The sequence below is a fragment of the Entelurus aequoreus genome, linkage group LG07 (assembly GCF_033978785.1).
Source record: "Entelurus aequoreus isolate RoL-2023_Sb linkage group LG07, RoL_Eaeq_v1.1, whole genome shotgun sequence".
Lineage (NCBI taxonomy): Eukaryota > Metazoa > Chordata > Actinopteri > Syngnathiformes > Syngnathidae > Entelurus > Entelurus aequoreus.
The window spans coordinates 81,964,050-82,024,997 of record NC_084737.1 but is presented as its reverse complement, the minus strand read 5'-3'; the positions used below and the strand labels follow the sequence as shown (position 1 = coordinate 82,024,997).

General features: G+C 41.8%; 5 protein-coding genes across 6 annotated transcripts in view; all 5 read right to left on the bottom strand.

Annotated features, from left to right (window-relative positions):
- Positions 1-9,190: 9,190 nt before the first annotated feature.
- On the bottom strand, positions 9,191-10,647 carry LOC133654323 (galactose-specific lectin nattectin-like). Its single transcript, XM_062054633.1, has 6 exons — positions 10,585-10,647; positions 10,446-10,473; positions 10,286-10,371; positions 10,057-10,185; positions 9,541-9,643; positions 9,191-9,463 (listed from the first exon to the last, which is right to left on the bottom strand). The coding sequence occupies exons 1-6, from the start codon at positions 10,645-10,647 to the stop codon at positions 9,381-9,383; spliced, it is 492 nt and encodes a 163-aa protein (XP_061910617.1). The 3' UTR covers positions 9,191-9,380.
- A 4,215-nt stretch (positions 10,648-14,862) lies between these two features.
- On the bottom strand, positions 14,863-23,506 carry LOC133654326 (struthiocalcin-2-like). 2 transcript variants are annotated; one of them, XM_062054635.1, is made up of 8 exons: positions 23,440-23,506; positions 17,152-17,384; positions 17,002-17,064; positions 16,872-16,899; positions 16,721-16,803; positions 16,516-16,644; positions 15,168-15,270; positions 14,863-15,094 (listed from the first exon to the last, which is right to left on the bottom strand). In XM_062054635.1, exons 3-8 carry the CDS (start codon positions 17,062-17,064, stop codon positions 15,015-15,017), a joined length of 486 nt encoding a protein of 161 aa, XP_061910619.1. In that variant the 5' UTR covers positions 17,152-17,384; positions 23,440-23,506; the 3' UTR covers positions 14,863-15,014. The 2 variants fall into 2 exon arrangements, with proteins under 2 accessions (XP_061910619.1, XP_061910620.1); XM_062054636.1 differs by lacking the exon at positions 23,440-23,506 and adding an exon at positions 22,559-22,695.
- A 392-nt stretch (positions 23,507-23,898) lies between these two features.
- Positions 23,899-25,227, bottom strand: LOC133654325 (galactose-specific lectin nattectin-like). Its single transcript, XM_062054634.1, has 6 exons — positions 25,165-25,227; positions 25,016-25,043; positions 24,842-24,927; positions 24,611-24,739; positions 24,126-24,228; positions 23,899-24,046 (listed from the first exon to the last, which is right to left on the bottom strand). The coding sequence occupies exons 1-6, from the start codon at positions 25,225-25,227 to the stop codon at positions 23,964-23,966; spliced, it is 492 nt and encodes a 163-aa protein (XP_061910618.1). The 3' UTR covers positions 23,899-23,963.
- Positions 25,228-36,805: 11,578 nt separating this feature from the next.
- Positions 36,806-40,810, bottom strand: LOC133654322 (lithostathine-1-like). The gene is made up of 6 exons (XM_062054632.1): positions 40,675-40,810; positions 40,518-40,545; positions 40,345-40,436; positions 37,982-38,110; positions 37,140-37,242; positions 36,806-37,066 (listed from the first exon to the last, which is right to left on the bottom strand). The coding sequence occupies exons 1-6, from the start codon at positions 40,735-40,737 to the stop codon at positions 36,987-36,989; spliced, it is 495 nt and encodes a 164-aa protein (XP_061910616.1). The 5' UTR covers positions 40,738-40,810; the 3' UTR covers positions 36,806-36,986.
- An 8,674-nt stretch (positions 40,811-49,484) lies between these two features.
- LOC133654420 (galactose-specific lectin nattectin-like) overlaps positions 49,485-60,948 on the bottom strand; it is an 11,579-nt gene continuing 115 nt past the window's right edge. Inside the window, exons 2-6 of the mRNA XM_062054735.1 lie at positions 59,367-59,394; positions 59,208-59,293; positions 57,732-57,860; positions 54,200-54,278; positions 49,485-52,567 (exon numbers count right to left, since the gene is read on the bottom strand). Coding sequence (XP_061910719.1) covers positions 52,497-52,567; positions 54,200-54,278; positions 57,732-57,860; positions 59,208-59,293; positions 59,367-59,394 — 393 coding nt within the window. The 3' untranslated portion in view covers positions 49,485-52,496. The remainder of the gene's footprint in view (positions 52,568-54,199; positions 54,279-57,731; positions 57,861-59,207; positions 59,294-59,366; positions 59,395-60,948) is intronic.

Below are 60,948 nucleotides of genomic sequence, written 5' to 3'. Positions count from 1 at the left end.
AACCACACCAGCCCAGGACCGCCACATCCAGCAGGTGTCTCATGATCGTCTGAGATCAGCCACCCGGACAACTGCTGCAGCAATTGGTTTGCATAACCAAAGAATTTCTGCACAAACTGTGAGAAACCATCTCAGGGAAGCTCATCTGGTTGTCAGGTCCTCATCGGGCTCTCGACCTGACTGCAGTTTGTCGTCGTAACGAACTTGAATGGGCAAATACTCACATTCGATGGTGTCTGGCACATTGGAGAGGTGTTCTCTTCACGAATGAATCCCGGTTCTCACTGTTCAGAGCAGATGGCAGACAGCCTGTGAGAGAGTGGTTTGTTGATGCCAACCTTGTGAATGGAGTAGCCTATGGTGGGGGTGGGGTTATGGTATGGGCAGTCGTATGTTATGAACAACAAACGCAAGTGCCTATCCCAGCTGCACTCGACCCAGGACAAGTCGCCACCTCATTGGAGGGCCAACACAGAGACAAACTACCATTCCGGGTCATGGCAAGACTTGTACACGAGCAGAGCTGTTTTCAAGTCTATTCTCTGAGCAACAGGAAGCCAGTGCAGTGACCTAGAAGCACTGGACTAATATGGTCGAATGTCCTGGTTCTAGTCAGGACTCGAGCAGTAACATTTTGGATGTACTGCAGCTGCTTTACAGTTGGTTAGAGAACCCAGTAAGAAGGCCTACGCAGTCGTCTATCCTGCTGGAGACAAAGGATGAGTCTCATTTAGACAATATTCATTTGATTTAGAGTTGGTAAAATGCTGCGGATGTTGGTGACTTAAAGGCCTACTGAAAGCCACTACTAGCGACCACGCAGTCTGATAGTTTATATATCAATGATGAAATCTTAACATTGCAACACATGCCAATACGGCCGGGTTAACTTATAAAGTGACATTTTAAATTTCCTGCTAAACTTCCGGTTGAAAACGTCTTTGGATGATGACGTATGCGCGTGATGTAGCCAGTGAAACAGAAGTATCGGTACCCCATTGAAAACAATACAAAATAGCTCTGTTTTCATCTCATAATTCCACAGTATTCTGGACATCTGTGTTGGTGAATCTTTTGCAATTTGTTTAATGAACAATGGAGGCTGCAAAGAAGAAAGTTGTAGGTGGGATCGGTGTATTAGCGGCTGGCTGTAGCAACACGACCAGGTGGACTTACTTGGATAGCAGACGCGCTAGCCGATGCTAGCCGCCAACCGCACGGATGATCGGGTGAAGTCCTTCGTCGCGCCGTCGATCGCTGGAACGCAGGTAAGCACGGGTGTTGATGAGCAGCCTCATCTGCTCATCAACACCCGTGGCTGGCGTAGGTGGAGCGCTAATGTTTTTATCATAGCTCTGTGAGGTCCGGTTGCTAAGTTAGCTTTAATGGTGTCGTTAGCAACAGCACTGTTAAGCTTTGCCAGGCTGAGAATTATTAACTGTGTAGTTACATGTCCATGGTTTAATAGTATTGTTGATCTTCTGTCTATCCTTCCAGTCAGGGGTTTATTTATTTTGTTTCTATCTGCATTTGAGCCAGATGCTACCACATTAGCTCAGTAGCTAAAGAGCTTCGCCGATGTATTGTCGTGGAGATAAAAGTCACTGTGAATGTCCATTTCGCGTTCTCGACTCTCATTTTTAAGAGGATATAGTATCCCAGGTGGTTTAAAATACAAATCCGTGATCCACAATAGAAAAAGGAGAGAGTGTGGAATCCAATGAGCCAGCTTGTACCTAAGTTACGGTCAGAGCGAAAAAAGATATGTCTTGCACTGCATTCTAGTCCGTCACTCTAACAATCCTCATTCACGAATCTTTCATCCTCGCTCAAATTAATGGGGTAATCGTCGCTTACTCGGTCCGAATCGCTCTAGCTGCATTGAAAACAATAGGAAAATATGAGGAGGCAATCAACTGACTACGTCACGCTACTTCCGGTACAGGCAAGGCTTTTTTTATCAGAGACCAAAAGTTGCGAACTTTATCGTCGTTGTTCTCTACTAAATCCTTTCAGCAAAAATATGGCAATATCGCGAAATGATCAAGTATGACACATAGAATGGATCTGCTATCCCCGTTTAAATAAAAAAATGTCATTTCAGTAGGCCTTTAATGTGGCTGTTAAAATTCAATTGGAAAAATTCAATAGTGTCTTTTCGTCCCATTGCAAAAGGACTCTCTTTGGGAGTCCTTTTGCAATGGTCCTGTGCGGACCCTAACAAATCTTAATAAACTTGATCAGTTTTAGAAATTATTAAAATGATATATTGTGATAAATTAAATAATGCATAATTTACTTGTGAAGTAAATTTTTCAACATGCCCCAATTTATTTTAATGTTATTTGTGTTCACCTTTTTCTTTCTTCGCCATTCTAATGATGTTGGTTGACTTGTTGTTTCAGTCTTTATATTTACTATTAAACTATTCAGTTCTCAGTCAAATTCATTCACAATGAAGATGTGGTTTTCTTTTTGCAACCCTTTTGTCATCCAATGGATGGTCTCTATATTTTCATGTGTGTTCATTTGTTTTAAAGGCCTACTGAAAGCCACTACTAGTGACCACACAGTCTGATAGTTTATATATCAATGATGAAATCTTAACATTGCAACACATGCCAATACGGCCGGGTTAACTTATAAAGTGACATTTTACATTTCCCGGGAAATATCCGGCTGAAACGTCGCGGTATGATGACGTATGCGCGTGACGAAGTCAGAGTAACGGAAGTTATGGTACCCCGTAGAATCCTATACAAAAAGCTCTGTTTTCATTTCATAATTCCACAGTATTCTGGACATCTTTTGCAATTTTTGTAATGAACAATGAAGGCTGCAAAGAAGACAGTTGTAGGTGGGATCGGTGTATTAGCAGCGGACTACAGCAACACAACCAGGAGGACTTTGTTGGAGCGCTAGCCGCCGACCTCACCTTGACTTCCTACGTCTCCGGGCCGCCAAACGCATCGGGTGAAGTCCTTCGTCCTTCTGCCGATCGCTGGAAAGCAGGTGAGCACGGGTGTTGATGAGCAAATGAGGGCTGGCTGGCGTAGGTGGAGAGCTAATGTATTTAGCATAGCTCTGTGCGGTCCGGTTGCTAAGTTAGCTTCAATGGCGTCGTTAGCACAGCATTGTTAAGCTTCGCCAGGCTGGAAAGCATTAACCGTGTATTTACATGTCCACGGTTTAATAGTATTGTTGATTTTCTATCTATCCTTCCAGTCAGGGGTTTATTTCTTTTGTTTCTATATGCAGTTACAGCAAGATGCTATCACGTTAGCGCGTAGCTAAAGCATTTCGCCGATGTATTGTCGTGGAGATAAAAGGCACTGAATGTCCATTTCGCGTTCTCGACTCTCATTTTCAAGAGGATATAGTATCCCAGGTGGTTTAAAATACAAATCCGTGATCCAAAATAGAAAAAGGAGAGTGTGGAATCCAATGAGCCAGCTTGTACCTAAGTTACGGTCAGAGCGAAAAAAGATACGTCCATCACTGCCTCTCAAGTCCTTCAATGTAACGTTCCTCATCTACGAATCTTTCATCCTCGCTCAAATTAATGGCTCAAAAAAAATAATTTCAGTAGGCCTTTAAAGGACAGTTTTTGTTCAATAATTCTAAGAATCCATCACTCACACTGTTGATGTTATTGTCATTACTTTAAATGTCCGGTTTTTCTGCCATCAAGTCGTTTTTGACTCCTCTATTCTTGTCCTTCTGTATTGTGTTCTTTTTGTGGTAGATTGAACATTTTTGTAGTTTGAATGTTTGTCATATAAAGTCAGTGAAGATGGTATAAAGTTCACATGTTGCCACTGCTGGTCACAGTCCACTTATAAAATGTGGTCTGTAAACATTTTGCCTATCAAAGTAGCACAATCAGACGATATTCTGGTGATTTTTGGTCATAGGTTTGGGCTGCATATTTTATTAATGGAATCATTGTCCTTTTTATGTTTCTTTTGACTGAGAAGTCGATATTGAAGTCTCCACAAATGAAATGTGTTTTGTGATTAAGTTTAGTAAACATTCCCTCCATAAAGTCACCAAACAATTTAGTACTAGATCCAGGTGTTTGGTATGGACTGCTAATGTTTTTCTTGATATATTTCCATTGATATACATTGCCGGACATTGTCACATATCAACTTAAAAGTTTGGTTCACAAAGATACTTTTCTTCCATCTTTTATTTTGTCGAGCTACGTGCATGAACTTACTTCCTGCTTGGCCAGACTTCCCCCAAAGTTTCTGAGATGATCCATGACTCAGTCATTGCACTGATGTTGAATTGTTTTGTAAATTGTCGCAAGGATCCCCCCCCAAAAAATTATAGAAACATACAAACTCCTACTGTTAATATATACAATTTAATATAGTTTGCCCTCTTTCTTGTGTTGAATATGCAGTTTATAAGTATAATAGCTTTTTTGATTAAGTCTATGACGTTGCTGTCAAGATTTAAATCTCTGGAGCTAGAACACTGCTTGTAAATTTTGTTGTTGAAAAAATAAAGTGGTATTGACACTGAAACAAGTTTTGGCATTGTGACATGTTGAAATAACAAAATAAATACAAACATTGAAACATTTTGAGTGGATATTATTTTGCCAATCTTCATATGTTTGACAGTTTTTTTGGTGTCTCACATTTTCCTTTTTTTAACTTTCTGTGTTTAAGATTAACTTCTCTTTTTTTACAGTTACAACCCACTGGCAGCGGTTACCTGTGGATGGGAGGAGCCTGTGGGCATCCAGGTGTTGCTTATTGTGTGATTAACGAGGTCCTTAGCTAACTGCTGCCATCTAGTGGAGGATTATTTAACTGTGGATGGGAGGAGCCTGTGGGCATCCAGGTGTTGCTTATTGTGTGATTAACGAGGTCCTTAGCTAACTGCTGCCATCTGGTGGAGGATTATTTAACTGTGGATGGGAGGAGCCTGTGGGCATCCAGGTGTTGCTTATTGTGTGACCAACGAGGTCCTTAGCTAACTGCTGCCATCTAGTGGAGGATCATTTAACTGTGGATGGGAGGAGCCTGGGGGCATGCAGGTGTTGCCTATTGTGTGACTAACGAGGTCCTTAGCTAACTGCTGCCATCTAGTGGAGGATTATTTAACTGCACTCAAAGGCAAAGGACTTATCATCTGCAGTAATATTTTTTTTAACAGTTAGATTCGTGGTTACTCAGACTTTTTTCACCTCAGAAAACACTCTGCTCTCCATGTACCACCATAATGACCAACATTAAAATACAGTAGCGTAGTAGGCCTAAATATTCGTTAAAACAAGGCAGAGGTTTTTACTTAAGTATATTTGATATATTTGGCTTCTGTATCATGACACACAGTTTGAACAGTAACACTGTGTTTGAAGACTTAATTAAGTGATTCCATGGCGTACCGCAGTTTGAGAATCACCGAGTTATACTGTATCTCAGGGCGTTCAATCATTCACAACTGGACTGCTTGGTTTGTCTTGGGAGACGTTTCGCCGCTTATCCGAGTAGACTTCATCAGTTCATGGTCATAGACTTACATTGGTCACATCGAGTCTTAGACTTAGATTGGTTACATCTAGTCTTAGACTTAGATTGTTTATATCGAGTCTTAGACTTAGATTGGTCACTAGTCTTAGACTTAGATTGGTCACATCTGGTCTTAGACTTAGATTGGTCACATCTAGTCTGAGACTTAGATTGGTCACATCTAGTCTTAGACTTAGATTGGTCACATCTAGTCTGAGACTTAGATTGGTCACATCTAGTCTTAGACTTAGATTGGTCACATCTAGTCTGAGACTTAGATTGGTCACATCTAGTCTGAGACTTAGATTGGTCACATCTAGTCTGAGACTTAGATTGGTCACATCTAGTCTTAGACTTAGATTGGTCACATCTAGTCTTAGACTTAGATTGGTCACATCTAGTCTGAGACTTAGATTGGTCACATCTAGTCTGAGACTTAGATTGGTCGCATCTAGTCTGAGACTTAGATTGGTCACATTGAGTCTTAGACTTAGATTGGTCACATCGAGTCTTAGACTTAGATTGGTCACATCTAGTCTTAGACTTAGATTGGTCACATCTAGTCTTAGACTTAGATTGGTCACATCGAGTCTTAGACTTAGATTGGTCGCATCTAGTCTGAGACTTAGATTGGTCACATCTAGTCCAAACAGTTGGTGCCAAAACCCCAAATATTTATACTCCAAAAAACCAGGAGGGTGTGCCTTGGCAAGAATGGTTTTACCCTATCGTAGTGAGACGTCGCGGTCACATTTTTATGCGCAGATCGTTCTCCCAAGATGTAGATGGAAACTCCGGAGGCAAGGTTAAGGTAAGACGGTGTTTTTTTTTTGTCATAAATCATTCAGGATACCAACAAACAAAACAAGCGTGCAGATAGCACGGGAAGCTAAGGAAAAGGCTAGTGTGAAAGCAGAGTATATAAACAGGCATAGGAATCAAAAAGGTAAGATGCGTAACTTGTTGCGTAGTGCAAACAAGACAGCCAGCCAGGTTGATTGTGGGGAAAACAGGAATAAGCAGCTCTCTGATTAGTGCCCGGAAGCAGGTGAGCGTCCTGAACACTAATCAGATGCAGGTGAAACTCATCAGCACCCATGGTAACCAAAACACAAACCCAGGGGTGCTGAAAACCGAACTGAGGAGTCAAACTAACTGAACAAAACATGATCCGGGCAACGGATCATAACAGTTTTATGCAAACGAGCAATTGTTTGCTGGTATTTTCCTCACTTTGATAGGGCGAAACCATCCTTGCTCAGGAACACCCTCCTGCAAACAATACGTCCGTCGTCATGTCTTTCATAATGATTGTGAACATTAGGCCAAATTCCCCCTAAAAAGTGCAGTTTAACAAACTTTATCTTTACATGAACGGAAATCAATAAAACTGAACCAATTTAACGTAAACATATTTACTAACTGGCTTTTTCCGGTCCGCTACAGACAACCATCCATCGATAAGATACATCAAACTTTAGAAGAGTGGCTGACTCTGATTATACACCTATATACATATAGATCTATATGTATATTCATGTATACCTATTCTGTATATACATATATACCTATACTGTATATACGTATATACCTATACTGTATATACATACAGTATATACCTATAATGTCTCACCTGCACTGGCTTCCTGTGCACTTAAGATGTGACTTTAAGGTTTTACTACTTAGGTATAAAATACTACACGGTCAAGCTCCTGCCTATCTTGCTGATGTATTGTACCTTATGTCCCGGCAAGAAATCTGCCTTCAAAGAACTCCGGCTTATTAGTGATTCCCAGAGCCCAAAAAAAGTCTGCGGGCTATAAAGCGTGTTCTATTGGAGCTCCAGTACTATGGAATGTTCTAGCAGTTACAGTTAGAGATGCTACCTCAGTAGAAGCATTTAAGTCCCATCTTAAAACTCATTTGTATACTCTAGCCTTTAAATAGACCCCCCTTTTACAGCAGTGGATCTGCCGTCTCTCCTGCGAGGAGAGGTTATTAGGTGACCACAGATGTTCCGCTAGCTGTTCAAAGTCAGGACCCGGGGTGGACCACTCATCTGTGCATCAGTTGGGGACGTGTCTGCGCCACGACGTGTCTACATGTAAGAGTTTCCCCTGCTGGCCCCACTATGGACTATTAACTAGATCCACTCCACATCTGCGGTCCCCTCCAAGGTTTCTCATTGTCATCCCATTGGGTTGAGTTTTTCCTTGCCCTGATGTGGGATCTGAGGATGTTGTTGTGGCTTGTGCAGCCCTTTGAGACACTTGTGGTTCAGGGCTATAAAAGTCAACTTTGATTGATTGATTCATTCATTGATTGAGTACCCTATAAGCATCTACCTAACAGTAACATACATCAGTTTTAATTTATAAATGTTATTCGTCATTATATAGTGATTCCCAGAGCCCAAAAAAAGTCTGCGGGCTATAGAGCGTTTTCTATTCGGGCTCCAATACTATGGAATGCCCTCCCGGTAAAAGTTAGAGATGCTACCTCAGTAGAAGCATTTAAGTCTCATCTTAAAACTCATTTGTATACTCTAGCCTTTAAATAGACTCCCTTTGTAGACCAGTTGATCTGCCGTTTCTTTTCTTTTCTACTCTGCTCCCAACCCGGGGTGGACCGCTAGCCTGTCCATCGGATGGGGACATCTCTACGCTGCTGACCCGTCTCCACTCAGGATGGTTCCTGCGGGCCCCACCATGGACTGGACTTTCGCTGATGTGTTGGACTTTCACAATATTATGTCAGACCCACTCCACATCCATTGCTTTCGGTCTCCCCTAGAGGGGGGTGTGGGGGTTACCCACATATGCGGTCCTCTCCAAGGTTTCTCATAGTCATTCACATTGACGTCCCACTGGGGTGAGTTTTCCTTGCCCGTATGTGGGCTCTGTACCGAGGATGTCGTTGTGGCTTGTACAGCCCTTTGAGACACTTGTGATTTAGGGCTATATAAATAAACATTGATTGATTGATTGATATGTATTTAGCATTTTTGGATGTAAAACAAAATATACTAAACTATTTTCAACAAATGTCTTGACATTTTTGGGTGTCTCGAATGGAATAATAAGATCCATGTTGACTTTACTTTCAGGGTTTAATGGACACTTTAGAAAAGACTTATAACAAAAACAGTGTTGCGTTTGGAAAGAAAGACAAGCAGGAGATGCGTGCGGGTAGGATTGTGTTTTAATTATTCAACGCAGGACAAAAATACAAAAAAAACTCAGGCGCTCATCAAGCATGTAGCCAAAAGTCAAATTGTCACCAAGGGTGAACAGCGGGGGATTCTAGAGTACGGGGAAAAAAACGCTTAAACGTGGTGAAAACAGGATGTAACGCAAGCGTCGCCAAGAGCAAGCATTGACCTAGCAACTTGTGCTGGGTGACTGGAAACTATAAAGGGGAGCGATTAACCTAAACAGCTGGTGGGAACACTAATTACTAAACAAGGGCAGGTGTGGACAATTAGTGCCATTACGGATCATGACGAACAGAAGGTGGAGTATTGTTACCACTGAAATTCCTCGTATAGACAAGATCAAGTGTTCATCGTAGTAAAGTAGAACAAGTTGGCATTTCATTCACTACTGCAATACACATTTAAAAGCAATTACCAGACAAAGACACCTTTTTGTTGCAGACGTGTACCTTTATTAATTAGAGAGAGTATTTCAATCGTGAGTGTGACTGGAAGTTGGCATTGACAACTGATGAAGAAAAGAAGACTTGAGTAAACCCAGAGGTACAACGACACCACTAAAGTTTGATATTATCTGAGTATCGTCCTCATGATTAGGAGTATACTTTGCAACAGAAGAGATACTGGTACAGGGTTGATTAGTGGCTGCCACGGAAGAACGTATCGCTGATGCAGACAAAGGACTGCTGGACGGTGCAGTCTTTATCGAAAAAAGTTCCATCTGTGGAAAAAAAAAAGAATGAATTTTGATACGGCATTCAATTAATTAGCGAGTTTGATTAAGGGTGAAACTCATACTAGTCACAAAGAGCTCAACACAGGCGCCATCGAAGTTAGGCTCGTCTTCGGCAAAATTATCAAAATCAAAGTCTGTGCCGTCAGTCCAAATAAAGTCTCCTTTCTGGAAAACAAGATTCAATTAGTCACTTCCTTATACAACAAAACAACATGTTACAATATCATGAAATAACTGATAATGTTTGAGGTCAAACTTGATTCTGAGCTAAGAGTTTGGAGACCAAAATCAGCTGGTTGTAGAAAAATATTATAAATAATCCTGACAGAAAAGTGTTTTTCTTGGCAAACTTTAACCAAAGTCCTTCCAGTGGCGATGTAAGAAATGCCAACTTCTAAGTAGAGCTTGAGTGTACTGTATATTCTAGTCCACCTAGTTCTCCTGCTATGCACTCAACACTCAACTCGACACCGCCTTCCTTTAAATTGATGAGAAGATTTAGTCGGGAGGACAGATTAATGTATCTATGTGCCAATATATACTTTCACAAGTCAACTTTTCTACTAGTAAAGTTTCACCGCAATGGCATCATGTAGTCCAATCCAGGTGAACTCCGCACCCCCCTCTTTAGCCAGTCCCACAACGACCAGATTCTCCACATAATTGTGGATGGAGACCAGATTCCCACCAAGAACTTTGCAAACGCTCTAAATGGAAGAAACAAACAATAATAATAATTTACTGGTTCCAATAGCAGCAAACTGGTTTAGAGCCACATCACAACGACAGACTGAAAATATTCCATACCTCTGCATCTGCAAAAGTTCTGAGGTCATCTTGGAAGATGTAACAGTGATCCTCCAACTGAGTCCAGCCCTCAGGGCAGCAACTATCTGCAACACGTGTTTTACTTTTAGTAGCAAAACATTGTCCACTTACAAAGTGTCAATACGAGACAATTACCAACCTTTGATCTTACTGGTTGGTGAGGACCACTGTGAAGAAGAACATCACTTTTTAAAATCAGGACACAACCACCAGAGACATACCGACGACCATGACTGAGAGTTTACAAGTTTTTGTATACAAATGATATCTCAACTTACAGCTCCAGTCATCAGTCCACTGATCCCACAAAGGAGGAAGAACACGCTTGGAGTGAATGCCATCTGTGCAATGATAGACGGATGCTGACATTTCAAAAAATGTTACATGAAACGTAATTAGAAAGGTAAAGTGTAAAAGTCGTGTCGCCTTACCTTTGCAGTAGTGATGCTCTGTGCTGAGGACAACAAAAAGACATCCTTTTATATGCTAGCTTGACGGCCCTGGAATGTTGAATACGTCACCCGTATTGATGTCACATGACGCATCGACAGCAATGACGCAGTGGACATTTTCTTTGAAAGCCTCTCAACTGATTTTGGTGACAAGAAATGAATGCAGGACACGCGGGCGCTGGCTGGGCATCAGCTGATCCAAGCTGGTCAAAGGTGTGAGGGAACAACAACAACAAAGACTTGAAGACTAAGTAGGTCACCACTATTCATGGCTACAGACCGTTTGCCTGGGTGTGTCATTAATCGGGTCAATTAGGTAGTTTGCTTTAATTAGTTGCAGAAATGACAATTTTGAACAATCACACTCAGGGAAGTTGGACCAACCCAACTGCTTCCATGGCGCACCAGAGCAAGGGTGCTTGGTTTATGTCAAAAGATACAAATATCAACCCTTCCAATTCCAATCCCATTTACTCAAACTCCTCCAAACTCTGGACTCTCTTCGGAACAATAAAACCATCTCCTCAAATGTATCGACAGTCTCATCCACAACTGATGAACGCACTTCATTTCTGTCAGTTGCATCCACAACAGTGGTGTGCACCGACCTTTACCCCAGGTGAGGCATAAATACCTTTGGAGGTTTTTCTTCTTTTCTTTTCTTCAACCAATTCCTTTACTTTTTGAGTATAACGTGGTTATCAAATACTCTTTAGTCCCATTTGCTTTGATGAAATAATTATGGGTATACTGAAAATGTGAGGGTCAAAAGTATACATACAGCAATGTTAAGATTTGCTTACATGTCCCTTGGCAAGTTGACCTGCAATAAGGCGCTTTTGGTAGCCATCCACAAGCTTCTGCTTGACCACTAAATGCTGCAGTTCAGCTAAATGTGTTGCTTTTCTGACATGGACTTGTTTCTTCAGCATTGTCCACACCTTTAAGTCAGGCCATTCTAAAACCTTCATTCTAGCCGGATTTAGCCATTCCTTTACCACTTTTGAGGTGTGTTTGGGGTCATTGTCCTGTTGGAACAACCTCCGGGCTGATGATTTTAGCTTGTCCTGAACAATTTGGAGCTAATCCTCCTTTTTCATTGCCCCATTTAAAGCAGCAGTTCCATTGGCAGCAAAACAGGCCCAGAGCATAATACTACCACCACCATGCTTGACGGTAGGCATGGTGTTCCTGGGATTAAAGGCCTCACCTTTTCTCCTCCAAACATATTGCTGGGTATTGTGGCCAAACAGCTCCATTTTTGTTTCATCTGACATCACATGGACAAAGATAAGACCTTCTGGAGGAAAGTTCTGTGGTCAGATGAAACAAAAATTGGCCACAATACCCAGTTATAAATGCCATATTGTTTTTGAAATAAAAAACGCTGGCTTCCTCACTGGTTAAACATTGTAGAGACATGCGTCTGCTAGCTTAAGCGCGCCCACTTCTCCCAGTTTGGCAGAACACAGTACGTCTTAGACATTGGAAGACCTAAGCCTGCAAATTCTCTTTTTTTTTCCATATTAGATGATCAAGAATAAGGATGTCACAATTACATTAAAAACATCAAACAGGCTCACCTGCCTACCCTGACCGCATGCCCCTGATCTACAACTCCCACCCCAGTCCTCAACTGTCCGCCTTTACCACACTTTGCACCGATGCCCTAGTCTGATCAAGTAAACCTCATGAATAAATTCAAGCACTGCAAATGCACCCTTGACCTCATCCCCAAACCGCCTCTTGTCCATCACCCCCTGATCACTAATATAATTACAACTCTTACCTACCACCGGCTGAGTTGCCCCCTCATTCAAAATTGTCTCAGTCACACCCATCTCCAAGAAACCTGGACTTGACACTGATGCCATCTGCAACGTACATCCAATTTTAAAACTTCCCTTTCCTTGTAAAACTAATGGATCGTGCATTGGCTAGCCACATAACAACACACCTCAATATCACCTCTATAAGCCATTCCAGTTTGGTTTCACTTCCCACCTCAGCACTGAAACAGTCCTCATCAAAGTCTAAAAGACCTTCTCTTCTAGTCCATGGACTGGCCACATTCTTAGCCGACAAGGACGTAGACGTGAGCAGGACCAAATCCCAAATTCTGGGCATGGATGCTGATGGCACGGGGGGCGTCCATGTAACGGTCATCCTTGCGGCTGATGAGGAACAAGGCCGCCATCACTTGACGGGCACTTCCACGCCAGGCGAGAAAGCTGCAAGGCTGGAGGTGGAACAGGCTGCTGGGCTGAAGCTGGGTACAAGACTGGAGGGAGAGCTGATGGCGTCGTCGGAAGAACTAATGGAAGAGCTGGTGGTGTTGTCAGAAGTCCCATCGGAAGCTCCGTTGCTGTCGTCGGAAGACCTACTGGAAGAGCCGTTGGCGTTGTTGGAAGACCCACTTGAGGCGTAAGTGGCGTCGTCGGAAGACCCACTGGAGGTGAGGATGGCATTGTCGGAACATAGCTGGACTGTCCATTGGGACCAGCTTGACCTTAATGGGGAGGCTTTCTTAGTTGCATTGTTGGGTCTGTTCCTGTCTCCAACCGTGCTGCCCCAAACCTCAGCAGACAATGGTGTGTAGTACTGCACAGGCTACCGCGGTGTACAGTATGTGGATGTTGAAATGGTGTTTTTGTTTTATTATATGTCGATGCATAGTACAATTGTATGTGGGGAGTATTTATTATTTTTTGCAAATGTTTTTGTTTTTTCTTTGTGTTTTGCTTTTTAGCTGTAAGTAGAAATGGGATCAATACAGTCTAAAGCAGGGGTCACCAACGTGGTGCCCGCGGGCACCAGGTAGCCCGTAAGGACCAGATGAGTAGCCCGCTGGCCTGTTCTAAAAATAGCTCAAATAGCAGCACTTACCAGTGAGCTGCCTCTATTTTTTAAATTGTATTTATTTACTAGCAAGCTGGTCTCGCTTTGCCCGACATTTTAATTCTAAGAGAGACAAAACTCAAATAGAATTTGAAAATCCAAGAAAATATTTTAAAGACTTGGTCTTCACTTGTTTAAATAATTTCATTAATTTTTTGACTTGGCTTCTTATAACTTTCAGAAAGACAATTTTAGAGAAAAAATACAACCTTAAAAATGATTTTAGGATTTTTAAACACATATACCTTTTTACCTTTTAAATTCCTTCCTCTTCTTTCCTGACAATTTCAATCAATGTTCAAGTAAATGTATTTTTTTTATTGTAAAGAATAATAAATACATTTTAATTTAATTCTTCATTTTAGCTTCTGTTTTTTCGACGAAGAATATTTGTGAAATATTTCTTCAAACTTATTATGATTAAAATTCAAAAAAAATATTCTGGCAAATATAGAAAATCTGTAGAATCAAATTGAAATCTTATTTCAAAGTCTTTTGAATTTCTTTTAAAATTTTTGTTCTGGAAAATCTAGAAGAAATAATGATTTGTTTTTGTTAGAAGTATAGCTTGGTCCAATTTGTTATATATTCTAACAAAGTGCAGATTGGATTTTAACCTATTTAAAACATGTCATCAAAATTCTAAAATTAATCTTAATCAGGAAAAATTACTAATGATGTTCCATGAATTTAATTTTTTCAAAAACATTTGAATTAGCTAGTTTTTCTCTTCTTTTTTTCGTTTGAATTTTGAATTTTAAAGAGTTGAAATTGAAGATAAACTATGTTTCAAAATTTAATTGTCATTTTTTTCGTGTTTTCTCCTCTTTTAAACCGTTCAATTAAGTGTAAATATCATTAATTATTAAGAATAACATAGAGTTAAAGGTAAATTGAGCAAATTGGCTATTTCTGGCAATTTATTGAAGTGTGTATCAAACTGGTAGCCCTTCGCATTAATCACTACCCAAGAAGTAGCTCTTTGTTTCAAAAAGGTTGGTGACCCCTGGTCTAAACTATGTAAAATGATGTCATAAAGTTGAGTATGCTAGCATAAACAATATTTTACAAGAGTAGACAGCACATGTATGTAATTATGTCCCTCTATACTTTTGTTGGTTCTTAAACTGATCAATGCACTTCCCAAGTCGGAAACGAATCTTGAAGGAGAAATGACCCGACAAAGATATGTTTTTGATGCAGGGATGTTCTTTTATTTAGAGATGATCTTTGAGGTTTGTGAAAGAGGAGGAAACAAAGACTTGATAAGTAAACCCAGAGATGTAGAGACCCCACTAAAATTTCACATTGTCATTGTCAGTAAGGAAAGACATGGTTATAGAAGATATGAGGGCTGATTAGTGGATGCCACAGCACTGTGCATCTCTGATGCAAACGTATGGCTCCTTGGTGTTGCAGTCATGAACAAACCATGAACCTAGAAGAAAAAAACAGTTTTAAGAATGACATTGCAGCCACAAGTAAACAGGATTCACTGATTATACTTATACCAGCTGCATAAATGCCCGCACAGGCACCATTATGATCCGGCTGTCGCTTGGCAAACTTGAGAAAATCAACGTTTGTGCCGTCAGTCCATTTATAGTCTCCATCCTGGAAGACAGTCACATTTGAATGAGTCACTCCGAAAGACAAAACATAAAAGATCTTGATGATGTTAAATATTACCAAGCCAACTTTTTGTTCTAAACAACCAGAGTTGATCAAAACAAAGGGCTGTACACCACAAAAGCAAAGCATCAAAGCAAAAGCATAAAACATTTAACATTATAAATTTAGGAATAAAAAGACCTACAAATCATTAACATTATCATCATAAAGTTAGAGCTGATGTTTGAGGCCCTACTAGATTATTAGATATGAGTGTGGAGGAAAAAGTATGGCGGTCAATGAAATAATTAGGATTAGGAAAAAGTGGATTTCTGTACAAACTATAACTGAAGTGGATGTGTAGCAAATATCAACTAGAGCAGGGGTCAGCAACCTTTTTGAAAGCAAGAGCTACTTCTTGGGTAGTGATTAATGCGAAGGGCTACCAGTTTGATACACACTTCAATAAATTGCCAGAAATAGCCAATTTGCTCAATTTACCTGTAACTCTATGTTATTATTAATAATTAATGATATTTATCTTTGTGGAAACACTGATCATCTTAATGATTTCTCACAATAAATATATATAGAAACAGATAAATGTCAATATGCAACACTTTATTTTTAGATTTTCTCTAAGTGCACATTTTTCAAATTGAACATTTTCAAATGATGACTTCTAAGACAGTCTTGTGAAATCACAATATCCCATTTTAACTAGCTAGCCACTAACATTTTGTAACAAATCATGAATTACTTTGCACCATGTTTGTGCAAATAATAACTCATGTAAAATACAAAAGTCAACTCTCAATTTTTTAAATAAATCATGTCACACTTTGAACTGGACACCAAATCTGTTATCTTTTTCTTTGTCAGTTAGTAAAGACCAAGTCTTTCAAATATTTTCTTGGATTTTCAAATTCTATTTGAGTTTTGTCTCTCTTAGAATTAAAAATGTCGAGCAAAGCGAGACCAGCTTGCTAGTAAATAAATACAATTTAAAAAATCGAGGCAGCTCACTGGTAAGTGCTGCTATTTGAGCTATTTTTAGAACAGGCCAGCGGGCTACTCATCTGGTCCTTACGGGCTACCTGGTGCCCGCGGGCACCGCGTTGGTGACCCCTGAACTAGAGGATATTTTTCTTCTTTTAAATCGATGAATATTGGGACACATTCATTTTTTATGTGCAAATAAATATTCTACTGAGTACAAGACATCTTTGCTACTGCTACAGGTTTTACCCCAGCAGGATCGTGGAGTCCAATCCAGGCAAACTTTGCATCCGCTTCTGCAAGCAGTCCACGAACCACCTGATTTTCCAGGTAACTGTGAATAGAGACCAGATGGCCACCAAGAGTGCTGCATACAAGCTAATGGGATAAAGAGAGTGGACATATGAAATCATATGAATCATAACCCCAACTACTGTGCAAAATCCTTGCATACCTCTGCAAATTCGAACGTCTTGGGCTGTTTGAGGCTGTAACAGTGGTCGTTATACTGAGTCCAGCCCTTAGGACAGCAGCCAGCTGCAAAACATGCGTTGAATTAAGAGTGTTTTCATTTGAAAAAGTGTCATTAAATCGCAGCTACCTACCATAATCATAAAGGTTAGACGGAGGCCACTGTGAGGAAGAAAAACACTTTGTTCAAAACACACTGCTAGACACTGACAAATATGAAGAACTCAGTACATGGAACACCGTTTTAAATATATCTGGACTTACACTTGCGGTCAACACTCCACTGATCCCACAAAGGAGGAAGAATACACTGAGAGAAAATGCCATCTGTGCAATGGTAACAAAAAAAAAACACTGTTATATTAAAAACATCACAAAGTGAGGAAAGTCGACTGTAAAGTTGTGTCGTGTTACCTTTGCAGTGGTGATGCTTGATGCTCAGAACAACCTGGAGCCATCCTTTTATATGCTATCTTGACAGCCCTCGACTATTGACTGTGTCACTCATATTAATGCAACATGACACATCACAACAACACTGAGTGGTTGAATACTTTCTGTGAAAGTCTGTGGGACTGATTTCTTTAGAAGAAGTCACATAGGCACTGGGGCGCTGGCTGGGAATCGGCCTACGCTGAACCAAGTTCCTAAAAGGTGTGAGGAAACAAAGTAACAAAAACAATGAGTTAGCGACTAAGCAGGCCACATACTGTAGATTGAATGTTTGCTTGGGTGTGTTACTAATTAGGACAATTACATTTTTCTTGTTTGATTTAATTACTTAAAAAAATGCCAACTTTGGACAATCAGAATCAGTCAAGTTTGGGTTAAGGGTACAACTTAACATCTTCGGACCTATGTGAACTAGTTGTATCTGTTGGTAACTCACCTTTCTTAAAATCATTCGTAGCCCACAAGGTAATATCTTGCTTGGAACTCAACAGCGAGGGTAAATGATTGCTATTTTGTATTTCTTCTGCTTGAGGTTATCGAGCCAACAGTGGTCTTTTTCTTACCAAACCTCGTGTTGACACTCTTGTAATCCAGTCAAGTCTTGTTTGCAGTCTGGAGAAGACTGTTTCTGTGACAGGTGTCTTTTTTCAATATGAGTTGAGTTTCAAAGTACAGAAAACAACATAAATACTGTTCAAAAGTTTGGGGTGACATGTAAATGTCCTTATTTTTGAAGGAAAAGCACTGTACTTTTCAATGAAGATAACTTTAAACTAGTCTTAACTTGAAAGAAATACACTCTATACATTGCTAATGTGCTAAATGACTATTCTAGCTGCAAATGTCTGCTTTTTGGTGCAATATCTACATAGGTGTATAGAGGCCCATTTCCAGCAACTATCACTCCAGTGTTCTAATGGTACAATGTGTTTGCTCATTGGCTCAGAAGGCTAATTGATGATTAGAAAACCCTTGTGCAATCATGTTCACACATCTGAAAACACTTTAGCTCGTTACAGAAGCTACAAAACTGACCTTCCTTTGAGCAGATTGAGTTTCTGGAGCATCACATTTGTGGGCTCAATTAAACGCTCAAAATGGCCAGAAAAAGAGAACTTTCATCTGAAACTCGACAGTCTATTCTTGTTCTTAGAAATGAAGGCTATTCCACTAAATTGTTTGAACGGTAGTGTATATAGATATGGAGACAGACAACATCAAACTATTTAACAAGTCTATTCTGTTTGCGAAAAATTCCACTTTTGCTGTAGTTCTAAAATCAGCAGCAGAGGTCACGTAGTCATCGGGCGGTGGCTGGGATTCGTCATAAGATGATACAGGCCAGTGAAATGTGAGGGAACTCAAGGTAAAAATACAAAGAGTTGAAAATTAAGTTTGCAGAGGTTGATTGAGCATTTGCTTGGGTGTGTGATTAATTACGACAATTACGTTTTTGTTGTTTGTTTTAATTAGTTGCTGAAATGCCAACTTTCAACATTAGGGATGTTGCCCAACTGTTTTGGACTCGTATAAACTAGTCGCACATAAAACAAATAGAATAAAGTCCCAATATACAACAAACAGTGGTTCTCAACATTTTCATTGAAGTACCCCCTTCTGCAACATTGTTTTCAGCCAAGTACCCTCGAACGAGTGTTGCACAGATCGATAATGAAATATTGATACAGACAATACCAGATCTGTATGCGCTAAAATTGATCAAAATATGGATACTTTTGATACTTTAGTAGTGAGGTAATGTATATCATTAACCAGAACACAGTGTTAAGTAACTTCATCTTTAAGATGTCTAAATGAAATGTGATTGGTGGAAACTACCTTGTCTTCCACCCAGGCGAGTACGTAATGTGCACATTGTGCTGTGCTCATTCCGTCTGGCATTTGATTATTTAAGAGCCATCCATCCATCCATCTTCTTCCGCTTATCCGAGGTCGGGTCGCGGGGGCAGCAGCCTAAGCAGGGAAGCCCAGACTTCCCTCTCCCCAGCCACTTTGTCCAGCTCTTCCCGAGGGATTCCGAGGCGTTCCCAGGCCAGCCGGGAGACATAGTCTTCCCAACGTGTCCTGGGTCTTCCCCGTGGCCTCCTACCGGTCGGACGTGCCCTAAACACCTCCCTAGGGAGGCGTTCGGGTGGCATCCTGACCAGATGCCCGAACCACCTCATCTGGCTCCTCTCGATGTGGAGGAGCAGTGGCTTTACTTTGAGCTCCTCCCGGATGACAGAGCTTCTCACCCTATCTCTAAGGGAGAGACCCGCCACCCGGCGGAGGAAACTCATTTCGGCCGCTTGTACCCGTGATCTTGTCCTTTCGGTCATAACCCAAAGCTCATGACCATAGGTGAGGATGGGAACGTAGATCGACCGGTAAATTGAGAGCTTTGCCTTGCGGCTCAGCTCCTTCTTCACCACAACGGATCGATACAACGCCCGCATTACTGAAGACGCCGCACCGATCCGCCTGTCGATCTCACCATCCACTCTTCCCTCACTCGTGAACAAGACTCCGAGGCACTTGAACTCCTCCACTTGGGGCAAAATCTCCTCCCCAACCCGGAGATGGCACTCCACCCTTTTCCGGGCGAGAACCATGGACTCGGACTTGGAGGTGCTGATTCTCATCCCAGTCGCTTCACACTCAGCTGCGAACCGATCCAGTGAGAGCTGAAGATCCTGGCCAGATGAAGCCATCAGGACCACATCATCTGCAAAAAGCAGAGACCTAATCCCGCAGCCACCAAACCGGATCCCCTCAACGCCTTGACTGCGCCTAGAAATTCTGTCCATAAAAGTTCAGAACAGAATGGGTGACAAAGGGCAGCCTTGGCGGAGTCCAACCCTCACTGGAAATGTGTCCGACTTACTGCCGGCAATGTGGACCAAACTCTGGCACTGATCATACAGGGAGCGGACCGCCACAATCAGACAGTCCGATACCCCATACTCTCTGAGCACTCCCCACAGGACTTCCCGAGGGACACGGTCCAATGCCTTTTCCAAGTTATTTAAGAGCATTTCTGGCAATTAAAAGGAATCACTCAGTACTATGAAACAGCAAGTGTATGTATCATTTTATTGTGGGCTATTTGCAGACCCTATGCACAGTGGAATATAAATAGGATAACACGTTCAGAGCAGAGCAACGCCATCATTTGTTTTTGCCCTGTGATTGATTTGATATCATTTGAAGATGATTCCCCAAGAGCAGCCACACTTGAAATACAATAATTAAAACATTGTATCAGACGCATTTCCTCCCAAATGACTGATGATGATGTCTCCAAGACAGAACTCAGCAAACCTATGGAAAAAATAATTTTAGCTGCTCATACCCATGATCTTGTCCTTTCGATCCCCACCCAAAGGTCATGACTATAGGTGAGGATAGGACATTCTACTTGTAAAGTGAGAGATTTACCTTTCGAGTCAGGTCCCTTTGTATCATGACAAAACAATGCAGAGTTTGCATCACTATGGATGTCGTACCAATCTCGTGCTTTATACTTTTCTCGGAAAATATATCCGAAGTTCTCCACTTTGGGCAGGATCACATCCCGGACATTGCACGTCATACTTTTCCAGGCAGTAACCATGGACTCAGACTTTGAGCTAATTTCTATCCGGCCCTTATTCAGCTGAAAACTGAATAGGACGCTGCTGAACATGTGACAAGTTCAACTATCTGGCAGACCCTTCTCTGCCAATCCAAAGACGAGATGCCGTGTCATGTCAACCAAGACTGCCCACAGCATCCAGGGCCTTTATTAGTGTCGGGCAGATCTTGTGCACCCCCTGGGATCTTGCCAGCAAACTTTTTAACCACCTCGACAATCTCACTCCAGAGATGGGAGAGTCCAACGTAGGGTGCCCTGGCAGTACTTCCTCACTGCAAGACATCCGGTGATACCCTAGAGGTCTTTGAAGTATTCCCTCCACCATTTCACATCCTGACTATACCCCACTTCACCTCAAAGCGTGGATGGTCTTAAGTTGTAAACTTGCTCACTTTAACTTTTTTAAAACTTAAGCAACCTGTGTTGACTGTGAACCTTTACACTAGCCACGTCTTTATCTGGGAAGGAGCCCAGCATAGAACGCTAGATGTTCTTCACCCAACCTCACATTCCCTTCATCATGAAGGAATAGTATTATAATGACAGTTTGTTCTTCACAAATCTGGTGTTCTTGAAAGCCCCTTACTGTGCAAGGTGGACATAGAAGAAAAGTTGTGTTGCTGGTGTGGAGGAGAAGCATGTTTGCTAGTATGTAAACATTGCTGGGACTGAGGATTTTTGTTAAAGTTGCTAATCAAGTTTAAAAACACTATCAGGCGCTACAATATAAGGCCCCTGACGAGCTATTACACTGTCATTGTAATTACTAGTGCTGCCACCAGGGGTCGTGAAGGAGCCATGTATGACAGCAGTTGATGTTTGAAGCTACAGTAAACAGATTGGGCCCTTAATCTGCATTAATTATATAAACACACAGTGTTGCTATAAGAGCCTGCCAGACATAAAGATACAACAATGATGAAACTGTTCAATTAAGTCTGTGGTGGTCATTAGGCTTGGTAGCTTTTGTAGGGGATGCAATATATATATATATATATATATATATATATATATATATATATATATATATATATATATATATATATATATATGAATCAAATACAAATTATTTACAGCCCTGGCTATATTTTTGTTGATGTACTGTTTTGTTTGACTGCTACTTTATCCACAAATGTAAAATAAACACAAACAATATCAAATGTACAATGATGCCACAGAGTAAAGTTAAATACGAGTGTTGTGTTCTGGTCGCAGTGGTCGTGTTTTCCAGGACGCGGAGGGACAGGCAGGAAGCAGTGTGCAGGTAAGAAGAGTCTTTTCAATCCTCAAGCAAGGCAAAAACACAAAGAGAGACCGTGCAACTGGGAAAAGCGTACGGGAAGCTTAAAGGCCTACTGAAAGCCACTACTAGCGACCACGCAGTCTGATAGTTTATATATCAATGATGAAATCTTAACATTGCAACACATGCCAATACGGCCGGGTTAACTTATAAAGTGACATTTTAAATTTCCCGGGAAATATCCGGCTGAAACGTCGCGGTATGATGACGTATGCGCGTGACGAAGTCAGTTCAACGGAAGTTGAAATGAATCCTATACATTTCATTTCATAATTCCACAGTATTCTGGACATCTTTTGCAATTTGTTTAATGAACAATGAAGGCTGCAAAGAAGACAGTTGTAGATGGGATCGGTGTATTAGCAGCGGACTACAGCAACACAACCAGGAGGACTTTGTTGGAGAGCAGACGCGCTAGCCGGCGATCTCACCTTGACTTCCTACGTCTCCGGGCCGCCAAACGCATCGGGTGAAGTCCTTCGTCCTTCCGCCGATCGCTGGAACGCAGGTGAGCACGGGTGTTGATGAGCAGATGAAGGCTGGCTGGCGTAGGTGGAGAGCTAATGTTTTTAGCATAGCTCTGTGCGGTCCCATTGCTAAGTTGCTAAGTTAGCTTCAATGGCGTCGTTAGCACAGCATTGTCAACCTTCGCCAGCCTGGAAAGCATTAACCGTGTATTTACATGTCCACGGTTTAATAGTATTGTTGATTTTCTATCTATACTTCCAGTCAGGGGTTTATTTCTTTTGTTTCTATATGCAGTTAAAGCACGATGCTATCACCTTAGCTCGTAGCTAAAGCGTTTCGCCGATGTATTGTCGTGGAGATAAAAGTCACTGTGAATGTCCATTTCGCGTTCTCGACTCTCATTTAAAATATGTATTTCACTGCATTCTAGTCTGTCACTCTAACGTTCCTCGTCCACGAATCTTTCATCCTCGCTCAAATTAATGGGGTAATGGTCCGAATAGCTCTAGCTGCGTTGAAAACAATAGGAAAATATGAGGGAGTGAACAACTGACAACGCCACGCTACTTGCGGTAAGGGCAAGGCTTTTTTTTATCAGAAACCAAAAGTTGCGAACTTTATCGATGTTCTATACTAAATCCTTTCAGCAAAAATATGGCAATATCGCAAAATGATCAAGTATGACACATAGAATGGATATGCTATTCCCGTTTAAATGAAAACAAATTCATTTCAATAGGCCTTTAAGGCTTACTTAGCATAGCATAATAAACTAAGACGGAAATAGAGCTAGTGGCATAAAGCAAACGGGGAACATCAAAGTAGTAATGAGTAAACAACAAACCTGAGGCGAATGATGGAACTGCAACCTTAGGCAGGGTGACTCCCATATATAAAGCGCTCTGATTAGCGTTTGGAAGCAGGTGAGCCTCCTGTTTGCTAATCAGAGGCAGGTGAAACTCATCAGCGCTCAAGGTAACCAGAAGATTAACAAAGGAAAGAGTGCTGGTAGAAAAATAAACCTTGAATAATAGAAAAACTACAACCAACCCAAAACAAGACATGACCTGCGGGGCAGGCATATTTCCTGCCTATTTATCATTGTTCTTTCTTTGGATGATCAATATACGCTCTGGGTTTGAAAATGAATACTGAAGAAGCAACGACAGGTTCCCGTATGTATTGAGTAGAGAGATGATCTTTGAGCTTTCAGATGTGTTGGAGGGTTCCCAATGACAATTGAACAATGTAGAAGAATAAGGCAAATAAGAATTGCTAGTTAACCCAGAGATACAAAGACACTACTAAGGTTTGATATTGTCTGAGTAGATTCAGCATGATTGGGAAAAGACAGTTAAAGAGGGCTAATTAGTGTCCGCCACAGTAGAAAGTGTCTCTGATGCAAACATACGGCTTTTCCAAGGTGCAGTCTTCATCAAAAAAAGTTCTATCTGTGAGGGAAAAATATCATGAATTGTGATACAGTCAACGGTTCAGCAAGGTAGATGAATGGTTTGGTTATTGTCATACCAGCTACACTAAGATCGACACAGTCGCCGGTGTCGTCAGGTTCTCCGAGGGCAAAATGATCAAAATCAAAGTCTGTGCCATCAGTCCAAATGAAGTCTCCTTTCTGGAAGACACATTTATTTTTAAATTAATCACACCTAAACATAACAACACGAGATGTGACAACATCATGAAATAATTGCCGATGTTATGTTTTAGTTCTGAGCTAAAAGTTGGGAGAACCAAGTCAGGTGGTCATAAAAAATTTTTTTACAACTTATCCTGGCAGAAAAGTTTATTGACAAAATTTAACCAAGGTTCTGCAGTGGGTATGTAACACATGTCAATCTGTAGGTGGAGCCAGAGGATATGTTTGAGTCTACCTTGTTTGATGACACTCAACTCTACACAGCCTACTTCAAATTGATGAGAATATTTACTCCCAAGGACAGATTCACTTTCTATCCACTAAGCACAAAACAACTTTTCTACTAGTAAAGTCTCACCTCAATGGCATCATGTAGTCCAATCCAGGTGAACTCCGCACCCCCCTCTTTGACCAGTCCCACAATGACCAGATTTTCCACATAACTGCGGATGGAGGCCAGATTCCCACCAAGATTGTTGCAAACGCTCTTAATGGAAGAAAAGAACAATAATAATAGTTCACTGGTTCTAATAGCATCCAGATGGTCTAGAGCTACGTCACAACTACAGGGTAGACACATATACCATACCTCTGCATCTGCAAAAGTTCTGGTATCATCTTGGAAAATGTAACAGTGGTCATCCAACTGAGTCCAGTCCTTAGGACAGCAACCATCTGCAACACCATTTTTTTTCCCATTTTACTAGCAAAACACTAAGAAATTATTCACTTGAAAAAGTGTCAGTAAGTAACAATTACCAACCTTTGTCCTCACCACTAGGCCAAGACCACTGTGAAGAAGAAGAAAAGCACTGAGGAAACAACCAGCAGAAACATACTGACTACCATGACCTGGATGACTGAGAATTTACAAGTTTTTATTAGAGGTTGGCAACTGAGATTGTGACTTACAGCTCCGGTCAACAGTCCACTGATCCCACAAAGGAGGAAGAACACTTGAAGAGCAAATGCCATCTGAGCAATGACAGACAAACACTGGTATATTTCAAATGTCCCAACGGAATTAGAATAGCACAAACTAAAGTTGTGTCGTGCTACCTTTGCAGTGGTGATGCTGGATGCAACCCAGAGACATCCTTTTATATGCTAACTTGACAGACGTGGACTGTTGAATATATTAATGTCACATGATGTAACTGCACCGACGTGTTGGAAAATGTATTTAAAAGTGGATTTCCTTGAAACAAATGCAGCGGTGACGTAGAAACTGGCTAAAAACCAGCATCAGATGATCTAAGCGGGTGAAAGGTGCCAGGGAAATTAAAGTGACACAAACAAAGAGTTCAACGCTACGTAAGCCATGAGAAGTAATAGTTCCAGACCATTCACCTAGTGTATCTTTAATCAGGACCGTTTGGCTTGAATTAGTTGGAGTAACTTCTGACAATCAGAATCAAAGAAGTTGTGGTCAGCCAACTGCTTTGGAGCCATATTCACTAATTGTTCCTCACCTTTCTTAGAATCATCTTTACGAGGTCAGAACCCTGCAGAGTGACGGTGATTGACTTAACTTCTATTTGTTCCATTTTTCCACTTATTGTCTCTTTCTTTATGAGCTTTTTGTTGATGGTCTTGGCGCTCGAATCAGTCTTCTGCAGGTCGACAATCGTTTGGTCTTGTGGTGGAGAGGTTTACATTGGTCTTGTGGTGGAGAGTTTTACAATGGTCTTGTGGTGGAGAGGTTTACATTGGTCTTGTGGTGGAGAGGTTTACATTGGTCTTGTGGTGGAGAGTTTTACAATGGTCTTGTGGTGGAGAGGTTTACATTGGTCTTGTGGTGGAGAAGTTTACATTGGTCTTGTGGTGGAGAGTTTTACAATGGTCTTGTGATGGAGAGGTTTACATTGGTCTTGTGGTGGAGAAGTTTACATTGGTCTTGTGGTGGAGAGGTTTACATTGGTCTTGTGGTGGAGAGGTTTACATTGGTCTTGTGGTGGAGAGGTTTACCTTGGTCTTGTGGTGGAGAGGTTTACACTGGTCTTGTGGTGGAGAGGTTTACATTGGTCTTGTGGTGGAGAGGTTTACCTTGGTCTTGTGGTGGAGAGGTTTACATTGGTCTTGTGGTGGAGAGGTTTACATTGGTCTTGTGGTGGAGAGGTTTACCTTGGTCTTGTGGTGGAGAGTTTTACCTTGGTCTTGTGGTGGAGAGGTTTACATTGGTCTTGTGGTGGAGAGGTTTACATTGGTCTTGTGGTGGAGAGGTTTACATTGGTCTTGTGGTGGAGAGGTTTACATTGGTCTTGTGGTGGAGAGGTTTACATTGGTCTTGTGGTGGAGAGGTTTACATTGGTCTTGTGGTGGAGAGGTTTACCTTGGTCTTGTGGTGGAGAGGTTTACACTGGTCTTGTGGTGGAGAGGTTTACATTGGTCTTGTGGTGGAGAGGTTTACCTTGGTCTTGTGGTGGAGAGGTTTACATTGGTCTTGTGGTGGAGAGGTTTACATTGGTCTTGTGATGGAGAGGTTTACCTTGGTCTTGTGGTGGAGAGTTTTACCTTGGTCTTGTGGTGGAGAGGTTTACATTGGTCTTGTGGTGGAGAGGTTTACATTGGTCTTGTGGTGGAGAGGTTTACATTGGTCTTGTGATGGAGAGGTTTACCTTGGTCTTGTGGTGGAGAGTTTTACCTTGGTTTTGTGGTGGAGAGGTTTACATTGGTCTTGTGGTGGAGAGGTTTACATTGGTCTTGTGGTGGAGAGGTTTACATTGGTCTTGTGGTGGAGAGGTTTACTATGGTTTTGTGGTGGAGAGGTTTACATTGGTCTTGTGGTGGAGAGGTTTACTATGGTTTTGTGGTGGAGAGGTTTACATTGGTCTTGTGGTGGAGAGGTTTACTATGGTTTTGTGGTGGAGAGGTTTACATTGGTCTTGTGGTGGAGAGGTTTACTATGGTTTTGTGGTGGAGAGGTTTACATTGGTCTTGTGGTGGAGAGGTTTACTATGGTTTTGTGGTGGAGAGGTTTACATTGGTCTTGTGGTGGAGAGGTTTACTATGGTTTTGTGGTGGAGAGGTTTACATTGGTCTTGTGGTGGAGAGGTTTACTATGGTTTTGTGGTGGAGAGGTTTACATTGGTCTTGTGGTGGAGAGGTTTACTATGGTTTTGTGGTGGAGAGGTTTACATTGGTCTTGTGGTGGAGAGGTTTACCTTGGTCTTGTGGTGGAGAGGTTTACATTGAGGAGATTGTTTCTGTGAAGTGTCTTAAAGCCGCAGAATGAATTCATTTTAAAGCTGAGGCCGATTTTTCCCTCGAACATCTTGTCGTAATGCCCAAACATACTTCTACGTACATGGAGCGTAGTCCGCACAGGTGTGTGCATAGTCACAGCGGACATCCGCCATGCACTTTGAGGCTCTACTTGCAACCTTCTTAAGTTCCATCACTGCAAAATAAGAACATTTTTGCAATTTTTCAACTGGTCTTACCATTTTGATGATTGATCAAGAGCGTACTGTCCATCCATCCGTTTTCTACCACTTGTCCCTTTCGCGGGTCGCAGGGTCTATTTTGCTGTTGTATAATGTAATATAGGTTTTCACCAGCAGAGGACACCTGGTACCTCTCGTTAAAGTGACCTGTTTCTTTGTTATACCAAAAATAGCGGATTACCGTATTTTCCAGACTATAAGGCGCACTTAAAATCCTTTCATTTTCTCAAAACTCGACAGTGCGCCTTATAACCCGGTGCGCCTAATCAATCAATCAATCAATCAATGTTTATTTATATAGCCCTAAATCACAAAAGTCTCAAAGGGCTGCACAAGCCACAACGACATTCTCCACACAAGGGACGTCGATGTGAATGACTATGAGATACTTTGGAGAGGACCGCATATCAAAGTCAAAGTCAGCTTTATTGTCAAACAACTGTTTGTACAGGACATACAGGTGGACGAAATTACGTTCCTCTCACAACCACGGTGTCTATAAATATAAAGTGTAAAAGAAGAATAAAAAAAAGACAACAATTTAAACAGTCGCATGAGGGGGGGGGGAAATATACAGGGGAAGAAGATATTACCAGAATATCTATATTGCAACGTATGTATTCAAGTATTTAGATGGGAGTGCAAAGTGCAATGTAAACAGTGTAAACAGTTAAAACAGTTAGCAGCATTTTGAGTCCGGAGTAAAGTGGCTAAGTGATAGATGGTGTGTGTGTGTGTGTGTGTGTGTGTGTGGGTGAGTGGGGGGGGGGGGGGGTGTAGTGTCTCAGTTCACAGTTCAGATCAGATTGCAGGGCAGAGTGAGAAGGGGGGGGGGGGGCCGGGAGAGAGTTCAGCTTCCTGACAGCCTGATGGATGAAGCTGTCTCTCAGCCTACAGCTTCGAGCTCGGAGGCTTCTCAGTCGTCTGCCGGATGGCAGCAGTCTGAAGAAGCCGTGTGAGGGGTGTGTGATGTCGCCTGCCACGCGGAGTGCTTTGCGTGACAGGCGTGTGTTGTAAATGTCCTGGAGGGAGGGGAGGGGGGCACCGACGATCTTCTCAGCTGCCCTAACTGTGCGCTGCAGCGTCCTGCGGCAGGACGCCGTGCAGCCTCCGTACCACACAGTTATGCAGCTGGTCAGGATGCTCTCAATGACGCCCCGGTAGAAGGAGTGCATGATGGAGGCTGAGGCTTTTGCTCTTCGCAATTTGCGGAGGAAGTAGAGGCGCTGTTGAGCCCTCTTGGCCAGTGATGCAGTGTTGGTTTTCCAGGAGAGGTCATCTGTGATGTGCACACCCAGGTATTTGGTGCTGCTCACTCTCTCCACCACCGCACCGTTGATGGTCAGAGGAGGGTGCTGGGTGTGCGCTCTCCTGAAGTCCACAACAATCTCCCTTGTTTTCTCTACATTGAGAGAGAGATTGTTGTCACCGCACCATGTGGCCAGTTGGCTCACCTCGTCTCTGTAGCCGGTCTCATCGTTATTGTGGATGAGACCTACCACAGTTGTGTCGTCCGCAAACTTGACGAAGAGGTTGGTGCTGTGCTTCGGCGTGCAGTCGTGGGTCAGCAGGGTGAAGAGAAGGGGGCTCAGCACACATCCTTGAGGGGCCCCTGTGTTCATGATGATGGTGCTGGATGTGTACCTGCCGACCCGGACTGCCTGTGGTCTCCCAGTCAGGAAGTCCAGCAGCCAGTTGCACAGCGACGTGTTCAGCCCCAGCCGGTCCAGTTTGTGAATCAGCTGCTGTGGGATGATGGTGTTAAATGCTGAACTGAAGTCTATGAACAGCATCCTGGCGTAGGAGTCTTTAGTGTCCAGGTGGGTGAGAGCTGAGTGGAGGGCTGTGGAGATTGCATCATCGGTCGATCTGTTGGCCCGATATGCAAACTGGTAGGGGTCCAGGGTGGGGGGGAGGGTGGACTTGATGTGCTGCAAGACTAGCCGTTCGAAGCACTTTGTGATGATGGGCGTCAGTGCAACGGGACGGTAATCGTTGTAGCTGGATGGGGAAGCCTTCTTGGGAACCGGGATGATGGTGGTGGCTTTGAGGCACGTGGGAACAGCAGCTTGGCTCAGGGAGGTGTTGAAGATGTCCGTGAAGACATCTGTGAGCTCTGCTGCACAGTCTCTCAGCACACGACCAGGTATGTTGTCCGGGCCTCCAGCTTTGCGTGCGTTGACTCTGGAGAGGGAACGCCTCACGCTGGCCGAAGACAGGGACAGCACCTGGTCATCCGGAGGGGGTGGAGTCTTCCGTGCAGGCGTGCTGTTTTTTGCCTCAAAGCGTCCAAAGAACTCATTCAGGCTGTTCAGCAGAGCGGTGTCACTGTCACAGGTCTGTGGTCGGGGTTTATAGTCCGTGATGGTCTGGATCCCCCGCCACAGGCTCCTGGTGTCTCTGCTGTCACTGAAGCGGTGGGCTATCCTGCTGCCGTACTGCCTCTTAGCATCTCTGATGCCACGGTTCAGGTTGGCCCTGGCTGTTCTCAGGCCAGCCTCATCTCCTGCTCTGAAGGCAGCGTTCCGGGCTCTCAGCAACCTATGGACTTCCCCCGTCAGCCATGGTTTCTGATTTTCCCGTACCGTGATGGTCCTGGTCTCTGTGACATCATCGATGCATTTAGTGATGTATGCAGTGACAGTCTCTGTATATTCCTGTATGTCGATGTGGTGGTTGTAGGTGGCTGCCTGCTTGAAAATGTCCCAGTCTGTGGTGTCAAAACAGTCCTGCAGAGCAGAGGAGGCATCCACTGGCCACACCCTCACTTGCTTCTGAACTGGTCTGGTGACTTTAGCCCTCGGCCTGTATGCTGGCATTAGCATGACAGTGAGGTGGTCAGAAGCACCCAGGTGGGGGAGGGGTGACGCCTTGTAAGCTCCTCTCTGAGTGGTGAAGACCATGTCCAGTGTGTTATTACCTCTTGTAGGAAAGTCAATGTGTTGATGTAGCTGTGGACACACTGACTTGAGGTTAGCCTGGTTGAAATCACCAGCCACGATGAGGAAGCCGTCTGGATGGGCTGTCTGGTGTTCGGTGATGGCACAGTTCAGTTCAGATAGTGCCCTGTCTCTGTCCTTGTTGTTAGAGCAGGGGGGAATATAAACAGCAGCTAGTAGAATGGCTGTAAACTCCCTCGGTAGGTGGAAAGGCCGACACTTTAAAAACATGAACTCCACCAGGGCTGAGCAGTGCTTCTGTGTAACAACAGTGTCCTTACACCATGCATCACTGATGTAAACACAGACCCCGCCACCGCGGGTCTTACCTCCTGCAGTGAGGGCCCTGTCTGCCCGATAGCATGTTAGCTGGTCGAGCTGGATGGCGGAGTCCGGGATGCCGTCGTGGAGCCACGTTTCAGTGAACACAAAAGCACAACACTCTCTCACCGTCTTCTGTGTGGATCGGATGAGCTGTATGTGGTCCCGTTTGTTGTCCAGGGAGCGTACGTTGGCTAGGAGGATGGATGGAATAGCCGGCTTGTTTGGGCTAGCCGCTAGCCTGGCTCGGATACCTCCGCGCTTGCCGCGCTTCCGCCTTCTCGCACACCGCTTGCGGCGCCTCCTCTGCGGGCACGGAGCGGTTGTGGGGGACGGTGTTGTGGTGGGCCGCCGGAGTAATCCGAGGCTTCGTAGCACCTCGACGTCCGCCGGGTTTAAGTCCTTAACTCCGGTGCTGCCTATGGCGAGCAGTCCCTCACGGCTGTATGTTTGCCGTGGGGCAGATAAACGCGACGAACACTTACACACACGAGACGAAAAAACACACGTAAAACAAGAAAACACCGCATTATCAGGAGAGAGAGTGGTCGCTGCGTGTACACGCGCCGCCATCTTGGATCAATATGTGGGTAACCCCCCCTCTAAGTACAGTCCCTAGTGGATCCACATAACAGTGAGAGTCCAGTCCATAGTGGGGCCAGCAGGAGACCATCGAGTGGAGACAGGTCAGTAGCGCAGATGTACAGAATAATTCTGGTTTTGCTTACCGACCTCGAAGCTATTTTATTTGGTACATGGTGTAATGATAAGTGTGACCAGTCAAGCATAAGAGACGCGTGTAGACTGCAATATGATGGCAATATGACTCAAGTAAACAACACCAAAATTGTATATGTTCCATTGAAAGTATAGAACATTACACACGGCGCTCAAAATGTATCAAAATGTTTTAGTAGGACTTTGGTAAGCTATGAAGCCACACCACTTGATGGTTTGTACTGTGCTTCAACATAGGAGTGTTATTATGGTGTGTCTATAAGGTAAGACATATTATCTGGCGTTTTGTTTCACAATATTATGCAAAAGCAACTTTTCTTACCTTCTGTTACCTGCTGATCTGTATTTGGGATCTGCATAAATCCTGAAAATTTGCGCGTGTCCGCCTTTGTAGTCCGTGCGTCACCGTAGTCTATCATCTTCTTCTTCTTCTCTATCTTCTTGTTATGTGGCATTCGTCCTCCACTGTTGCCATTTCTAATATAAAGCAGTGTAAAGTTCTTACTTATATCTGTCAGTAAACTCACCATGAAAGCACTAAAACATACCGGTGTAGTGACTTTACATTATTCACCCAAGGAACTTGAGTTATTAGAGAGTTCCGGTGACGGGACACATTTCGGGCGTTGTTGTTGCACTAGTGAGTCACGGATGAGGAGATGCTGCTCCGTTATTGATTGAAATAAAGTCTGAATGTCAATAAAATAGTTAGCGCCATATTTTGACACTTCTTTCACTCATGTCCTTGCACGCTACACCGCTACAACAAAGATGACCCTGTCCAAGTGGAGGCACGTACATAAGACGCATCCTGAAGAGACTGTCAGAAAGTGACTTGAAGATGATGAGTAAAACATCATCCATGCAACATTTTGTTATGTAGACCTCAAGGAAGTCTTTTACATTTAGAAAATAATCATAATAATATGACTCCTTTAATGCGCTTTATAAACGGTGCACCTTATATATGAAAAAAATATCAAAAATAGACCATTCGTCGGCAGTGCGCCTTATAATCCGATGCTCCCTATGTTCCGGAAAATACGGTAGTTGTTTGCAGAAAAAGGTGGTACTTTGCGAGAGAACTGCTTAACGTGTGTACGGGTGTACATGACACAAGCTAACTGCTAAGAGATGCACATGACTACGGTTGAAGCATAACTACGTCCATAGTACCGTCATTTCCGGACTATAAGCCGCTACTTTTTCCCCTCGTTTTGGTCTCTGCGGCTTTTACGACGGCGCGGCTTTTTTACGGCTTTTTTTACGGCTTATGGTAACCAGGGGCGCGCACTACGGAGGATGCGCGAGACCGAGCCAGACATCTGGCGCCAGGTAACGAGAGCAAAACAAAGAGTAGGAGAGCGTCAGCGACAGTTTGCGCGAAGGAAGTGTTCATGCAAACACCCTCAATATGGAAAACAAACGGAGAAGTGCATAGGATGCCGCTTTTAAGTTAAAGGCAATCGATCTGGCTGTCAAAGAAGGAAATAGAGCTGCTGCACGTAGCCTTGACATCAATGAATCAATGGTGAGACGTTGGAGACGGCAGCATGAAGAACTGATTCAATGCAAAAAGACAAACAAATCCTTCAGAGGTAATAAAAGCAGATGGCCGGAGTCGTTGATTCCACTGACGAAGAGGAAGGTTTTGAAAGCGAGAACAAAGGAGAGAGAGTGGCTGACGACGCCATTTTGGACCTGTTCTTCTCCGACACCGACGAAGAGGATTTCGGTGGTTTTAGTACTCAGACTTAGACTTAGACAAACTTGAATGATCCACAAGGGAAATTGTTCAACACAGTAGCTCAGTTACAATGATGGAAAGTGTAAGGATGGAAAGGACAATGCAGGTATAAATAGACTAAAAAAGCTATAAAAAAATCTAATATATATACGAATATATACATAATATGTGTACAGAATAATTTATATACAGATATATTATATTATGTCTATAACATATATACAATATAAACCAATGACCATGTCCAATATTACAGTATATACAGTCTATATGACAGCAGCAGCATAAAATAGAGAGTAGGTGCAGCAGGAGGAAGACGATGACACAATGATTAAAGACTGACTACCAGTAATACCGTTGTATTATTTGTACTCTGCACGAATGCTGTTCGCCATGTCAAAGATGTGAAAGTTTGATTGAATGATTGAAAGATTTATTGTTAATAAATGGGACGCTTTGCGTTCCCAAACAGTCATCTCTGTGCCGACAATCCCCTCCGTGGTAGCAGGAACCCCTATATACTACGCTAATTACACTATATACTACGCTAATTACACTATATACTACGCTAATTACACTATATACTACGCTAATTACACTATATACTACGCTAATTACACTATATACTACGCTAATTACACTATATACTACGCTAATTACACTATATACTACGCTAATTACACTATATACTACGCTAATTACACTATATACTACGCTAATTACACTATATACTACGCTAATTACACTATATACTACGCTAATTACACTATATACTACGCTAATTACACTATATACTACGCTAATTACACATCAAAACCCTGCGGCTTATAGTCGGGTGCGGCTTATATATGGAGCAATCTGTAGTTTCCCCTAAATTTAGCTGGTGCGGCTTATAGTCAGGTGCGGCTTATAGTCCGGAAATTACGGTATATGTTGAACATAGTCAAAGTGTATTGATGTGTTTGAAACACTAAGCTAAGTGTAAGGTGTTCCCATAGTTCCCTCAGGAAATGGGATAAAACTGCTACGAAATGAAAAGGCGTAGGTTTAAATAAACTCTGCTTCTTCCTACTCCTTTTCGGGCGCGCTGTAATGAAACAACTGGAAATATGTGATGCGTTACATTGTATCGTATGCATGTTCCAAATCAACTGAAACTGAAACTAGTTGAAATATTTGCCCTTGACGAAGGTTTGTATTTTCCACACGTGTTTTGGCGTTAAAGCAACACTAAGTCATTTATTTTATGACTCACAGAAGGTGCAACATGCTTTATGTCAATTTCGGGAATAGGACAATAGTAAGAAACATTGTTTTGAAATAGATTTAGTTTATTGAATACAGTTCAGAGGAGTAGTAGAAAATAGGATAAAACAGTCAATGAAAAAATGGTTAAAAGCACCATAGCACCCTACTTTTTAGCTCATTTGGGGATTTGTCAATGTATTTCCAAATGTGGATTTATAAAGATGGAGTATGTGGGTAAAACTGGATAAATGTTTAAAAAGAAGTATCTTTCTGGTTATTGTATTGTGTTTTCCAGTACAAGTGCATCATTAATACTTTGAAAGAAGAAGATGCCACCTCCTGGTAACTTTATTGTCTTGTTTTGTGGTTATTGTAAACAATAAATCTGCTGCATAGAAGATGAGTCGATCCATCATTATCTGCAGTGTAACTCCACCATGTTCCTCTACTTAGAAGGGATTTAGATATTTCCATCCATCCATCCATCTTCAACCGCTTATCCGGAATGGGGTCGCGGGGACAGCAGCTCCAGCAGAGACCCCCAGACTTCCCTCTCCAGAGCAACATTAGCGACTTCCTCCTGGGGAATCCCGAAGCGTTCCCAGGCCAGAGAGGAGATGTAATCCCCCCATCTGGTCCTTGGCCTGCCGCGGAGTCTCCTCCCAGTGGGACGTGCAACGAGGACCTCCCTAGGGAGACGCTGGTGAGGCATCCGCACGAGATGCCCGAACCACCTAAGCTGGCTCCTTTCCAAGCCAAGGAGCAGCGGCTCTACTCCGAGTCTCTCTCGGGTGACTGCACTTCTCTAAGGGAGATGCCAGCCACCCTTCTGAGGAAACTCATTTCGGCCGCTTGTATCCGCTTCTTTCGGTCATGAGCCACACTTCATGACCTTAGGTGAGAGTAGGAATGTAGATAGCTCGGTAGACCGAGAGCTTTGCCTTCTGGCTCAGCTCTCGTTTGGTCACAACAGTGCGGCAGAGAGACTGCGATACTGCCCCAGCTGCTCCCATTCTCCGGCTGATTTCCTTCTCCATCTTTCCCTCACTCCTTTAGATATTTGAGCTTTCAAATATGTTTGACTGACAGTTGGTTTGATATCGTCTCCGTGGAGTGATTGAGCTTAATGAGAGCGATACTCTAGTTGTTATCGAACACGTGTTGGAGTGTCTGCCACAGCAGCAAGTATCAGTGATTGAAAACATGTGGCTGTTAACAAACTATTCACCAACAAAAAGGCAATGCAATTTTATTTGTAGAACACAATTGGTACACCAGGCAATTCAAAGTGCTTTACAGGAAACTAAAGGAAGGAACAATAACCCTAACCCTAACCCTAAATAGGCTTGACTGTCATGTTTACTGCATAAATGTCCACCATAGCTGTTACCTGTGAACTAAAAGTACATTTATTTACACAAATTCATCTCCAAAGGTGTTTCAGAGAACTTGGCAGTTAGTTCAACCATCCTCACAATGGCATACCGTGTGTCACCACATTACCACAGAACCTCATCAACCAGCATCTTAAACTCAAATATCGTCTGGGACCATCCACCCGAACAGCTGCTGCAACAATCGGTTTTAATAGCCAAACCATTTCTAAGCAAACTGTCAAACCGTCTGCATGCTGGTGGTGCACACCTTTGCTGCCCTGGTCATGTATTTCGGGTCATTTTCAAATTGGAAGACCCACCTATGACCACCTTCAGTGTTCTGGTTGAGGCCAGGAGGTTCTTCATCCAAGATTCAATGTGAATCTGTTCATAATCTTCTCAATGTTTGTCAATTTGTTCCTTTTAACTTAATCCCTGGCTTCTGCTGTTTTGTCTTGTTGCTAAATTTAATACAGATTAATGTGATGTTGCAATTTCATCTGGACAGTTGAACGTATTCATCAATGTTGTTTTCATCCACCTTCTTTGATTGAAGATATTGTCCACTGGTTGCCCGTGTAGTGTGGAATTGTTATTTCCTCCACTGTAAACTCTTCTTTATTTGACTGCTTACTTCCCAAGTTTGATAATGAATACTGAAAAAGCATATATTAGAATAAGACATCTTTGATGCAGACATGTTTCTTTATTTAGTAGAGAGGAGACATGTGAGGTTTCAAATATGTTGACTGTCAGGTGACTGTGACAACTGAACGGTGTAAAAGGAGAAGAAAATAAAATGATAGTGGAACCAGAGATCCAAATAAAACCACACCATTTTGATATTGTTTGAGTACATTGATCGTGATTAGTAAAAGACATCATTCAAGATGACGTGACGGTACAGTACGGAGGCTGATTAGTGACTGTCACAGCACCTATCTCTGATGCAAACATAAGCGTGCTCGACGGTGCAGTCCTCATCGAAAAAAGTTCCATCTGTGAGGGGAAAACAATTATGAATGTTGATACAACATTTCATCATTTAATGGATCATGGATTGTACTTATACCAGCAGCATAGAGCTCCACACAGGCACCAGTGCCGTCAGGCTCTCCAGTTTGAAAATTATTGAACTCAAAGTCTGTGCCATCAGTCCAAAGAAAATCTCCTTCCTGGAAGACAAAGTCACTTTTGAATTAATCCCTCCTAAAAAGAACAACACAACATGTTACAATAAGTGCTGATGTTTGGTCAAACTACAAGCTTGGGAGTTTGGAGGACAAAGTTAGGTCATACTTGCCAACCTTGAGACCTCAGAATTAGGGAGATATTCAAAAGGCCCGCTGGGGGGGTGTTATATATATATATAAATTATATATATAAATAAAAGAAGGAGGATAGGGATGAAGTTCGTTAAGAAATTATCGATGTCGATGCCATTAACGAATCCTCTTATCGAACCGATTCCTTATCGAATCTCTTATGGAATCCAGATAGGTTGTTGTGTGTGCACTGAGTTCCAAAAGCCAAAGATGTTATGTGACTGGGCCGGCACGCTGTTTATATGGAGGGAAAGCGGACGGACGTGGCTGAGGACAGCATGCGGCCGTTAAAGGGTGAAGGTTTCAGGTGAGAGAGGACACTTAAGGCACACCCCCAATATTGTTGTCCGGGTAGAAATCGGGAGAAATTCGTGAGAATGGTTGATTTTCGGGAGGGACACTGAAATTCGGGACTCTCCCGGGAAAATCGGGAGGGTTGGCAAGTATGGGTTAGGTGGCCGTTAAAAAACATTACCATTGAAGATACTACAATGTGAACAAATGTCTAGTTGTCTGGAGGACACATTCCATTTCAATATGCCAACAAATACTTCCCCTGAGCACAAGATGACGTTTGCTAAAGTATTACCTGAATAGCATCATGCAGTCCAATCCAGGCAAAGCCCACACCGCCCTCTTTGACCAGTCCGACAACCAACAAATTGTCCACGTAACTGCGGATGGAGACCAGATTCCCACCTAGAATGTTGCAAACGCTCTAATGGGATGAACAGAGTGAAAAAAAAAAGAATGGATCAGCAGATAGAACAGATGATATTCCTCTAATAACTGATATAGAGCGACTTTTGTTTTTGCGACCATTTTCATCAGGTGAACTAATACATCTAAAACTTTTTTGTACACTAAAGGCTTTTTTTGGACAAATTTTTCTGAACCCGTGTTAGTGAACACTTATCTTTGATGAGATTATCGCACAGCTGTCACAATTATATACAGTAGGGAGTGTGCAAAAGGCATGTTAACTGCAATAATGTCTACCATAGCTGTTACCTGTGAATTAAAAGTACATTTATTTACCAACATCCGTCTCCAAAGGTGTTTCAGAGATTTGGCAGTTAGTTCAAGCATCCTCACAACCGCATACCGTGTGTCACCACATCCCCACAGAACCTCATCAACCAGAATCTAAAACTCCAAGATCGTCTGAGACCATCCAACCGGGCAGCCGCTGCAACAATCGGTTTTAATAACCAAATAATTGAAATGCAAACTGTCAGCCACCCTCTGCATGCTGGTCGTCCTCACCCGGGTCCCCACCTTACTGCAGCTTGTCATCATAACTGACTTTAGTGAGCAAATGCTCACATTCGATGGCATCCGGCACTTTTGAGAGGAGTTCTCTACATGGATCATTTCCAGTTTTCAGTGTTGAGGGCAGATTGTAGGCAGCGTGTATGACAATGTGTGGGCTAGCATTGGGATGTCAACCTTGCAGATAGAGTTCCCTATGGTGGCGGTGGGGTCATTGTCGGGTGTATATTATGGACAATGAACACATGCAATGTATTAATAGCATTTTGGATATACAAAGATCCTGTGAAGAGAACCTAAGTAAGGCCCATGGTTGTGCCATTCATCCACAGCCATCACTTTATAACGCACAGGTGTTCCAGTTCCTGTCAATAACCTGCAACTTTGCACCGCTATTGAAAAGAGCGAGGACAACATTTTCACAGGCCAAAATCAATAATCTGGAATCGACCATGCGAAAAAGATGTTGCACTGCATGAGATGCACTGCAAAAAGTCAGTATTTAAAAACAAGAAAGAAAAAAATACAAAAATGAGGGGTATTTTACTTGAACTAAGCAACATTATCTGCCAATAGAATAAGAATATTTGGCTTGTCAAGACTTTCCAAAACAAGTAAAATTATCTTGACATAATGATATGCGCTCGGCATTACATTTCTTGAAACCAGCAAACTTATACTAAAAACTAATGTATTGTTCTTAATGGAAAGGCAACAAGGCAACATCTTGTTACTCTCGGGGTCTCCTAGCCGCTCAGGCAAATCATATTGTCTAAAAATGCATTTTTCCATGGATAACATGACATCATCGCACCAAGTGCGTGCTCTTTCAGTCAATTAGTGCGCATACAGTATATACAGCCCGGCCCCCGGACAGAACATTTTTAATTTTCATTTTGAAGAATTCATCTGAATGTGCATGAACTATTTCTGTTCAAAATAGTTTGAAATGCTAAATGTTGAAATATGAACTGTCAGTTTACTGTACTGTGCCAACTGTACTACTATATGAGTACCTATTTTGTATTGCTTCATTGAAAATAAAACAGCAAAGTCCATTTGGCTGTCATCTGTTTTAATTATGAGACACAATTGTGTCAAAGTCATGATTTTTTAAATTTCATGCTTGAAATAAGAAATGATGACTTTAAAAAAAGTAGTTTTCTACTTGTGAGTGTTGATGACACAGCTTTGCAACACTTGATATTCTAGTTTCAAGCATGTTTTACTCAATATAGCTCATCAAATCTCAGCTGTAATATCTTACTGACATCATTTAGGAGCAAAACCCTTAAAACAAGTAAAACACTCTAACATCAAATCTGCTTAGTGAGAAGAATGATCTTATCAGGCAGAAAATAAGCAAATATCAGCCTTATTTGAGATATTTAGTCTTACTTAGATTGCAGTTTTTGCAGTGTGAATGGTGGTCACACCAAATCCAGACTGGTTTTCTGACCTCTCTGGTGCCCTATTAAAGAAAAACTGCAACTTTCGACCTTCTATTGTGGCTAACCTAAAGCACACCTGTCAGAATTCCCTTCTCGATATGCCACACCAGTGAGGTGGATTGCCTCAACAAATGTTTCAAGTGTTACGAGTTCAGCTCATGATAAATGGGAGCCAAACAAAGGGTGTGGCTTTTAGTTTTTGTTCCGTGTCGGTTTTTGCATACCATACCTCTGCATCTGCAAATGTCCTCGGATCACCTTGGAAGATGTAACAGTGATGATCCAGCAGAGTCCATCCACTAGGACAGCAGCCACTTGCAGCTGAATTCATATTTTTGGTAGAAAAACTGAAAGTGAGAAATTCTTCACTTGGAAAAGAGTAAATAAGCCACGTCTACCAACCTTTGTCGTTAAAACGAGGCCAGGACCACTGAAAGACAAAAGCACTTTTTTAAAACAAGGACACAACCTCCAGATTGATATTGATTATAAAGAGCTGGATGACTGAAAATCTACACTTTTTTATCATTGCAAGTAAGAAGGTTAGATTTGGACTTACGGCTCCAGTCAACAGTCCACTGATCCCAAAAAGGAGGAAGAAGACGCCACGAGTGTATGCCATCTGTGCAATGACAGACAAACACCTTCATGCAAATAACAACACAAGTTGTGTCGTGTTACCTTTGCAGTTGTGATGCTCTCTGCTGAGGACAACTCAGAGACACCTTTTATATGCTTTGGTATGTCACATTAGAAACCATGACAACGCTGAGTCATTGGAAGATTTCTCGAAAAGCTTCTGTGTGAGAGACTTTTTTGAGTACAGAGGTCACAAAGACACAAAGAATCTGTTTCAGCTGATCCAAGCTGGTGAAAGGTGTACAGGTACGTCAGGTAACAAAAACTCAAAGTAAACAGGGCCACTGAGCTGGATGGTCCCAGGCCGTTGGCTGGGTGTGTCATTAATTAGGGCAATTAAGTTGTTAGTTTTGATTCGTTGCAGAAATGCCAACTTCTGACACTCAGAATCAGGGACGTTGCTTGTGAGTGACAGCTCTTTGGTCTTCTCCTTGTGAAGTGAAGAGACTGATGATGTCCACATAACAAGTTGATCTTCCAAGTACATGTAGACCGAGTACATCAGACCATCCCGTGCGTCTATCATGTTTACGTTGAATAAAACAATTATTGCAAAGACATTTTTGTAGTAGTCATCAAATAAGCAGCAGAAGGTCATGTGCACACAAGCTATGCACACATGCACACAATTAAGTGGATTGACAGCCGAACCGGAATGAAAATGCTTCATGTGAACACGGCATTCAGAATATTCTGACCCGATCGGACACGTCCGGATCAAAATTTTATTCCAATCCAAATGGTTGGTTTATGCCGATAGTCAGCCATTCCAGTGGTGTGGCGTCAGGGCCAGCAAGACCTTCTCTGCTGGCCTAACATAACCACACATCATCATCATAGTTAAATATAAAAGTCATTTTTAATGAACTTTCCCTAAATATGTAAAAGTATTCATATTCATATTCATCTACTGTTGTTTTTAGCTTAGAGTTTTTATCCAATCAGAATCAACAATGTCTGTGCACTGTAAGTGAACGGGCACATACAGTTGATAGATAATTGCCATAACCAATCAGATCAGGAGTTGTTGTCAGTAAGGCCTTCTAGCTGGCCTCACCTTCAACGTGACATTTACATATCCTGTGATCGGATACTCACCGGGACCGTTAGCGGATGAATTTGAGAGCACATACAGTTGATAGACAGTTGTGATAGCCAATCAGATCACAAGTTGTTGACAGTAGCCTATCTAGGTAGCCTGATGTCAACAAGACTGTGATTGGATACTCACTTGTCACTCCAAAGTGAGTATCCAATCACAAGTTGCAATTTAGCAGGAAGTGTTGACCCACAAAGAAGGAGAACAAAACGCTGATTAGGTGGCAGATATATATTTGCAAGGCCATTTTCAAGAAGGATATTTAAAGAGAAACTACATCCTGTGAGACAATGTCGGCGATGAAATGGGGAAACGCCCGCCATCAACCAACTACGAGGGGCTACATGGCGTCGAATGGGTGCTACAAATTGTGAGGGTAAATATTTTATTTCTTTATTTTTTCACGTTTAATTTGTTTTTTACCATTTTAATTTTAACAGCACCACATTAGATATGTTTTAATTGCTCATACGGGTTTATTGATTTTTAAATGCGCCAGAAAATAACCCGTTTAGTACACTGTTGGTGGTGATTCAATGCCCAGTAGTGCGTAAATGTGTTCCTGTATAGTATTTCTCCAGCCTTGGTCATGAGAGGTCATCTTTGAAGTCGGTCATCACTGAAGGCCTAGGTGGGAAACGCACGGCCCGCCACTGAGTCATTCATAGCGCATGAAAACACTTCTGCCGAAGTCCGGGTCAAAATGATCTTTACATGTCTGTGATGTCAGCTGTTCTTCAGTGGGGGAGGGGCACTAAATGTAATATTCTAGGAATGAAGTGATTGTTTTGCTGCTGAAACCCCCCATTCCAAGTGTACAGAAGTAGCGTTATATACTGTTGAGTTTGTGGCTCTAAATCCAAGACTAGCAAAAACAAAAGTATGGTCTAGAGTGTCATGTGTGGATGTAACAATAATAGGAGGGATCCAACTGTCGTCTCAACAAAGCTGTTTTATTCACGACCTTACAGCTACTCCAAGTGCTAACTGCTAGCCTCAGGCACGTACACAGAGTGTCATAACATGAAAACGTGTGACAACCCACTCGTATCACAATACGGAGGGCACAGAACAGCTCCATTTGAAAAAGAGAGGTAAAACAAAAGTAGTAGCAGGAACAATTTATAGATAAACAACGTCGAACAAGCAAAAATGTTGTTTACAGCAGAAGTGAAGTGAAGTGAAGTGAATTATATTTATATAGCGCTTTTCTCTACTGACTCAAAGCGCTTTACATAGTGAAACCCAATATCTAAGTTACATTTAAACCAGTGTGGGTGGCACTGGGAGCAGGTGGGTAAAGTGTCTTGCCCAAGGACACAACGGAAGTGACTAGGATGGCGGAAGCGGGGATCGAACCTGGAACCCTTAAGTTGCTGGCACGGCCACTCTACCAACCGAGCTATACCGTCCCACAGAAGTCACTGCTTCTTCTTATTCTACTTCTGTTTACAATATGTGCTGCGCATGTCAATATAAAGTATTCTGATTTAAGGTGTGATGCATTAAAATGCACCTCCAAATCGGATACATTTTTCAAGGTCTATGTACACAGTAACGTTCTACTCCGAATTATGATCAGATTGAATACATTTTTCCCGTGTCCACGTGGCTTCTGAGCCACTGGCTGGAAATAGTCATCAGCTGGTGAAAGGTGTAAAGGTAGGTCAGGTAACAATAACAAAAAGTAAACAGGGCCACTGAACTGGATGGTCCCAGGCCGTTGGCTGGGTGTGTCATTAATTAGGACAATTAAGTTGTTGTTTGTTTTATCTCGTTGCAGAAATGCCAACTTCTGACCCTCACAATCAAGGACGTTGTGATCGGCGGGACAAACCCATCTGCTTTGGACCCACATGGACTAGTGGCATCAGCTGATCCCTCACTTCTCTTAGAATCATTTTCACCCCACGAGGTGAGAGCTACTTGTTGATTGTCTTTGTGGAGCCCATTCCAGTCTTGTGCAGGTCTACAATCTTGTTCATGAGGCCCTTTGACAGCTCTTTGGTCTTCTTTGTTGGTGGAGACATGTGAAGTGAAGAGACTGATTATGTCCACATAACAAGTTGGTCTTCCAAGTACATGTAGACCGAGCACATCAGACCATCCAGTACGTCTATCATGTTTACGTTGAATGAAACAATTATTGCAAAGACATTTTTGTAGTAGTCATCAAATAAGCAGCAGAAGGTCATGTGCACACAAGCTATGCACACATGGACACAATTCATTTGATTGACAGCCTAACCGGAATAAAAATGCTTCATGTAAACACGGCATTCGGAATATTCTGACCCGATCGGACACGTCCGGATCCAAATTTCATTGCAATCCAAACGGGTGGTTTATGCCGATAGTCAGCCATTCATAGCGCATGAAAACACTTCTGCCGAAGTTTGAGTCAAAATTATCCTTACATGTATGTGATGTCAGATGTACTTGGGGGGGGGGCACTAAATTTAATATTCTCGGAATGTAGAGATTGTCTTGCTGCTGAAACGTGTACAGAAGTAGCGCTATATACTGTTGAGTTTGTTGCTTTAAAACCAAGACTAGCAAAAACAAAAGTATGGTCTGGAGTGTCATGTGTGGATGTAACAATAATAGGAGGGATCCAACTGTCGTCTCAACAAAGCTGTTTTATTCACCACATTATATTTACTCCAAGTGCTAACTGCTAGCCTCAGGCACGTACACAGAGTGTCATAACATGATAACAGATGGCTCGCTGACAACAAGCTATCCATCCACTTGGGTAAAACAGAATCCATCCTGTTTGGGTCCCACATCAAACTTAAGAGAGTCAATCACTTCACCATAAAAGTAGGTGACAGTGTCATCACCAGGAAAGATGAGGTCACCTACCTAGGTTCCATTCTAGAGGCTAACCTTTCCTGTGATAAAATGGCAACCAAGGTAATCAAAAAGGTTAACCAACGAACGAGATTTCTCTACAGAATTTCCTCTCTGGTCAACAAAAGCACCTTGAGGATTCTGGCGGGAACTCTCGTTCAACCCTTTTTCGATTACGCATGCACCTCCTGGTACCCTAGCACCTCCAAAACCCTCAAATCTAAACTCCAAACATCTCAGAACAAGCTAGTCAGGTTACTTCTAGACCTCCACCCCAGATCCCACCTCACTCCTACCCACTTCTCTAAAGTGGGCTGGCTCAAGGTGGAGGACAGAGTTAAACAACTTGCACTGAGCCTAGTCTATAAAATCCGCTACACCTCCCTGATACCGAAGTACATGTCAAACTACTTCCTTAACGTAAATGACCGCCATAACCACAACACCAGGGGGAGCTCCACTAACCACGTTAAACCCAGATTCCGAACTAACAAAGGTCTTAACTCATTCTCTTTCTATGCCACATCAATGTGGAATGCGCTCCCAACAGGTATAAAAGAAAGGGCATCTCTATCCTCCTTCAAAACCGCTATAAAAGTTCACCTCCAGGCAACTTCAACCCTAAACTAACACCCTCCCCGGATTGCTAATAATCAAATGTAAACAATCAAATGCAGATTCTTTTTCTTATGCCTTCTGATCTCTCTCTCTCTCTCTCTCTCTCTCTCTCTCTCTCTCTCTCTCTCTCTCTCTCTCTCTCTCTCTCTCTCTCTCTCTCTCTCTATGTCCACTACCCCCCACCCCACCCCCCCTCCACACTCCTGATTGTAAATAATGTAAATAATTCAATGTGATTATCTTGTGTGATGACTGTATTATGATGATAGTATATATGATAGTATATATCTGTATCATGAATCAATTTAAGTGGACCCCGACTTAAACAAGTTGAAAAACTTATTCGGGTGTTACCATTTAGTGGTCAATTGTACGGAATATGTACTTCACTGTGCAACCTACTAATAAAAGTCTCAATCAATCAATCAATCAAAACATGAAAACGCGTGATAACCCACTCGTATCACAATATGGAGGGCACAGAACAGCTCCATTTCAAAAAGAGAGGTAAAACAAAAGTAGTAGTAGGAAAAATGCATAAATAAGTAACATGACAACGTCGAACAAGCAAAAATGCACAGAGCCATGTTTGTTTACAGCAGAAGTCACTGCTTCTTATTATTCTACTTCTGTTTACACAATGTGCTGCGCATGTCAATATAAAGTATTCTGATTTAAGCTGTAATGCATTAAAATGCACCTCAAAATCGGATTATTTTTTCAAGGTCTATGTACACAGTAACATTCTACTCCGAATTATGATCAGATTGAATACATTTTTCCCATGTCCCCGTGGCTTGTGAGCCACTGGTTGGAAAAAGTCATCAGCTGACCCAAGCTGGTGAAAGGTGTGAAGGAAAATACGGTAAGAAAAACAAAGAGATAAAATCTCTGCCGGCTACAAAGAGTGACGGTTCCATGCTATTTGCTTACGTACGTTATTAATTAGGACAATTAAGTTGTTATTTGCTTTAATTGGTTGCAAAAATAGCAACATCTGACGATCAAAATCAGAAAAGTGGGCGTCATCAGGACCAAGTCAACTACTCTGGACCCATATGGACTATCTGTGTATCGACCAACAATACATTAGTACAACATATTTATTGTCAGTGTATTGTGTGCAAAAATAAAAATTGCTATAATTTTCAAAAATAATCCCTGTTATAGCCACGTCATTTTAAAATGGATAAAGAGCCAATTACAGACTCTCCAACATATTCTTTATCATTCCCCATGTGTGCCCTAACTCAGCCCTCTCTATGTCCTGTAGTACAGCAGCTACTTCCACACCCACACGTGTGTGCATGGTAGCTGGAGTTGTCACCCTAAGATGTGGAGACAGGAAATGGCGTACAGGTAAGATATATTTAATGTCCAAAACCACCTAAATAGTAGAGGTGTAGAAACCTTTTTTCAAATAATGCAATGATTCTAAATCGATTTAAAAAAATTTTAAAAATTAAAAATGTATAAAAAAAAAACAACTGTTGTTAGAATGATTATACTGTATATAAGTTATCACACAACTATTATACTTAAAGGCCGTGGCTCTAGTTATTATCTATGGTGCTCAAGCTGCACTTTTATTTTTGTGCAAAGGCACACAACTTGTTATCTTCCACTGCAAGTTAGGAGTTGCCTCGCCGCAGATGTTTCTGTCTTTCAGCCTGCTAACAGCCAAGGACGGACCTCAAGCACCTCAACGAAGACAAGGCAATAGCAGGCAGACAAAGCAGAGACAGGGCGCAATCACAAGGCCCCCCAGCACATTTCCGATCTGAATAATCACGTATTGTGCGTACTAGCTGCTGGCATAATGGGTGACCCCTCCCTTTAGAAGCAGCCTCAGCCATGTAACTAGGGAAGTCATGAATAAAATGGGGGGAGCGTGGTCTGTTCCTCAGAGCGTAGGGGGAGACTGTAACTGAGTGTGCAGATCCATGCGTCCTCCTCATGAGCAAAATTGAACACTGTCTCTGCCTGATTCCTTGCTTCTTCTGTTTAATAGATAGTTTGGTGCTTAAACCTGACACTGTCCTGTCCAGCCACTCAGGAAAACCACATTGTTGCTGATGATCTGTATCTGCTGTACAGATGTACTTTAGAAAAGAGAAGAGTTGGATACTTGTTGCCGTGTTTGTATTTGATTGTATTAAATGTTTGGGTAGCACTTTATCAAACAAAACCAGTTTTCTTTGAAGTCATATAGAAATCTATGACAGCTGTTCATCTATTCTATGGAGGATTGTAGTTCATCATGGAAGGGATTAATAAAGTATTTAAAAAAAATAAAAAAACTGGCACCTGAAGGGAGAACTTTTTCTCCTACGCGTGTTCGTTTGATCTATAATAAAGCTCACCAAGTCGTTGTCAAATTTCAGACTCGCCGTCTTAGATTTATTTCACAATGAGATTGACTGAAAAAAGAATAGAAGGAGACATTCTCAGCAAACAAAGCAAGCAGTCGGTCAGCATGATGAAGTCTGGTCTCTCTCAGTCTCCGCACCTCTCATGTAGTCCGAAGCAAGCTTTGATCAGCAGGGGTCTTTGGCGATCGACCAACCTCGAAGGTCCTCATCTTCATACCATTTGGCTCTGTCTTGTAACATTTCCTCAGACTGTCATGCCTTCTTCAAGTCGGCTATTCGTTGATCTTTGGATGTTTGAGTCGACTTGAGTATTGGCTCAGCCTTCGTGCCAGCCATGAATCTACGACTGTGATCCAAAGTTAACCATGGTCAACCATAATTAACTCAGGTCCCCTGTAAAAGGAGTGATGAGGGCTCTAAGGAGGACTTTTAACAAAGATGATTATCTATATCTTCTATGATTTCTCAATATTTAGTAATACTACATACATGCACAATACACATACACCCATCATCATATTATGGTGGCCAAACAGCTCAATTGTTGTTTCATCTGACATCACATGGACAAAGATAAGACCTTCTGGAGGAAAATTCTGTGGTCAGATGAAACAAAAATTGAGTTGTTCGGCCACAATACCCAGCAATATGTTTGGAGGTTGAAAAGGTGAGGCCTTTAATCCCAGGTACACTATACCTACCGTCAAGCATGGTGGTGGTAGTATTATGCTCTGAGTGTGCATGGGGCACTTGTAATTTGGACATACAATATTTAAAGAGATTTCCAACCCATTTCCAAAACCGAAGAAAAACTACCAGAAATGTCTTTGTTGGATCAAAGCTAGCTTGCGGGAGACCACGTTTCCAACGGAATGCCGCGTTTACATGAACGTTGAGAACATCAGCAAGCACGATATATACATCTAAGTTTGTTCAATCCTTGTGTTCAGGATAAAAGTTTTTGCATATTGGCTTTCAAAGCAAACCTTTGGGACGGAACGTGAGCGCAGCCCCGCCTTCACAAATGAACTCAAACCCAAACCCCGGCCGCACATGTCCAAAATTCCAGTGCCCAGCGCCCCCCACGCATCCCACTGCCTCCAAGCCTCCATGCAAACACCACAAGGTGTGCATACCATGACTGGTCCAAGAAAACTGCCAGCTCTGTAAGTATTGACACTTCAAACATTCACTGTTTGTCATGTTGGTCACATCTTGCTTGACATGCCGGGACCAAGATCCATATTCAGTCCCCCCCCCCCCCACCACCCTGTGAGCTGTTCCACTTCCTGCCAATATCCAGCAACTTAGCACAGCCATTGAAGAGGAATGGACCAACATTCCACAATAAACAACCTGATCAACTCAGAACCCCAATAAAGCAAAACTGCACATTTCAGCGTGGCCTTTTATTGTGGGCAGCCTGATGCACACCTGTGTAATAATCATGCTGTTTAATCAGCATCTGGGTATGCCACACCTGTGAGGTGGGATGGATTATCTTGGCAAGGAAGAAATGCTCACTAACACAGATTTACACAGACTTGTGAACAATATTTGGGAGGAATTGATATTATGTGTATATCGTAAAAGTTTTAGATCTTTGAGTTCAACTGATGAAAATTGGAAGCAAAAACAAAAGTGTTGCGTTTATATTTTTGTTCAGTATAAATACTAGACACTGCAGGTGAAGTTTCCTTTATTCCTGTTATTTCTTGTCAGGGAATTGGCTATAAATGAATTATGGGTACAAACAAGCCAATGAACAACAATTAATGGCCGATGAATTCACGTTTTATTTGAATAAAGTGCAACCAACATTTTAGGTTGACTTAACAAGAACAAGAACAGCATTCAAGAGTTTCTCAACAAAAGTACAGTAATACCTGCGTTTGTTTTTCAACATAATATTAATATCAAAAATAAAATGCAACCAAAGACTGGTCAGGTTGAATTAACAATAGATTTACCTGAGAAATGAAGTGCAAGCAAATGTTTTCAGGTTAAATTTGACCTGCAGTACTCTCATTTCAATCAACCTCTATGCAAACACAACAAACTAAAGCCGTAACACAACAACGAGAAGGCAATATAAATACAACTTAAGCGACAAGGGACAAGTTTCGGCGACGGACCGACTTCCTGAGACGGAAGCTGCAATGTGCGAGATTGGAAAAGTAGCTTAAGTGTGAGCACTTTTTCAGTCATAAAAAACTTTTGTACCTTTTTTCAATAATACTATCAAACTATGTTGAAGTTAGTCCGTCCGCTTTCACTCCCATCGTGTCCTTTGCTGCTTAAAGTTGTGTTGCGGCTTCATATAATAACAATAATAATAACACATTTCATTTATAAGTGCCTTTCAAAAAAAACAAGAACACTTTACAATATACAGATAAGATCATTTAAATCAACATGTACAGATAAATTAAGTAATAAATAATGATAAAATCAACATGTAACAAACATCGGACAGTGTAGCGGCATGCAGTTACAGCGAGTAGGCAATTGGGATTTTGATTGGAATGCATGAAGGGAGTCACTAGCTGCGTTTCTATTGCAGTTTTTCACAAAATATAAGCAGTATTTCTAACATTTCGACAAAGCACATTTGCAACTTGTAGGTGTTCCCATTAAAAGTGTTTTACGTCATGAGGCGTAATTCTCGTAAAAAAATCTCATCCCGCGAGACTCCACTTTGAGGAATGTATTGCCGCCATGGCAGTCGCCGTGATGACAATAGAAGACGAAGGCAGCGGGTGATCGCTTAAAGGTAAGTCCTTACAGCCAACTTGACATTACTCTTCAGACTTGTTCAGTAGGTCTCTCTGAGCCTCCGGGTCGGTTGTCGGAAGGTCCTCTCACGACCAACCGATCGGAGACGTACGGCCCCCTCGACACATGTTTGGGCAAGTGGGTCTCTCCAAGTCTACGAGTCGGCCTCTATTGCCGGGAAGGAACCTGCGAGACGGCCCGGTGCGGTGGAGCCGCCTTAGTCCCCCCTGCCGCCGACCTGTCTGCCCTATATTCCTCGCCGATACGGTGTTTATGTGACCTCTGAATGCGAAAAAAGTGTTTCCGTCATGCTTTTGCGAAACACTTCAATATCGAAGCTTCTCAAAAACCACCTCATGAGTGCAAAAATGTTTGAGCAATATTTGAGAGGTTTTTCAGAATATGGGTGTTTCCGTTAACAGTTTCTTATGGCGAAATTTAGGTTCTGCGCATTTCTAGCGGTAATGGAAACGCGCTAATATTGCTGATGTCAGGTGGGAGAGAGTTCCATAGTTGGGGAGCAGAGCTTTCAGTCACTCTGCTCCCCATGGTGATGAGGCGGGTTGATGGCACAGCAAGGTGTACGGAAGAGGAGGATCTGAGGGAATGTGCTGGAGCAACGATGTGGAGGAGGTCCGGGAAATAAGGAAGGGTGAAGTTGTAGTTGATTCTTTGCCTGACCGGAAGCCGGTGAATTTTTTGTAGGATGGGTGTGATATGATGGAATGAGGGGGTTTTAGACTCGTAGGAGCTTGTGGAAGAACTTCTGGGGGAGGCCAAAGAGAAGGACATTACAGTAGTCAATGCGAGAGGTGACCAGACTGGGAAGGAGGATGGAGGCATCATGTACAGTAAGAGAAGGGTGTAGCCGGTTAGTAATAAGAAGGTGAAAATAAGCAGAGCGAGTGATGTTTTTGATGTGAGACTGGAATGAGAGCATGCTATCCAGGCTGACACCCAGACTCTTAACCTGAGGGTAGGGCATCACTGGGGAGTTGTCCATGGTTCGGGTGAAACTGTGTACTGTGGAAAGAGTGGATTTTGGTGGTATTCCTGTTTAATTTGAGGGAGATTGAGGTGAACCAGGATGTTTTCCAAATAGGCAGGAGGTGAGGGAGGAGGTGTGGCATTGGGCTTGGTGGAGAGGTCGAGCTAGGTGTCATCAGCGTAGCAGTGAAAGTGAATGTTAAATTTACGGAAGATATGGCCAAGGGGGGGAAGGTAAGTGATGAAGAGACAAGACTGACCCTTGTGGCGTTTGTCTTTGTTGTGGCTTTTGCAGTCATGCTGTGGCTGAAAGTTGTTGTGTTGTAATGTATGGTATTGTCTTCTGGTGTGTTGTGACATTTCTCGGCCACTGTAGGTATGCGCCATTCTTGTTTTGCCGACGAGCAGACAGATTTGAGTAACGTTTAACGACCTTATCATTGAAAGTGTTAAACTTTATACAAAGTCCGTCGTTCTTCAATCCAATGTTTTCCTTTTTCTTGCATTGATAAAATCGATCGATTGCCTTCTAAAACAATGTTGAATCGATACCTATCTTCCGGAAGGCAATGTTGCCGAGCACAGATCGATGTAGTTGAATCTTAAGAATATAAATCGGTACATCGTCACACCCCAAATAAATATAACACCCATCAAGGCCAAGGGTTTCATTCTCTGTCATACCTAGAAAGTGGTTGAAGACAAGTTCTATCTGGAGCATGCACACTGCTATGATTAATAACAGCATTCCTAAAACTGGTTTAGTAACAACTTTAGACAGTCATTTGCTGTCATTTTAGAAGAAAGTAAGACAGTCATTCCCGTAAGAGATGCCAATTAAACAAAAATAACTTACTAGAGGGTCACACTGTTGCCATCATGAGTTAACGATGCAAGCAAAGTTTCCGGCAACATTTGAACATTGTCAACCGTCTACACGGGTGTGGAAGAAGACCAAAGAAGAAAGGACTTTGAGAAACACAAAGCTCTGGTGTTGCGTCAGAGGATGGCAGGAAAGCGCTAGGGCGGGCCGGGTGGTCAGTAGTACAACTGTTTGCTACAAACAAACGGGTTCTTATTGGTTAAGTAGTCACTATCCCAAACTCCATCTGTAAGAAAAACAATATTTATTAAGATATTCTTAGTGTGTGTTCACTCATTATGAGAATGTACAATTTGGTACAGAGGAATGTAGACAGTGACAGAGTTGTGTTTGCTTCTATAGTCCATGACTATCGTACCGCACTGAACTTGCCAGTTTGTTGGCACTTTTTAAATAAAATACAGTCCAGGTCAAAAGTTTGGACACACCTTCTCATTTCAATACGTTTTCTTTATTTTCATGACTATTTACATTGTAGATTGTCACATCAAAACTATGACACCTGTGAAGTGAAAACCATTTCGGGTGACTACCTCTTCAAGCTCATGGAGAGAATGCCAAGAGTGTGCAAAGCAGTAATCAGAGCAAAGGGTGGCCATTTTGAAGAAACTACAATATAAAACATGTTTTTAGTTATTTCACCTTTTTTTGTTAAGTACATAACTCCACATGTGTGTTTATTCATAGTTTTGATGTGACAATCTACAATGTAAATAGTCATGAAAATAAAGAACACACATTGAATGAGAAGCTTTCAATATAGTACAGGCCAAACTTTTGGTTTGTACTATATTTTGAGCACTGTTTAGTGCGGTTGAGATAATTTTCACACCCTTACCCTGTAATGTTGAGCATTTTTACATACTTTAGTGTTTACCTTCATATCTCCCTTTAAAAACTGTACATTTTGTCGTATTTGTATTACTTTTTTCCCAGGCCGAACAGTTATTTTTTAATGTTGACATGAAATACATTGGGTGTAAAACCACACTAAAACTTAAAATTAGACTAGAGATTATTTGTGTGATTTTTACTCCTATGGATTCTTTATTCTTCACTCCAAGCAACGTTTGAAAGTTTTATAATATAACTAAATACATTTTTTATTTACTAAACGTTCCCGTGTGTCTGTAGGAGTGTTCTCATGCATGTTATTGTAATGTAATGACGCTAGCGTTGTCAGCATTAGCTAATATGCTAACACGTTCACAAGTGTTGTTATCATTAACTTACAATGGCATTCTTTTTGTATTGTTTCAGTTTCACACATTCACCAGTAATTTCCCCAAAATGTCACTGTGGAGTTATTAGTCTGTTTAGCTGATTGGAGAGCTAGCTTGCGCAGCTAGTGGGTCCACGACAATGACTTCTGTTTTGTTTGATCAGCCATTTTACTGCCCTTTGACAGACACTGTTTGGAAACAATTAAGGTACGGTATGTAAATAAATATTTCGAAAATGCTACCGTACGTGTATATATATCTTTTAGTTTGCAGCGGCTAATATATGAAAAAATAAGATTTTTTTCTCAAGTTTAGTGAGTGAGTCTTATATCCCGGTGCGTGCTATAGTCCGGAAAATACAGTAGATGAAATGTTGTTCCTTTATGTGAAGACAAGCAGTAAACGAAAGCCTGGCAAAACGTATTGGTCATGTCCATGGGCTCTGAACTCCGGGCACTCATTGAACACAAATCATTTTGGTCAAGTATTAAAAATGGTGAATATACACACCGTGATATCAAATGTACGTCTACACTTCAATAGCATGTAAATAGTTTTCAATCCAGTTTATAAAGACAATATGACATCAACTCTGCCACTGTCCAAACACTCGACTGACCACCATCTTGACGCACCACAATCTTTGTAGGACAGTTCTGCAGCAAAGTCTGCAAAATCAACTTTTGAGCCATCAGTCCACAAATAGGAGCCGTCCTGGAAGACAAAGTCACTTTTTAATAAACAAATCACAATTAAACTGCTTGAATGTGACAAGATGAGACTGAGGTACCCCAACCAATCTCTCGGCTTTTATTTTTGCTTTAAAATGCCTATCATTCACAATCCTTATGAGAGACTAGAACAATGACAGACTAGAACAATGAGAGACTAGAACAATGAGAGACTAGGTCAATGAGAGACTAGAACAATGACAGACTAGAACAATGAGAGACTAGAACAATGACAGACTAGAACAATGACAGACTAGAACAATGAGAGACTAGAACACGATGTCGTTTTTTAGTTACTGTAATATCGTTCTCTGAGGCTCATGAGACTAGTCCATTTTGCTTCTAAATTGCTCTAAACATGCATCCAAAAAATGGCAACAGTTTACATCTCGTGACCTGAATAGTAGATAGATAGAAAGTACTTTATAAGCGAGTATTAGCCACATTGGTATTTAAAGGGTTTACGAAGACAAATTATTTTAGCCGCGCCATGATAACAGAGAGCTAACTAGCTTGAGCAGCTACATACTGAGCAACACCGAGGTGGTAAAAGTTGATTTACCCCGCCCGAGTGCAGCTGGGATAGGCTCCAGCTACCCCCGAAAGGGACAAGCAGTAGAAAATGGATGGAAGGAAATCATGCCTCCCACCTGGATAGTAGAAGGATGTGAACATAAAGCGAGAAGTTGGCCTTTCCCGTCAATTATGATTACCTCTTCATCCAAACGGCAAGATACAGCATTCCAGTGACAGCAGACATTGTACAGTAAGTGTTATGTTTGCTTCTCATAAAGTCTGTCATGTTCAGTAGTTGGTGAAAGTGGAGATTTGTAAATATAACAGACTATGAATGTGCCTCTTACTACATCACATAGAGTGTAGATAGAACATGGATGGATGTTTATAGACTACTGACTCCATTGTTAGCTGACTTTTATCTACCACATAAAATGCTGATCACCCATAAGGATTGTGAATGATAGGCAAAATTCCCCCCAAAAACAGTGCGCTTTCCCTTTTAGTTGCGAGCGTTCATTTGAGCTAGGAGCCTCCCCGCTGCTCGTTGTGGCTTGTGCAGCCCTTTGAGACACTTGTGATTTAGGGCTATAGAAATAAACTTTGATTGATTGATTGATTGATTGAGCTGTGAAGCCTCTAAGGTCCACCCCAAACACTTCCTGTTTGACTTTCTGGCAATGGCTTATAGCAAAGGAAATAACTTTGTGTCCCAAAGTTTGAAACCATCAGCAGCGGTCCAGCTTCTGTGGCTAAGAACCAGTGGTGTGCACTCTTCTAAGAACCAGTGGTGTGCACTCTTCTAAGAAGCAGTGGTGTGCACTCTTCTAAGAACCAGTGGTGTGCACTCTTCTAAGAACCAGTGGTGGGCACTCTTCTAAGAACCAGTGGTGTGCACTTTTCTAAGAACCAGTGGTGTGCACTCTTCTAAGAACCAGTGGTGTGCACTCTTCTAAGAACCAGTGGTGTGCACTCTTCTAAGACCCAGTGGTGTGCACTCTTCTAAGAACCAGTGGTGTGCACTCTTCTAAGAACCAGTGGTGTGCACTCTTCTAAGAACCAGTGGTGTGCACTCTTCTAAGAACCAGTGGTGTGCACTCTTCTAAGACCCAGTGGTGTGCACTCTTCTAAGAACCAGTGGTGTGCACTCTTCTAAGAACCAGTGGTGTGCACTCTTCTAAGAACCTGTGGTGTGCACTCTTCTAAGAACCTGTGGTGTGCACTCTTCTAAGAACCAGCGGTCTGCAGTCTTCTAAGAACCAGTGGTGTGCACTCTTCTAAGAACCAGTGGTGTGCACTCTAAGAACAAGTGGTGTGCACTCTTCTAAGAACCTGTGGTGTGCACTCTTCTAAGAACCAGTGGTGTGCACTCTTCTAAGAACCAGTGGTGTGCACTCTTCTAAGAACCAGTGGTGTGCACTCTTCTAAGAACCAGTGGTGTGCACTCTAAGAACCAGTGGTGTGCACTCTTCTCCCTCACTCCTCTGATTGTGCCCGACAGCAAAACTAGGAAAGTTCCGCCTTTTTAACACCATTACTGTCACGGCTTGTCACACCACACCGTGCCTTATTTTGAATTTCTTGCTCATTTTCTGGGTGTAGCTTTAAAAAAATAAAATACAAAACTTTAAATCGATTTTTTTATGTTTTTTTGGTTGATTAAGAATCGTTGCAAATGAAAATCGCGATTGATTCTAAAATCTATTTTTTCCACACACCTATTAGGGGACATAGCGTTTTTGGCCAAACGGAAAAGAAAGCAGATTAGCATTCTACACAACCTGGAGATTTATGGAGTATTTTAACTTGGTCTACTAGCCCAGTGGTCCCCAACCTTTTTGTAGCTTGAAAATGTGTCCCACGGACCGGTGGGGGAGGGGGGGGGGGGGGGGGCTGTGTTTAAAAATTTTTTTTTTTTTTTTTTTTTTTTTTTTACATAAATAAATACAATCATGTGTGCTTACGGACTGTATCAGGCTGTATTGATCTATATTGATATAGAATGTATATATTGTGTTTTTTATGTGGATTTCATAAAAAAAATAATAAAATAAAAAAAAAAATTTTTAAATTATTGTGCGGCCCGGTACCAATCGGTCCGCGGACCGGTACCGGGCTGCGGCCCGGTGGTTGGGGACCACTGTACTAGCCCACTGAGAGTAATGTCATTTGTAAAAGTCTCTGAATTCATCCGAATCAGGCTGCATTAAGTTGATGAGAAGTTAGTCTAGAGGACTTCTTCCCATTTTCAAGTATAAATAAAGTAGTACCTGAACCTCAACTGGTTCTATGACCGAGCTCCTAAATCAAAACCCACATATATCAAATCAACGAACTGAAATCAATTGAAATCGTGCAATTTTATAATGTATAATTTTAGAAAGAAAAACAAATTTATAGATAAGAAATATTGTTTGCAAAATAACACACTAGAATATACTACAAACAAAGTACCGGTAGTTAATGTTGTAATAACGTGCAGCATTCACCTCGTGGTGTCATCAGAGCCAACATTTACAATGAGCCGAGTTAGCGAAGAGCGTTAACAACGTTGGCTCTCGGGTAGCAACGAGTGATGGCGCTGATCAAGCAGATATTGCCATCTATGCTATCTCCCGCAATCAGAGTGGTGGCGGAGAAGAGTGGACACGGGGGAGCAGACTTTGTCGGAAAGTCTGTAGAAGCTGGACCACTGCTGAGGGTTTGCGATGATTGGAAACCAACGTTATTTTGATCTGTAGCTACAAGCTAATATTAGCGAGTAAGGCTGGATGGGCATATCTCAGCGTGGTATTCGCTACGCTACCTAAAACAGGTTGGCTTGCAACTCAAATGTATGTTCTTAACTTAAATGGTAACAAAAGGCTGAGCAAAATACTCCTAAGTTAGGGTACTCAACCACATTGTTGCTTGTAAATACCTTAACGGCTCCATAGAGTCCGATCCAGGCATAGTCCGCACACGCCTCCAGCAGCAGTTCAATAACCAGCTTGTTTTCCAGCTCGCTGTGGATGGACGCCAGGTGCCCACCAAACGTGTTGCAGATGCTCTAATGGGGGGAAATGTGGAAATTGTCACTTGATGTATTTTTAAGGGGGAAAAAAGAGTGGGGTGTTTCTTGTTTTGAGTACATGACCTTGAACTTTTTATGTATTAAACATAAACCCTTTCTTGAATGGCTTGTGTTAACTTCATCAATTTCCCCGCAGCAGTTGTGGGGTACAAATAAAACGCCGAGGGGTGCATGAAAGACCGAGGTCAGCAAACAGCATCTCCACCAGTTAAGGAAACAACAAGGAACTAGAACAGAACCCGCAGAGGACAAACCTCAACCATCAATCCTTTAAAAAGAAAAGTGTATCAGATCACCCCCAAAATGTAATCAGGTGTTCCTTTTTCCATTTCTGACATTTTCTCAAAGTGAAATCAAAATCTGCCCATAACTTTTAGAGCAAGGTTGCTGACTGACTGACTGACAGTACTGGCAAATACACAATTCATTAATTAGATAATTAAATGACGATTTCCGTGCGTCTTTGTTTTGTCCGTCGGTCGCTTCCTGACAAAATGGATCACTCTTTGCATCGGCCCTAGCACGTTTGTTCTATGGCGGGATTAGGAAAAATACACTTGTCAGTCAGCCACTGTCTGTGTCTCTGTGGGTGGAGGCGGGGCGGGCAGCTCGTAACGTTAACGTAAGGTAATGTAGTTGTAATTGATCCAGATTGCCCCCCAAATTCTAATCAGTCCTATTTCAGCAATTTCCTAAAAGTTCAATCAGAATCCGCCCACAACATTTTTAAGTAACTGCTTATACTGTAAAATAGGCAGAGTTTGACTGTACGATTATAGTCTGGGTAATAATCTGGGTCTGGGTAATAATCACGGTTATGCATTGATTAACTTCACAGCAAAAACAGTAACAGTCACACACCACAGTTAAAAGTGCAAATTACTTACAACATAAACATAAAAACACGCACTAGGTAAAAGAAAAAAAAGGACAGTGCCCAATAAAAATGGCTTCTCGATCTTTTGAAATTCCCCCAAAGTGATGAGTTCAGGTGGCCTCAGATCCTTTTGTCATTTATTCCTTGACCAAGGAGCAGCTTTGTTACCGAGACTCTAGGAACCAACACACCAAGGATGTCCTACGACCGCAAACTGTAGCTGCTGGAGTTTCTACACATCACAGAGCAGACATGAGGGGGAACCAGACCAAGAAGGGATTTATAAATAAAAACCATCCATGGAGAAAATCTGCAGACTGATAAAGATAGAGAGTTTGCAGGATGAAAAATGAATCCCTAGTGGGAACTGGTTCCTTGTGTGATGTTAGGTTTTATCATTAGTGTGCAAGCATCTGAGTCCTGGTCTGTGTGAACATCTTCCATACCTCTGCATGTGCATAAGTCCTGTTTTCCCCCTGGAAGATGTAACAGCGATCGTCCAACTGAGTCCATCCTTCAGGGCATTTCAAACCTGAAACACAATTGCAATGTTTTGTGGAGAAATATACCATTTGTGAAAGTCTCATTAAGTCTCAGCTACTTACCGTACTTGTGAAGATGACCCCAAGGCCTCTGTGGAGAAGAAAGTACGTTGTTAAAGTCACCAAGCACAGCTTAGTTCCCATTCAGACAGTGACTCACTCTGTGGGACTATTTTCTACATGGCAAACATGCAGTGAACACACACTTTACTTCATACTTTAAAACATACTGGTACCAGGCCAAAAGGGGTGTAACTACATGCACTTATATTCCCTTTTTTTGGTATAAATTATGCAAGTAAGTCTCAAAGTACCATTTGTGGTTTTTCTACACACGTTTAGACACAACACTGCACTAAATTTAATATTAAACGAGTAAAATATATAATTGCAATGAATCAAAATGTTCATAGTTAACTCAAAATGAATCACCATTCATCGCAGATAGATATACTTTTTCATTATTAATGTGTACCCTATACAGTTAATTTCAAGATATCACCATTACTTTGCTTAATTTAAATGTTTTTTTAAACATTATGCTTTTTTAAACAGCTCCACGCACAAACGATGTAACACACTTTTAATGACAATTACAAAAATTGACCTGAGCTGCGTTGGTGTCTTGCCAGAATTCAGTTCAGTTAATTTATTCATTTCACTCATTAAAAATCAAACTAAGGAATAAAATACAACTAAATCAATCAACATAACGTTGAAGTAAAATTTTAAGAAAAAGGAGCAGAAAGAAGTTAAAAACTTTTTCTATCTGCCTCGGATTTTCCCAGAAATTACAAATGACTTTCAATGTTGGCGACTTCAAAGCCACCTTTTCATTTTACAACAATTAAACCAATAATGAAGCAATAATTCTACTCAGTCATATCTTTTCATCATCATGTTTTTTACATTTAATACAAAAAGAGATTGACATTTTTTTATTCCACTATCAGGTTTGTTCCATAAACTAACACCTCTTATTTCCATTATCACTCTTCTAAATGTAGATTTAGTAAAGAATCTCAGTTCCTTTCCGATTATAATTACTTTCTCATTTAGAATTTTTACAGTATTTTGTAGGAATACAGAAATTGTATTTCTGCTGTGGGAGCACTTGCATTCAGAAGAGGAGCTACACTAAGTTTAGATACCAGTTTCACACATTAACATGTGGATTGTTATGATCATGCTTTGATTGACAAAAGTGGTTGTTAAGGTAGTCTGTGATATTTCTACCTGAATAAATAAATAAATGACATGTAGTACAAGTTAATGGAATCTGTTTTGCTACAATGTCTAAACCTTCTCTTTTGATTAATAAATGTCACATTCAGCCTGCGAAACATTCCATATTTGAGGACTATCAACCAGAAATGTTAAAAAAGAATATACACTTTATTTCAATATGCCATGAAATATCTTCCTCTACAGTATATTCCTCAACTGAATTACTGACATGTATGTAGCTAGCTAGACATATCACAGATTACATTAACACATATTTGACATTCAAAGCATGACTGTTGTTGTCACCATCGCTCATACTTTTCTAAAGTGGTTGTCTTATTTTGTGTGATTTAAAGTCCCTTACAAAGCTGTGGTTAGAACTCAAGAGCGTAGAAACTAAAGCCAGACAAATGGATCA

Coding starts and splice junctions, on each gene's coding strand:
- LOC133654326 (XM_062054635.1), bottom strand. CDS start 17,064: ATGGCATTTTCTCTCAGTGTATTCTTCCTCCTTTGTGGGATCAGTGGA. Junction 16,900..17,001: donor GTGGAGTGTTGACCGCAAGT/GTAAGTCCAGAT, acceptor TCTTCCTCACAG/TGGCCTCCGTCTAACCTTTA. Junction 15,095..15,167: donor TGCGGGCATTTATGCAGCTG/GTATAAGTATAA, acceptor TTTTTCTTCTAG/GTTCATGGTTTGTTCATGAC.
- LOC133654323 (XM_062054633.1), bottom strand. CDS start 10,647: ATGGCATTCACTCCAAGCGTGTTCTTCCTCCTTTGTGGGATCAGTGGA. Junction 10,186..10,285: donor GAACTTTTGCAGATGCAGAG/GTATGGAATATT, acceptor TCTTCCATTTAG/AGCGTTTGCAAAGTTCTTGG. Junction 9,464..9,540: donor TGTTGAGCTCTTTGTGACTA/GTATGAGTTTCA, acceptor TTTTTTCCACAG/ATGGAACTTTTTTCGATAAA.
- LOC133654325 (XM_062054634.1), bottom strand. CDS start 25,227: ATGGCATTTGCTCTTCAAGTGTTCTTCCTCCTTTGTGGGATCAGTGGA. Junction 25,044..25,164: donor GTGGACTGTTGACCGGAGCT/GTAAGTCACAAT, acceptor TCTTCTTCACAG/TGGTCTTGGCCTAGTGGTGA. Junction 24,740..24,841: donor GAACTTTTGCAGATGCAGAG/GTATGGTATATG, acceptor TCTTCCATTAAG/AGCGTTTGCAACAATCTTGG.
- LOC133654322 (XM_062054632.1), bottom strand. CDS start 40,737: ATGGCATACACTCGTGGCGTCTTCTTCCTCCTTTTTGGGATCAGTGGA. Junction 40,437..40,517: donor GCCTCGTTTTAACGACAAAG/GTTGGTAGACGT, acceptor ATATGAATTCAG/CTGCAAGTGGCTGCTGTCCT. Junction 37,243..37,981: donor GACTGCATGATGCTATTCAG/GTAATACTTTAG, acceptor TTTGTCTTCCAG/GAAGGAGATTTTCTTTGGAC.